This window comes from Coturnix japonica, chromosome Z (genome assembly GCF_001577835.2).
Source record: "Coturnix japonica isolate 7356 chromosome Z, Coturnix japonica 2.1, whole genome shotgun sequence".
NCBI lineage: Eukaryota > Metazoa > Chordata > Aves > Galliformes > Phasianidae > Coturnix > Coturnix japonica.
In genome coordinates this window covers 48966316-49038404 of record NC_029547.1, presented here as the reverse complement: position 1 = coordinate 49038404, position 72089 = coordinate 48966316, and the positions used below count along the sequence as shown (strand labels likewise).

At 41.4% G+C, this 72089-nt stretch overlaps 1 protein-coding gene and 1 non-coding gene across 2 annotated transcripts; one reads left to right on the top strand and one right to left on the bottom strand.

The window, feature by feature from the left end:
- Nucleotides 1-51940: 51940 nt before the first annotated feature.
- On the top strand, nt 51941-52097 carry LOC116652580. The gene has a single exon (XR_004305739.1). It is a non-coding gene; the product is annotated as a U1 spliceosomal RNA (small nuclear RNA).
- Nucleotides 52098-54830: 2733 nt separating this feature from the next.
- Nucleotides 54831-71694, bottom strand: TMEM38B (transmembrane protein 38B). The gene is made up of 6 exons (XM_015849638.2): nt 71527-71694; nt 65878-66034; nt 61633-61817; nt 60500-60587; nt 58370-58487; nt 54831-57346 (listed from the first exon to the last, which is right to left on the bottom strand). The coding sequence occupies exons 1-6, from the start codon at nt 71630-71632 to the stop codon at nt 57137-57139; spliced, it is 864 nt and encodes a 287-aa protein (XP_015705124.1). The 5' UTR covers nt 71633-71694; the 3' UTR covers nt 54831-57136.
- Between the last annotated feature and the right edge of the window lie 395 nt (nt 71695-72089).

Here is a 72089-nt window from a genome sequence, read left to right as displayed (position 1 = left end):
AACCGTGTACCTTAATACTAAGTGAAAGCATGTGACAGACCTCCTGGTACCATATAATTAGAAAGATGATCCTTCTCATAAGGTGTAGGATAGCATAAAGACAACGAGCTTTAATTATAAATCTAAAGGTCTGGGTTTAAACCCATAGGGCTCTGTTAAAAGGTTCTTATATTTCTGCGTGCAATTCAGAATCATCAGCAGGAAGAAAATAATCATTCATGAGACTGTTTTATTAAAGTCTTTTTCATCAAATCCCTATCAATTTAAAGAAATAAGAAGTATACTGCCTTCCGTGCTATACTACCTGCTAGAAAGCACACAGAGGGCTGATTCACAGCTGCCTATTCTCTTGGGCATTTGAGCCTGAAGATCAGACAACATGTAAGAATTCAGCCGTGGCTCAAAATGGAAACAAAGAGGACCATTCTTAAGCAATATGAAATGAAAAACTACAGGCTGTAGACCATAGCCCTTAGCATGCTGATCCAACACATTGTCCTTGAGGGCACTACAGTTAAATACATATGACAGCCAAAGAGATGGGAGAATGCTTTCCAGAATAAAATGACTGGACCTCCTTTTTTTTCATGATGTAGAATAAGCGAGGCAACGTAAGCTCCTAAAGTACCCACTCGAGAACTGGGTATTGTAAGATGGTATTGTCTACCTATCATGCAGCATTGAAGAACATTTTATATGACCTTTTCTAAAACCTGAACTGCTTTTACCACAACTCTATTCCACTGCAGCAACAATTTAATTTAATTCTTAAGTTGTGCTGGTTAGTTTCGAATAGATAGAGTTCAGTTACAACAGTGCTGTATTACACCTTAAGGGACCTCCACACATGTTAGCTAGTTAGAAATAACTGCCATTGCGAAGTGAAGGTATCTGCAAAAGCAGCATAATAGTGATAATAGTTTGCATTTATATTGAGACTTAAGCAGCAAAACACTCAACAGTATGAGGGACACAGTCAGCCACCTCTGCTCACAGTAAGAAATGCCTCAATTCATAAGCAGTTCCTCCAAGTTCAATAGGGCTTGTCATGTTGTGAGGTGCAGAGGTACTTAGCATGAGTAAGCAGCGCCCAAATCCACATCTACTTCCTGCAGCCCTTGTGCAAAATAAACAGTGCTCTCACTCCTTCACTTGACTAGCACAGGCAGACATCTCTGGAGTGAACTCTGACTGATTTTCAGAAGAATGTCACATTCAACTTAATCGGTAGAAGACTGGAGATTTTTCCTCAAAACACATGCACAACAGGAAGAACGGTGCATAGTTTTTACCTTTTAACAGAGAAAAAGCGGCTATGAGTGGGACTGAGGGCACAACAGAAAATGAAGAGGTAGTTCTATTCGTCATCCTATTATCTGGGCCACTCTGTGCCTGTATTTCATCACGAAGCCAACTGAGACCATCAATGCCATGGGCACACATAGTATTCCTTTATTTTGCACTCAGAATTATCTAGGCAAGCATTCTGCAAATGCAAACATAGAGAAGGTTCCTTAAAAATTCTAAACTTGGAACACATCCAGGGTTAACAGTGATTTCTTTAAGAACCACCCCAGCTTCTGCAACTACACAAGCAATCAAAAACCTCTTTTATGCATTCTTATGTGATAAAGAAATTCTTCACGTAATTGCTGTTCAATGTTGCATCGCTGCTAATGTTGATTAAGAGGTTGCCCTGCCCCTTACTGAATAGTTTGTTGCAAGCTTTGAGTCAGACTAGATCCTATGAAAGATGAAACCACTGCTGTGCAGTGTGATCAATGTTGCCTATTACCATGGGGCTTAACACAGTGAATTCACTGATTCCTGGGGTCTATTTGCTGTTCCTCAAACAGCTAATCTTAGCGGACTCATGCAAAACACAAGTGTATCTGCAAAGATGTCTTCTATCTAGACACCACATCCTCTTGTGCATGCCAAACACTGGTTTTGTGAGTCCCTTTGCCAAAGTCTGTCAACATCTCCAGCTCACTGTTTCCCAGTTGGTACTCTTATTTGGTCCACCAAGCAATGCAGACCACACATTCACTCATTCCTGATGTGCTCTTCCCATACTGGAGCATTCTTCCTCAGAGATCAGGACAGCAAGCAAATATCCCTGGCAACCATCTGACCCTCAATAACATGGCCAACTCCCATAGAGTTCTCAGGTATCTGGGACCTGAAGTGGTTCTCCTGTGTCCAAACTCAATCATGCCTTCCTAAAACACTGCCCAGTTTTAAACATCTTATGGTCTTTCAGTTGGGCCAATTCTCAAGTATGTTTCTGATTCAAGAGAAACAGCAAGTCCAACAGACTTCATAATATCCAGTATAGATCTGGCAGTCCTCAGTAACACTCCATAGTGGTACTTATTCATTCTGATGACAGGCCAGAGGCTTGTATTTCCATTTTGGGGCATGCTTATGATGATGCCTCTTAAAGCTGAAGCTCTGAGAAGTCCTGCACTGATATTGTTTGTTTCAGTCCTGGTCTTCTCTTGGTCCCCAGCTGTTTCCAGCCCAGGCAGAAAAATTATTGTAACATAGAATTAGCTGAGTGGTGTGAGCTGGTATCATAAAACTCTGAAATAGACCCTCATGCTATTTTAGTTCTAATTGGGCTCTTTGCTGCCTGGTTAGCAGACACTTTTCAATCAATTGCTGCATTTGTGCTGACAACACTAGATTTCAAGAGTTGCTCTTGTCATTTCTGTGACCTCCATCTTCCATTATTCTTGCTTTCTGGACAGGAGCTAAGGGACCTTATTTCGAACACAGCCATGAAGCTGGGAAGAAATCTTCCCCTACCCAACAGTCTCAGATTCCCAGCTGCTACAGAGTGTATATTATGAACCTGCCACTGCACATCAGTAGAAGATCTGACCTGTAGTACTTACATGCCAATGGATTGCTGGGATTTGGCATTTCAATGATAACAAAAAAATACCTAAATGTCCCCTTTCACCTAAAGTTGGTCCTTCCTAGCAATTTCCTGCAGAGACCCTAGACCCCAAATTCCTCAGCTCAGTGAGCCTTTCCCATCCCCTGCAGGGACTTAACACACTTCACATACCACAGCAAATCTGCTCCAGTCAATCAGCTCCTGCAGCTCCCTGCAGGCTTCCAACACCTGCTAACATGAGGGGACAACAGAGGAGTCCTGCCCCACCCCTTCATACATAGTATTGCCTTATTCTTCAAAAATACTGCTCAGAGCATGATGCTCTATTACAGGATACTCCTATAAATACACTACAGTTTCAGAGGGAGGAAGTGAGTATGCTGTAGTAAATATTTTAGCGATGAAGTGGCATGGGCTTCTTAATGCTTGTCATTTTTCAGTATAAGAAGAGCTCCATCAGAAGGTGCTCTGTACTCAAGGGAGAAAATGTGAATTCTAACAATAACAGTACAGCCAGCAGCCGACACCTTATCAGCATTGGCTTTCCTTGAAACATTTTTGGTTCTTCCTCCACTCCACCAGCTAACGTTCAGGAAGCAGTTGATTTAATAAGAAGGTTCATAATGTCAAGTTACAGGCACCTCAAGAAGGAAACTTAGGAGAGCATAATTGGCAAATCAACAAATTAACAAAACATCTACACTATCTCCAAGATTAAGAAAAAAAAAAAAAAATGTTTTTCTCTGTACATTAAGCTCTGTGAAGGTGAAGGATGGGTTGAGAGGATAAAAAAGGCACAAGGCACAAAGGAACAAAGTGCAGTCTGGACACCAGTGTCCAAGCATTGGTCAGGTAGTGCAGCCCTAGAGATGGATCACCATCACTAGCAGTTACTCTGCAGGGATGCAACTGATTACTGAGCACAAAAATGCAGTCAAGACTAACTAGGACTGCCTAAAGCAGGGACAAAGAGAAGGACCATATTTTACAGCATGCCTGCATCCCAGACTGAAGAGCTCCATGGCAACATGCAGGGATCTGTTATTCTTCCATTTATTTTCAAGTGCAGCTCCTGGCATTGATGCGATCTCTACACCATGAAGCAGGAAGGATCTTTGCTTCTCTTTCTGCGCAAGCTACCAAGCTGCAGCTCTTTCCTCAACCTTATCTATCCATTCTCACAACTGGAGGGCTGTAAGGCTTTGAAAAACTGCTCTGGGATCCTGTGAATGAAATACAGGAATTTCAAGGTTTATTTCTGCATGGCATTGAAAACTTCATTTTCTGTTGCAAGTGATGAACATTTCTATCCCCAGCCCTGCACTGTGCGGAGATGTGCCCGTTTGTTTAATTTCTAGAAATGAAAGCCATTTCACAGGCTTGTGTGCACATGCAAACATACATAGAGAACAGAAAAACTCCTGGTGCAGAAATAGTTCCATTCCACACATGTTCTACTGCATCAGCTTTTAAGCTACTGCAGTGACTGCTACAAAGATCATACCATACGTCCTCTACATAATGGAAGAGAAGAACAAAATCAGGGCTGTGGCAAGCACAATATTTCATTCTTTACTTCACATACTCAGCAGACTTTGTAATCAAGCTTCCTCACTTGAAGACACCCTTCCTGCAAGTATGGAAATGGGCAGCGTCTGTTTCTGGGATTTGCGAAATGTCATCCTATCAAAGCTGCTATAACAGAGACAGGACAGACTGTCACCTGACTGCAGAACAGGAGATGTGTTCTGTTGCTTTCCTGCAGAGGTGACCTTGGACCTCCCCTTCACTACCAAAGCTTTATCTGTCTTGATCATTTAGATGCTAAGTTCGTAGGAGGAACCGAGAGATTTTTTTACTGTATGTAGAGTGTATGGCACAATGACTCCTGCTCAGGTGAGGTAATGTGTCTGTACAAATACTTTCTTCTTCTTTTTTTTTTTCTTTTTTATTTTTTTAATGTGAAGCTTAAAACATCTGCAATGACATCAGAAGAAGAACAGGCACACTGCATAGTAACGCAATGCAGCTGACAACTAGCTGATGTAAGATTACTCGAAGTTCCCTTGCAAGCTGTTCCTCCCATCTCTCATCCGTAATGTCATTTGGTCAAATTCTATACAAATGTGACACAATGCAAAACAAACAGCTGTGGTTCAAAAGGAGCATGGAAGGCACAGGCCCTCCCCTCAATGCCCAGAGGAGAGGCAGAAAAGGGCCACTTCCAGAAGGAAGCGTGAAGAACTCACACAATTCCAAGGACTACAGTTTTGCCTAAGATATAAGGAACAATAAAGAGCAAGAGAGCACACTGAAAGACATATCCTTTTTTTGTTGTTGTTGTTGTTACTTTTCCTCCCATATCCTTTACAACAAATAAACCTATTTCAATATTTGGCAAGGTGACAGAGTCTAAAAGGAGTGGGAGAAATAATTGAGAAGTACAGGAGAAGAAATTTACTCCAAAAATAAGAGATTCATACTGAGAAAGACAGACCTTTATGTTTTCACCTGAAATCAAATCATGTTTAATGGATTACATGAACATTATGAGGGAGGAAAAAAGCCATTGTATGTCTTAGGCTCTGTATTATGGAAGAAACATGATTTGCTTCTGACCTCACTTTTTATCAGTTTAAATCAACAAAGAGATCATGGTTTACTCTTGGTAAGCTTAACTTTCCATAACAGCAATGTTTTTTTCATGTATTTGAATGTTCTTCTGCTTTCAACTGGAAGAGGATGCTGGATTGTTTAGAAACCAGTTTCCTCTGGGTCTCAGTTCCTGTTGTGCATAGCTGTTTTCCAGAGGTCTTAATGTACATTCACTCTACATGGACACAACAAAAGGAAAACACTTGTCACCTGAACAAGAGGCTCTGAAGGAACAAAATCATCAGGAATGAGAGCAGAGAATCAAAACTTCAAGCAGTTGGCACTTCTGGTCCAATTTATCAGGCATGCTTAAGTATTTACATTTCCCATCTGAATAGCAGTCCACATTGTTGTAGCTCACAGGAGGGTTTTTGGCTTTTGCCAATTTAAATAGAATGATTCAAAACTGAATCATTTCCTCCAATTTAATTTCATAGCTGAATGCAAAGTGTAGCAAGATAGAGCTACAAGCAGACAAAGCTATCTCCAGAGGGCCACCTAAACCTCCAGGCTGCTTCAGTTGGAACCCCTAAATGACTACTGTAGGCTTTGTCAATAGCATGGCATGGAAATAGTCATGAAGGAGATGGGCAGTGGCCACCAGCAGTGGAACAAGAGCAGGAACTGTGTGGCAAGTGGCATATTCATGTAATGTCAGAGAAGAAAGAGATGTTCCCAGTTCCCAGTACCTCAGATCTTGTAGCTGAAGATCAGTAATTGCAGAGATGGACAATGAGGGGAAGATACAATCAATCAGCAAATGGAAAAGCAACCGCAACCTAACAAGGTCCCTACCAAGGGAAATCAAAGCCTGCCATGTTCTGAAATCTTATACACTAAGTCACCTAGGATGAGCGTGCCCTGAAAAGGGCAAGCCTGCTCAACATCCTCTGCCTGTCCCCTTCCAGAGCTGAAGCACCTGTATCTGGAAAGCTTTGTCCTTATTAGGCTTATTAAAAGCTAACTGGCATTTACAGCTCACGTCAGGATGAGGTGTCAGCAGGCGTGAGAACTCTGTAAAATGTGTGTATGACCAACGTGCTATAGAACAGCCTCCATTCTTCAGGAGACACGTGCTATCTACCTTAGACTTAAGTGTAGGTAAGGAATGCGTTGTCTTATCCATCACATGCAGTACCTGTGCCACAGAGCAGTTTTGGGGTGCTGAAGAACCTTTTGAGAAAGCAGCCACTGAACCACACCTCAGTAGTAATGAGCTCTGTCAGAAGGCTGAAGTTTCAGTCCAATGTAATGTGCCTTTAAAAAGTACCATGTCTACACAACTGTATTGCTTACTTTCTGAAGCTAAGCCACAGGGATGTACATAGTAAGATCTTTGTCTCATTTCAGGGAGGATACAGGATAAAGATTCTGTGCCAGTAATCTTCCCTGGATTAATGGTTTCTCTTTTATCTGCTGTATTTCTGCTCAGATGTCTTTGCTCTGAATGAGTCAGTGGAATGCAAATGATGGGTACAGTCAGTCTGAAAATATTTAAATCTAGCTTTGCACTGCACTGCAGGTTTGTGGGGAAAAAAGAAACCCAAAAAAACAAAAAACAACACAAAACATATATATAAATATACATGCTGAAGAAAGGGCAGATGAAAATTACAGGTATATCAATAGTGCAAAAAAAATAATAATAACGTGGGTCAAATTGACAAGAGATTCGTTTTTTCTGTGTCTCCTTCTTTTGATTTTTTTTTCTTCAAAAAGATCAGCATTTAGATGCCTGCTATGAATGGTCGAAGAAAATCTGCAACGCTCCTTTTCTAAGCCTCAGACGCTAGACAAAAATGCATCTGTGGGAATAGGAACCTGGTTTTATTTAGGCTGCTAAATGCCCAATCTTCATTATCCCAACAAGTGTGTTCCTAAAGATAGCACTCTTTTAATCCTGATAAAGAAGAAAACAGACAGTCTAGGCATGATTTCTTTGGATTTTCTTCCTTTCTTTTTTCTATGATATACTTCAGTTTATTTGTTTTGCTGGGATATGGTTCCTCTTCTCTTCTGCTTAGGGTACAGGTTTCCACTAACCTATAGAAACTGTAATCCATAAGCACAGTAACCTACAGAAATTGCAATCTATAATCCATAGTCAGAAAGGGATTTGGTATTGCAGCTCTGTTTGAGAAGCCAGGAGAGAACCCATGGGCTTTTGTCATGGGGCTTCAGCAGGAATCATCCTCAAATGGCAGCTGCTGACAGAGTTTTTACAGACTATACATACCTAAATGACAGCACAGAATGTCTCCAAAAGCTTTTGTGTACTTCAGTAGGATGATGGAAGGAGGAATGGGAAGGGAAGCAACAACATGTCAAGTTACTTAGGGAACAACTGGATAACTTACTGGGCTTTTGCCATTTCTGTGGGGATTGGCTGATAGACTGTACGCATTCAGTACCTATCCTGGAAGCAGTTTCCTGATTTAGACTATTATGAAGACTAAAATCTGCTGAAAGAATGAAAACAGCAGCATTAACCTGGTAACTTCTACTTAACAATAAATTAAATAATATCACAAACAGCAATCACGATAATTTGCAACAGACTATTAAGCCCTCCAGCCTGCCATAAAAAAAAAAACAACACCACACACAACAAAAAAGCAAAAACACAAGGAAAGCCTGTCTCTGAAAGAGCTGCCTACAAATCCAGCTGTAAAAACAAAACAAAGACTCATGTCATCTACCAGTCCATAAGGGACTTAAGAATTAGTCAAAAGGAATAGTTTTCCTTTATCAAAAAATAAGTTATTCTGCTGGCTTTGAAACTGACCACTTGTCATTTATGTTCTAATACATATCCCTTCAAATGCAGTTTTCAAAAAAAAAAATTAAAAAAAAAAAAATTGCATTTGATTTTCAATCTCTTTTTAAAAAAAAAACTTTTACTTTACCATAGCCTTGGTACCATAGCCGAGCTCTGTTGTTCAGTTACTTTTCAATTAGAAAATACAGAGAATTCATGAAGAACAGAAGTCTCCCATACCAGCACTTTTTCAAAACACATTTCTTTTAAATGATCATCTCTTGACAAAATATACTTTCGAGAAGAAATTTCCAGCAGTTCCAAAAAGTAATCTGTTTTCTAGTTACCGATTTCCTTAAATGTCACACACAAAAATTGTTCAGCCCCAACAGGAACAGATTCTTTCAGTGCAGGACATTCTGGTTTCAGGTTGTTGATGGAGCTGCTGGTACACCGAACACAAGGAGCACTGCATCACCTCAGAAGCTGGGTGTGAGGATCTTGTCCATCGTTGTGCAACTCCCACATTATGTCTCAACAAACTCATACAAAGAAATACAAAACTATGCTCTGGCCTTGTTATGCTGTGACTGATGATTGCCTAGCAATGCCCAGAACTTCTTCCACCTCTACATGAATGATTTATGTCTAAGGTACTTCTAGCAGCTTCTGAAGCTTCTGAAGATATTCATATGAACCATGGGTCCAGGACAGCTTAGGCAGAAAAACAGTGATAGATCAAAACGCATCTTTGCTAGCTATGCTTGTATTATGCTATGCTTATGCTATTGCAGTGGAACAATACAGCAATTTCATGGAGGAATTATTAAAAGGCAGGAATCTCAATGACCATTTTTACATTAAAGACAAGCTAATGATGACCTTCCTCCACAAAACTGTTCATAAACAGTGAGTTCAAGATCCACTGCCATTACACACCAAATTAAACTGATGACTGGTCCCTGCTATTGAGAGGCATCTGAATGACTTCCCCACCTATTTCCACAATTTCACCAATCTCACATCAGCTTCAGGTGGGTAAGGCTCTGCTGCATGAGCAAGGAGCTCACAGCTGAGTCTCAAATTTATACTTGAGGTGGATTTTATCTGCTTCCTATGTTTTCCTGAAAACCACTTACAAGGCAAGATTCACTTACGCTTACAAGACTTCTGATGCCCATGAGCATCTGCTCCATTTATAGCTAAGTATAATATTTTTGGTTAACTTGCAGCCAAATTCATGTGTCAGACTGCTGTTTTACCATACTGGTGGCCAGACTTCCACTGTCAGAAACTGAATATGATCTCTGTCTTGTGATTTGTATAATATTTACAGTATTACAGAAATGCACAGTAGAAATGCAGTGATTATTCTTATCTCTTTGGGAAGACTGCATGCATTTCCCTGCCTGAGATCATCTTCTCTGGGGACCCATTTAAAATAAAACCACTGTATTCTGAAAATGTGTTTTCAACATGAGATCCGAGTATTTTCTGTCTTGGCCTTAATAAAATGCAAGAAATTGAATAAAAGTTTATTCCTAAAACTATATACTTCTCTTGCATGCTTCTTGGACTTTCCTACACAAATACAAGACCTGGAATATGACAGATTTCAAACTCTTTATATAGCATGAAACGATGTTTAGAAGTACAGTGCATAATACAGCAACTCTACAAATGCATCCAAACAAACAGAAAATTAACCTTTCATGGCTTAAGGGAGCACATTTTTTTTGGTCCAGTTTTCAACATAATCATTTCTTTACAGAAGGCAGCCTATATTCTTCTAAGCAGTTCCTAGAGTCCTAGGTTAAACAAAGTAAGAAATGAATAGGTCCATTCATGCTTCAGACAACATAATTTTGGTAAAGCTGGTGCTGACAGTGTTAAAGAGCAGTGATGGAGGAGTCTGGCCTTGTTGTCATTCTAATTGTGACCATGAGTGGCAAAAAATGTATTCCCTTTGCCAGAGGACTGATCTTTCAGATTTGTAAAATCTAAACTGTGCTCATGTCACTTGAAATTCAAGGGAGAGAAAATTCATGCAGTTCAGTAAATGCTTTGTTTGAACCTGCAGTGACTCTGGCATGGCAAAACTCAAGAAAGGGTCAGTAATTATAAGGTGCTAAAATAAGAAAAAAAGTGGTATCACAGTGTGAAGCTGACCTTGGGTCCTGCCCTTTTACTGTCCCAGCTTCCAAACTCCTCGGTGACCTTGGCACAATAAACTAACCTCTACCCTTTGTGGGTCCTCACCTGCATGCAAGAGCACAGCCCTCAGTACAAGTGGGTCTGGATCACAAAGTCCTTTGGTCCACGTTCATATCCTCCTTGCTCTATGAAAGGAACCTCCAGAGGCAGGAAGCTTCTCCAAATAACACTGAAGAACAAAGAGGTCAAAGCCAGAAGACTAACACAGCTATCATAAGGAATCAGGTAAACTGTTACAGACTAAACCCTGTTCTCAGGTACAACATCCTCCTTCATCATCCCTTGCTTCAAATCATGCTGAGTACCAAAGAAACATTTTTCTCACCCAAACAGAATATCATTTTCCTTAGAAAGGAACTAAATCCAATGAATTAAACATTATCATTCATAACAATAAAGGGAAATTAGTATCCCCTCTTACTTTCTTCTTCAGCAGGGCAAGGTAGGAACTTCACCCCAGACAGACAACTGAAATAGCTCCCATAGGTATTTCCTGCACCACTCTTTCAGAGGGACCATATTAAAAATAAACTAACGCTGTAGGCAGCTTCGGAAAATGACTTCAATGGTATTTATTGCTTTGATAGGGTCAGTGCACAGTATGCGCATGTTGCCTTTTAAACATATGTTTCAGGCAAAGAATCAAAGCTAATTTCAGTGTGTGAAAAGCAAGCAGATTTCATTACTGATTGTGACTTTAACTTCAAAATGATAAGGATGCTGGATGTAGGTTCTCAAAACTGAATGTCCAAATGGGAATTTATGATGTAGAACTTCAGTTTTATCATCCATGGGCTTCAATACCAAAAGAAGAAAGAAATTCTTTGCTAGCAGTATTTTCACAGTTAACCCATAAGCCAGCTGCCTATTTCTCCCTCTCCTCTAATTCTCCCTGCAGCTATTTCCTCTCTGTAACATGTTAAAGCAAGAATGGCCATTGGCACTAACCATTTTTGGCATCCAAGTAGTGGATATGAAAGAGATCTGGAATTTTTTCTACCAGCACTATACAGTCCCACTTCGACTCCTCGCAGAAGTGTCAGCAGAATTCATAACAAACTCAATACAATCTGAGTCACAAAGTGTAATAAAAGGCATGCTGCTAAGTCGTCTTCGTCTTCTTCTTCTTTTTTTTTTAATGAGGATTCTTCTCATATTATTAAATCAGATCTAGTTCTCAACTTCAGGTGGCCGCCTGTAATAACCTTCCTACAAGGTATATGGAAGGAGATGGACCTGAAGAATTATTAAAAGGCTGCAGGCATAAACACCAAAAAGCGAATGATGCAGGGTTTTCCCAATGTTCTGCAGAAAATCAGTTCCAGGATAGATTATCACTAGTGGCAAAAGCCAGAAGGTGTAAACCTGTAGCCTAAAGACAGACCTCTAACTCATGTTTTGATACCTGAAGTAACCACTCTTGCCGTGAGATACTTCGAGTACATATTTAACTTTAAAATCAAATGTGGTTCATTCACTTCTGAAGATAAAGAGCTTAGATGACAGATATCTATAAAAGTGCTTAAATGTATAATTGACACGTATAAAAATTCATATATGTATCAAATTAGTAAGTAAATATATGTATGTATACAAGCTTCTGTGTACTACTGAATCAAGACTAAAAAGAGTCTAATTTGCACAATGAGTAAGCAGCCACATCTTCATTTTGAGTCAAAGAAAAGTGCTAGATTATAAAAATAATCAACTCTTTTTTTTTTTTTTAATGCTCCTGACTAGGGATACAGATGTGCACTGCCTGTTTTGCAAGGCTTTGTCCAGGTCTGTGTAACAGCACCACACTTCCCTAGGTTCAAATGACACCTTTGAAACAACTGAAGCAGTAAATCATGCCTCTTTATTATCATCTCAACAAGAATGATAACAACCTCTGCTGCTTGGTGAAATACCCATGGGGATTTCACCCGATTACATGAGGATAACGTATTTTTCATGACTTTAGCTGTCGGTCTACCATTTCCATTGTATACTTGGTAGCCAGTAACAAAGGACACAATCCACTGAAGAAAAATGTATAGTTGAGGGGTTAGCCATTTCAAGAGTGGAGAAAGGGAGGTAGAAATTGAAGGAAGAAAGGAAAGGATGACACAGTACAATTGCTCAGCTTAGGAGCACAGCTGCTTGAACAACTGAATAGCAATCAATGGGTTAGTATTCAATCCAAGTTTAGATCACACTGAAATCTATTAGAATACTGCATATAATGAATGACTCTTACTTATTTGGTATTCTATCTTGGAATTAATCAACCCAGTTGTTATGCAGGAAAAATAAATAAATAAATAAATAAGAATCAGTTGGGTAGACAGGCCCAAAAACAAGAAAAACAACCACCTTGATTTCCCTGGTGGCTAACAGCCTGACAGTACTCAACAACACATGCTGAAATTGAACACTGTGAGAAACAATGCAAGTTAGAGGTTTCTCGGCTGTTGGGGCAACAGCCTGGTTTGCGTGTGTGTGCCCCATCCTTTCCCGTCGGGCTCTCACACAGTACTCATAGAGTTGTACCATCTGCTGGAGCACAATTCAGAGGTAGCTTTAAAATGATGATAGCTCTGGGAAATGATAATCACTGGGTCATAGAAAGCTGTACTGCAGCGTATAAATAAGATAACTGAAAGTGCTGAGCAGGGCATGTTTGCATTATGAAATGTATTTTCCTTTTTCCTGTATAAAACCTGTCTTGAAAGCACGGGGAATGCAGAAGGATTGAAAACCAGAAGGACAGCAACACTGGCCCAGAAAGCTTCATAAAGGAGGAGGGGGATGGAGGAACGGTAAGCTGTAGTATTATTGACTGAGGAATGATAAAAGAGGAAGGAATTCAACAGTTACATCTATTTCGCTTGGTGCAATGGAATGAGATCAAAGGCTTACTTTCACATTAGCACAGAATAATGCATACTCTATAAATGATGCAAAGCTAGGCCACATTCCCAAGATGTGACAATGCCTCAAGATGCCCCTCTGCTAAGTTCAGGTCAAGGCAACAGGCTCCTGCATATGGAATTCTTTTTCAAAGCACACAAACGTAGCTAAATCATTGGACAAGGAGACCAAAAACATTCAGGACAAGCATGATGCTCTTCACTGGCTTCCACATTTTCAAAGACAGTATTGCAAATTTAGGCAATTTTCATTCACTTGCAGAATTTTTTTTTCAATAGTTTCTGATCTTTCAAGGCACCCAAACTGTCCACCTAAGCACCACAAGAAGCTCAGACTGAGTAACTGGACTTTGTTTTATTTAAAAAACAACGGTGTGGAGGAGAGCATCAAAAGATAAGCAACTCACATTCCAGAGATGTGGCTCAGTCCCTGCTCTGCACTGGCAGCCTCTGTGCTCTTGATCAGCTCACTTGGGACAGTCCCTTTAAAGACCTCAAGAGAAAGAACAATGCCAAAAGCTTCTTAACAGCCCTCATTTAATTTTTCTTTCATTCTTTCTTCCTTTTTTAATGTTTTTGTTTTGTTTTGTTTATGTGATACATCTGTCAAAGCCACCTAAAGATTCAGATCTGTTTCTGCTCCATCTAGATATCGTGGATATCTTAATGAAAACACCATCAGGACACATCTGTATCTGAATTCCTTTAAGAAAACTTAACCTCTGGGACTCTATTTTCCATTAGTTACATGGAGATGAATAATTATTTTCCCTCACCTGTCACGGTTTGGTTAGTGCAGGGATGCGTTGCCATACCAACAGCGATCCAGCCCGGCGGTCGGACAGGGCTGAAGTGCGGAGGTTCGGGCCACCCCGGTCATGCACAAACCCTCCTCGCTGTCCCTCCTCCCTCGCTCCCCACTCCCTCTTCCTGGAAGAGAAGCAGTTTCTCTTTGTGAGAGAGCACAAAGGGGAAGAAAGAAAAGGAATTGTCCATCAAGCTCAGCAGAGCCTCGGGGGCTTTCAGCAGAGGATGCCACAGCCTATGAGGAGCGTCAGGCACAGTGAAGGCTGATTTTAAAAGGACAGTTCAACCCCAGCTCCACTGAACTGCCTCCAGCGGTCCCCAGCCTGTGAAGATCATGTGGCACCAAAAGGCTGGCTGACATTTTCCCATCTTTTGCCATCCACGGGCAGGCACAGCTTCAGGCTAAGCATAGAGCAAAACCCCATGCTGCTGACAGGCAGCCCAGTGTGTGCCCAGCAGCATGGCACCACCGGTCTGGTGATCTGCTGGGTCCTCCCAGATGTGCCAAGAGCACAAGTTGATCTGTGCAGTATCTTCAGGGAAGATGTAAGAGATAAATCCAGTCCCTGCTAGAATGTAAATTCTCCAGATACAGACAGGGGCTCTAGCCAGTACTGGAAGAAAACTCACCCCAGTGTCAAACCTGGGTCTCATCCCAGACACACTTCTCAAGACATCCAAACTGAGAAGGCACTGGCAGTAAGCACAACTGAACAAGCTGCTCATGAAAGGAGACCACAAAGAATACAAGAGGAAAACCCAGAAATCATAGCTAAGGACAGATGCAATAAAGCTGAGTTTGTAATTATATATACATGTGTGTGAATGTACATTAATAGAAGAAATACAGTAAAAACTTCTAGTTACCTTTTTCTCATGATTTAGGAACAAGACAAGGATCAGCAAGAGGAGACAAGTGAGCGGAAAATGGAGTTTGATGATGAGAGGACTATTGGTGTGGTTTAGGGCCTTCCCCTACCTGCATCAGTTTTCAGTGCTTTTGTATTAACAAAACCACAGCTGACACATCTCTCCACCTTCTCCTTGCTCCTCACAACTCTTTCTCTTAAACTCCCTGTGATTTATGGTGTTTTCCATTTGCCTGTCTTTCACTCACTTGACAGATAGCCCTATATTTTGCCTGGCTCCTGACCTACAAAGCTAGTCTGGCACATTTCACCTTCCTCCCTTCGTAAAGGTGCCCTAATTTTTAGACTGCAATCACAGAATCAGAGAATCACAGAACCATAGAATGACTTGGGTAGGAAGGGACCTCAAAGCCCACCCAGTCCTAAACATCTGGTGGCTGCCCCCCACCAGCTCAGGCTGCCCAGGGCCCCACCCAGCCTGGCCTTGAGCACCTCCAGGGATGGGGCAATACAGCGTCTATGGGCAGCTGCGCCAGGGACTCACTGCCCTCAGGGCAAAAGAGTTTGACATGGGTAACACAGTAAGAGTTAAGTCAACAGAGAAATAAAAATAATATACCTAAGTAACTTTTTGGACTGGATATCTAATCATGTTTACTCTTTATGGCCTGAAGACTCCCTCCCACCTTACTCACATTCCTATGAAAGAGTCTTATAGATGCATAAATGTCCACCTCTTTGGAATCTCAAGAGCTCTGATGTGAAGAGGGGGTTAGTGTTTCCTTTGAGATCTTTTTATTACAATGGTTATACCACTTTTAGAATCTAACCTTCCTAGGAACTCTGAAGTTTGGGTGTCTGGGAACATATCCATGTACTTCTAAAAATTCATCATGAACAGAAAAAAAAAAAAAAAGAAAAAAAAAAAGGATTTTTTTGAATTATGTTGCTGGCCAAGGAGACTGTAGGGATGAACTAGATGAGCAGATGCAGACCAGGCATAGACTCCTGCTGTTCTTGGTGCAGCTATGTTTAAGTGAAATCCCTTCAGAAGAAATAATGAAATGGACATCTATGACAGCATCTGGAAGCTATTCCTGGATGTACTTCAACAAGAGCAAATGCATTAGGGTGGATGAGTTGTATTACGGGAAGAGGCAGCAGCAGAGAGGTGGGAGTGCGTGGAGGCCTCAATTAGGGGAAAAGTATTATGAGAAGGAAGAAGGAACAGCAGCAGCCAATCCCAATGACAAAATGGGGAAGCACTGCTGTGGGTCACACTGCTTATAATCACACCAGCCTGCTAGACTGTATTTCTATGAAGGAATTATACTGGGAACACAGCTGCTATTCGCTGGACTTTAAAAAAATAATAAAATCAATTGTTAAGTTAAAATGAGGGGGAGCAACATATTGTTATAATGAATGAAAATAAAAATGTTCGTGATCAAGTGCCATTATCAAGAGAGATGAATGGTTAAACAACAGCCTTAGCAATATCAGGACAACTTCTCCCTCCAGTTTTTCCTTCCTCCTTTACCATTGTGTGCTTAGGAAATAACAGTTATGAAGTTTTTCTACGAATGGCATTAACTGCTGCTTTGTATTGATGCAAAAATATAATAGATTAATACTTTGTCACTGTATTTTCTTTAGCTACACTTTTAAATATCAATAAAAGCTTTAACAATGTACACTAGGTAATTACTTTCTTGGAAAGTCCATTAGAGTTCCTATGCTTTTACGCCACAGAACAAACAACAAAAGAAAGGTTATAGACCCAAACAGTTTCTGATGTAAAAGCTCATTTTTCCTCCACCTTTTCAAAGTAAAAAAAAAAAAAAACATCTTCAGGGAGTAAGAAAAATAGCAATTATACTGCCAAAGCCAAAGGAACATTCTCAGTGAAGATGAGAATTGGTCCTTCAGCATTCTCATCTCCTTGCTTTCTCACAGGCATTCCAGAGACACACAACACAGGAAAAGGCCACACATCCATTTGCAGTAATTTCAGCACAACTGCAGGTCCCGTCCTCACCTCTCCAAACGTTCTGGAAAAGCGCTTTCTGTGCAGCACGGGGAGGCCTGATGACCTTTACAACACACCAGCTAGCTTCCTGCTCACGTTTACAGCCCCTCCACTATCAGCAGAGAGTGATTTCACACTTTACAGCACAAAGGGCCAAACTGCAACCTTCCTGCTCCACCAACAGGCTTAATGCTTTCATCAGGACATAACCCAGGTTGCCTGATACTGCTTACTGTGCAACAAACCATGTTGGCTTCCTCTTGAAAGAAATGCTTCCCAATGATTCTGATTCTCACCCACTGTTCCCCTTCCAAAGGCACTCACTGCTTCTGTTCACAAAAGAGTTGGATCTGAATGCAACACAAAATTCCTGACGAGGTGCAAAGTAGCGCTTCTGTTCGCGTTTTATCCCTTGGAGTAACACGTCCCAGTGCTCAGCCTTTTCCACAGGACGTGGCAAAGACTTGGAAGACATCCTCGGTGTTGTCTTTCCAGATCTCTGGCAAATGTGTTCCATCCCACACAGAATGCTCTTTTTATTGATCACAGCTTTTATTGATTTATAGCTGTCTGCATTATGTGCTTTGGTTATTTGCTGTCTCACTGACAGGGAGGGTCAAAATCTTGCAGTTTCTCTTTATACTGCTGCTACAAAAAATTACAAGCATCAGTGGAGGTGGTCCTTTATTTTTATTGGCCTCAATTAAATTTCTTAGGGTCACATCCCAAGCTGAAGGTATAGGTGGAGAGGTCTTAGTACCAGCTCAGCAGTATTTGAACCAAAACTGTTCTGGCCTTGGAGGGTCCTTTGTCCTTAACCAAAACTAAACCTTTATTTGATGTGAAGGCATACCAGAACACCTCCTATAACATCCCTGTATGGAGACAAAGGGGTTTCATCTCCTGAAAAGAAAAGAAACCCAGCCTGAAAATCTAGCCAATTGCTTTGCAGTTACCATTTTATAGTCATATCTGCTAAATCTGAGGATTTTTCTTTCTCTGGGATGAGTACCAACAGTGCCAGCTCTCCATACAGATGGTTCCTGTACATAGGCTGTAAGCTCCCTAGGAAACCTGGATGCTCTAGTCACTTTACAGGTACCTCCATCCTGTTCAGAAATGTCAACAAAGGCTACACTACACAGAAGCAACTCAGCATGCACAAATTCCCTACATGGTGCACCCACACAGCAGGATCCTACAGCACAGAAGTTTGAAATACTTGCAGAGGAACAACACCAGCTGCTCCTCCAAGAGCCTTGCACACCAACATCCCTCAGCTCCAACTCTGAGCTCTGACCCACCTCTTTCTGCTCTTCAGGTACAGGTTGTATTTGGTACATCTCACTTCTGATTCAAGCCCCACCCAGGTTCAGAGTTAAATCATAAAATCATAGATTTGTAAAACAGTTTTTGAGTTAGAAGGGACACTAGAAGGCCAATCTAGTCCAACTCCTGTGCAATAAACAGGAACGTCTACAGCTCCATCGGGTGCTCAGAGCCCCATCCAGCCTGATATTGAGTGTCTCCACATCAGGATGCAGTACTCCAGGTGAGGCCTCACCAGCACAGAGCAGAGGGGTGGGATCATCTCCTTTTCCCTTCTGACCACACCTCTTTTGATGCAGGCCAGGATACAGTTTGCTTTCTGGACTGTGGAGGCACAGTGCTGGCTCATGTCCAGCTGCCATCCACCACTACCCCCCAGGTCCTTTTCAGTAGAGCTGTGCTCCATCCTTACATCCCCCAGCTTGTACTGATAACGGGTGTTGCCACAACCCAGGTGCAAGACCTTGCATTTGGATTTGCTGAACCTCATCTTCTGAATGTCTGCCTTCTGCAGAGCATCCCTCCTCTTTGGCAGCATTCCTGTCTGTAGCAAACTTGCTCCATGAGTCCCACTCTACTCGAAGCACTGGACACTCCTCAGCATAGCTAACCTTTTGCACTTAGAATAATTACAGCATCCAAAACTTTCACTCAATCTGCCCAAAACATCTCAAAGTACAAATATTAAATTTAAAACAAACAAACAAACAAAAACCACAAATCATTAAAATAAAGATTATCAACCCAACATTTAATAATTAACTGAAAGCAGATAAAATCTAGCAAAAAAAAATATACAAGCTTAGATACAAAAAATACATTGGTAATATTTACAAACATATTAAAAATAATACATTTACTTATCTATAGGCTTTGGGCAGAAATGGATGGAAAACAAAGGATTGTCAAGAGCAGAGAAGCAGTTTGCCTTGGCATGGCAAAGTGTGCCTCAATGGCCATTTACATTTTTCACAGTAGAAGAATACAAATGAATCCTCAGCCAGATGCTCTCCTCTGAAGCACTGGCTTCTGAGACATCATCTACAGTCTTCCTGATCAGGACAAAAATTTCTACCAATTACAGCAGGCTCTGAAACAAGCTAAGTCTCTCCTGAATCATACTTTTTGGAAAACCAGCTCATGCACCTGAACCAAGTTTTGTCTCCTTTAATTCTGTTTTGAAATAGAAGTTATCTTAGATCCCTAGATACGTTACTTGGAACTCAGTCTGATCTTCCTTTAGAAGTGCTGAGCACTTCCAGAGCTAGGGAGCAGCTGGGATCAATTCGGACAGCACCTGGCCTTGAAAGCTGAGGTTCTTCTTAGTGAATTCAACTGGTTCTGCATGTGCTGGGACCACACCATGGGAATGGCCAAACCTCTGGATGCTGCTAAGCAGGGCTGAGCTATGGTAGCTGTTGTCCATCAAAAAGCTCAGAGACAAAAGAAGGCAATTTGATTTTCATTTGCCCTACTTCCACACAATGGGAACCCAGCTGGTTCAAGTGTACCCTTCTTGATTTTATGGTAACACAGACAACAGGAGAATCAAGATGAAAGGCTGTCCTGGACTTTGGCCTCAGAAAATAAAAGGCAAGTGTGATAGGAATGTGAGCACATGTACAATTCCTCTCTGATTAGCACAGTGATGTGTCTGCAGCATTTTCACAGATACACATCCTCACTCTTCAGACCGGTTCTAGCTGATCCATATAATGTATGCAGAAAGCTCGGTTCTACCAAATAGAAACAGAAAGGAAGATTTGCTGTGGGAAAATATATATTTTTTTCCTGTGAATATTAATCATTTCAGCTTTGATAGTGAAGTGATATGAGTAAAAAAAGCCACGAATTGCTCCAGGGCTCTACACAGATGACTATTGTAGCAAAGACATTTGCTGGAGATAACACCGCTTAAGCTCAGAATCATTATACAGTACACAGTTAACTCAAATCAACCTGCTTGCTCCCCAAGTTTTAAACAGAATTAATGTGACATCCCAGTTGAAGCTGGATCTCAGCAACTCAGAAAATAAAAGTGACAAATTAAAGCAAGTTCCATATGTGTTTTAATCTTAAATGGCAAAAAGAAAACCATTATGCCAGATGACAGCAGAGCAATATGGTCCCAATACACTGTTCATCTCCTTTACAGCTTTAACTAATGCTTGGTATATTTTGCAGCAAGAAAAGCATAAGCATTGCTCTAAAAATGTCTATGGATAAGATGAAGGTCATCACCTTTCTGCCCAGAAAGTCAACATAGATATAGGATACAATCAGTATGTGCCACATATTCACTGGTCATCTTTACAGATCACCCTAACATGATAAAAATCTTCACATTTTAAACTGAATAAAAAATCTTCAATTAAAAATTAAATTAAAAAACTATTCTTGTCTTACACTACAGTAATATTATGAGGCTTCATGAGGTCACAGTTCTCAAAGGGCTGGTCTGCAGGGCAAGCAGACAAAGGAAATACCATCATTGCTTTTCAACAGATACAGGCTGAGGCAGACAGAGCTGTAAGCGTGACACCCAAGGGCATCCAGAACATCTGCGGGAGAACTAAGAACCAGCAGCATGCATCACTCTTCTTCCATTGACTTCAGTGCACACTTACACCTCAGGCAGGTAGATGATGACTGCTTCAACAGGAAAAGATGAAAGACCACTGAAGTGCAACCAACAGAATGTGCATTAGCCATCGGTGCATGCCTTCTGTGCACTGTGTGAGAAAGCATTAATGGATAATTGAAGATGGATTGTCAAAATGTGCACTAACAACTGACTATTGCACCTAGCTGGAAGAAATGACTGCTAATGGAATAAGAGCAAGACTCCTTAAAGTAACAGTGAGTTAAATAGAAGAAGAGGAAGAACCTTTGCTATAACCGATGTTAAACAATCTTCCATCATTAAAAAACAAAACAAACAAACAAACAAAAAAAGAAACAGTTCCAAGTAGTGTAAAGAAAGGCTTTTTATTCAGACTAATTGTTAATATTTTCACCCTCTACTCTTTCTTGTTCCATATCATCACTAGTTTTGCAGGTCATTTTCTCCTTCTCCTTTCTTTTTTTTTCACCTTACCTTGTTTCTTCTCTTGTTAATGCAGGGTAACAGAAACAGCAGCAGGGTTTTCCTGTTTTTCAGTGAAGAGATCTGAGCCATGCATCTCTGGAAACTGATGCATTCTTACAAGATCATGAGGAAGGCTCAGTCAACATGTTGGGTTGGACAGTCTGTACTCATGACAGCCATAAACTAATAAAACATCACTGCTCAAAGCTTCAGATCATGAGAATTTTCCAAGTCACACCCAACCTGTAATTTCTAGGGAAGTTTTTAAAAAGAAGAGAACACTAAAAATGAAAAATGCTTTGAAAATTTTTAATCATCAGCATTTGTGTATGACAAGGAATAAATGCCAACAATATGTAAGGAACAGCACAAAGAAGGATCATACAAAAGTATAATGAGACTGATAAGGAAAATCACAAAAAGAGAGAGCAGTATCTTCTTACACATATATGAAACCTTTCACTTTGAAAAAAATTACAGCCTACAGGTAAAACTCCACTAGCTTGAGCTAGTATGAAATTAATTTTGACCTAGTTTTTTATTTTACATTACAATACATAATACAAAATTTAAAAAGTGAAAATATAAACGCTTTATCCTACCTTTTGAAGCGCCAATACATTTCATTCTGACAACACAGGGATATTTTGATATTTGTCAGAAGTTTTTGACTTGTTCTTCTTCCACTATCCCGGAATGAAACTGGATGAACCCATTATGACTTCCGGATAGATGAAAAATGAAGTGGTATTATGATAAGTTCTCCAGAAACGATACAGCACAGGCAGCTGTTGAGGCAGCACTGAAGAGTAGAGGCAAGAATACAGAGCAGAAACTTTGTATCCAGGGCGCAAAGTTTGGATTTCTAAGCTCTGGTGTGGATCACTTGGACAAGTGATCTGGACCTCCACATATGTCACACTGACTATGTTTATCTGTGCTGCCTGGAATCAGATTATTTTATCTGAAATATCAAAGAGAGTTATAGGTAAAGAAGATCCTTCCCTAGCTAAAGGAAGTCTTTTTAGGATAGTAGAGCCCATAAACAATACCCACAGCTCTAACAGCTGGCAGCAACACAGTCATGAAGCTCCATACATGACATGTATACGCAACAGACAGATGCCACCCTTAATCTGCATTTCCCATAAAGAAACACAAGGTTAAACTACACAGGTAGGCTTAGCCTAAGGAGGGGCACCTTCTGACAATAGAAGAATGAATGAGGGAAATGTATGCAGCTGTGAAAACTGTTAAAAAATAAATAAATAAAAGAGAGAGAGCAGAAACAAAAATTACAGTGAGAAAAAGCTATAATTCCATCAATAAACGGTAGCTGGGCTACAGGGTTAATCATGTAGGTCCATCTTTTTACCAGTGATAGCAGTTCCTCTAAGATTTTGCTATGGTAACTCTCTTTTGTGGGGGTAAGTAAATAACACAGTGAAAAATGCGTTCTGTGGGCAAGAAAAAAAAAGGTCATTTAAAAGAACATTTTTCCATAAACACTCCACCAGACAAACAGAACATGATAACAGTATCTTTAGAATCCAGTGCTTCACCTGGTAGCACTGCAAATACAAAACAGTGTACGTATACAGCACAACTGAATATATTTCTGGCCTGGTCCACATTAGCATTACATCAGCCCTCCTCAGTCTCAACTGCACATTCATACAACCTCAAGTAGGCCAACACTTCCTCTCAGACAGACTTTCCCTAGAGACAATTCATTTTACCTCCCAAATTGCTTCCAGTCCCTGGGAGTCTGGTGAGCATTCCCTACTCCCAGTCAAAATTCTTTTGCATCCCAGACAAATTCCTTTGCATCTCCCTAAAATGACAGACAGTCCTTCTAGCAAAGGGCATGAATTCAGTGCATCCCAGGTTTCCAACCAGACATCTCTCTTCATCCCAGCTACATAGTGAGACCCATCTCTGGGCCTTGGCAGACTGAGATGCATGATTTTCATTTCCAGCAATTAACGATTAATGAAAAAACAGCAGCCACAACAACTCCATACCAAGATCTGAGACCATCTGTTACTGCCTTGTTAAGTGTACACATTCTAGAATGACCGATCTACTTAATACCAACAGTGTGGTACATATCTCTTAAAGAGATTTTTACTGCATGGGCTCTGGATGGATCTCTGATGTGGGGAATGGATGCAAGGAGAGACAGAATAAACACTGGCTTGATTATTTTAAGACGTATCTCTTACTCAAGTCACGTCAGTAAATCTCACCCAACATACAAGAAGGTGGAGTTACACTGGGGAAGGCTTTTGGCATGTCATGGGAAGGCCACTAGGAAAAAATTAGCATTTTTCAGTTTTTCAACTATTTTTCAATGACCTGTGCATTCACTCCACCTTTCATTTTTCCCTGAGATGGTGTTGAGCTACAACATGCAGCATAGCAGCAGAGAAAGGAAGGATTTGTTTACAACACATTTGAAAAAAAAAAAAAAAAAAAAAAAGGCTCCAGCACTGTTGTGTGTCAATACTCACCCGAATGTGCCCATTTGATATTTTACTGACAGAATTGAAAATATGTTTGAATTTCAAACTTGTCGAGATGGCTGGGATGCAGGGATTATTTTCCCCTGAGGGCAGATAAACAAGACGGATGGGCTAAACTCCGAATCGCCTAATGATCAAAATGCAAGGTAAGCTGTCATAGAGAAGGCTCTTCTCATCCTTGCTGACAGCACGAATTCTGCTGAATTATTACTAGTCTTTCTGATTAATGGGTCTAGTGACTAATTAGTTCATGAGTCTTGCTCACAAACAGCGCTTTGATGGCTGCCTTGTGTTTGCTTTGAGAGGAAGACCTCACTGAAGTCAGATGGAGATGTGTTCTCCAACAAAACCCATCCCTGGACAATCCCACACCTGGCAGTGGGTGCGCAAATGCATCCTGGCCCTTGTGGTGGACTTGCAGCTCCTACTCTCCCTCTCTGACTGCTGCCTGACCAGTGGCTTTGTGTTACTTCTGTGACTGCTGCAATGAGAAAACACCTCATGTACAGGAATCAGCCAAGATTGTAACGTCTTCTCTTACAGAGGGTGAGGTCACTGCATTCTGGAAGAGACAAGACATGGCACTAGAAGAACCCCTGAGCTGCATGCTGCTGCTCCCTATTTTACTGCTCTTTCCAGAGGGAATTAGACCAACCAGTAGTCACCAACCAAGGGAGTAATGAGAATAACCAGGATGACCCCCAGCCACATCACATATTTTCCTCAGAGAAGGAAGTATGCAAGTCAAGCCCAGACAAGTTTCTGCTAGACAGACAAGCCAAGACATGCATCTACTTGCATCAGAAGTATGGAGGGTTCTTCGGAAAGTAGTTCGTTGAAAGAGAACTCTATCCAATTAGTCCCAGTTTCTGCTCTCTTCCTTCCCTTGAAGAGCACTAAAATAGGTCCTCTTCATTATTACACCAGGAAGACAGTATCTTACACGAGGTTTTGGAGTCCACTGTTCTATATAAAGCTCCCTACCTATAAAGCTACCAAAAGTGAGGCCAGAGCCTGTACCTACATTAACAGACACAAAGGCTTTGGTTTTATAATTCTTCTGAAGTACCAGTGGTGTGCTGGCATGTCAACCATCACAGTATTTGGGGATTTTCTTTGCTTTTGTCCAGCTCTAAACCCGATCTGCAACACTAAGCAGAACTTCCTGTCTACTATGACTAGAAACATGTAGTGTCTCGTTTGCTGGTTTGATGATGAGCATTATTTCACCTGCAAACAGAGAGAAGACGGCATAAAATCCTATGCAATTAATTGGCTTTCTCTGATTAACAGTGAGTATATTGAAAATATGTCTTCATAAAGGGAAGGCCAAATGCCTGTGGCCCAGGATCAACATGTTTAATCCATCTGTAATCAACGCCCAGTACTCATCTCCTTTCTTTAATAGGGAGGAAGACACTATTCTGTTTTGTTACAACATCACAGACCTCGCTCTTGTCTCTCCCTTGGTTAATATAAGAGCAGTTACAGTCAGCCTGGGCAAGATTTGGATCCAACAGTACTGCTTCTTCACCAGGTTCTCCATCTGAGGACCACTGCAATGACACTTCTGCCAAGAAAGTCAGAAGCATGTAGTGAGGACAGAGGCTTGTCCTGAACCTGAACCTCATAGTCACGCAAGCATCTGTGAGTCTGCTAAGCTATTGGAAGACTTTTCTCTATCACCTTACTTCAAGCTGAGTATTATCTACGCCAAGATTAGCACTACTGAGATCAGAGGTCCGTTCACTATTCCATCTAAGTACAAATAATTCTCTCTCTGACACACAACATGTTCTCCCTTCTTTTTTGATCTCAGAGACACAGACCTACCCTCATCTGCAAAGACTGCCAGTAAGTACACAACCGGAAAATTCAGCCCCCACAGCAGCCTATATGTCTGAAGAAAAAGACAAGAAGCTATGTACAAACAGTCAGTCTAGAATGTTCTAGAGTTCAGAAATCAGCTTTGGAAATCATAATAGCTGTTCAGTCTCTGCTACAATACCCCTACCAGGTGTTGTCTTCACTGTTTATTTTGCAGTGGTAGCCCTGTTCAGCTGAGCAGCTCTGATACATTTTTGTATTAAATTTCATGTCTATTAACTGAGAATTTATGGTCAGCAAGTCATGCTGATTCCTACCAGTGACAAGCAGACACTGTTGGAAGGAACCTTTCTGGTAGCCCAGAGAGAGCCCATCCTCACCACGTAAACAATGAGGTATGTCAGCAGACTTACCATAAGGGCAGCTGGAGCAAAAAGACTGAAGTCCTTCTGTTAGCTAGCCATACAACATGCCAGCACTTACAAAATGTCAAAGCAGAACTTAAAACAAAGGTGCTTTCCAGCATTTGAATCTGTTTAGGCAACTCTGCAAGCATGTTAAAGAGGGGTTCTAGTGTGAAAGAACTCTTCTGCAGCCAAGAGAATTAGAGATTGGTAGAGATATGCATTATTCAGCTCAGTTCTGTTCTGATGACTTGTTCAGCTCAGTGGCTGTATTGCAAAGGTAAACAGGTTTCTAGCCATAATCTTGTTGTCTCTGAGCAGCAATCCATCTGTCTCTCATTTACAGTATCGTCTAGTGGTGTGTCTTCTTACCCAGGTGACACCCCCTTCAGATACTATTTTAATACTACTGAAGACAGACGAAACCCCAGATTTGCCTAAGCAAATTTAAAAGAGCTATTTAAAGATAAAGATGCGGCAAAGCTGAAGTTAATACAGTAAAGATTTCTCAGGAGGGATCTTAAATGGAGAAATTACAGAGAAAGAAAATAATTCACCAGAAAGCTCTACCAAATAAATTGAAGTATTGCAGTTTCTAGGTAGGACACTACAGTGAGGGATATATGCATATAAAGATCTCTTGGTATTGTAAATTTCAGTCCTGAGAGGCTTCAGTCTACTGAAGACAGATTTAAGTTTGACTCTAGTCTTTGATAAAAATATCTAATGCTCAATTTAGAAACTTCTCAGGAGCCTAAAGCTTGTCCTCTTTTTCAGACAGAGAAGTCCATACCTCATGGGATAAAGATACTAAGAAACAGGCAGCAGGTCAAAGGCTGGAAACTCAAAAGCCTGCAAATTTAAATGTCATGCAGGGATTTTGCATACTGCAGACTCTATTAAGAAAATGGAGGTTATTTGCCCTCTCTTTAAAGAGATAATTACCCGTGCCATTGAGACAGAGCTCCTTGAAGAAAGAAATGGCTATTGTAGAGGTGAACCAGTTTTTCAAGTCTAACAAACAGATCTCCTCCTGAGGCTACATGGATTGCCTTGTTAACTAACCAAGAGTCTCATTGACAGTGAGGATCTGTACCTATAAAAACAAGGTGATGCTCACTAGACACTTCACTGTGAGAAGACAGATGCAAAAACTGACTTCAGGAATGTGAGGAGACTCCCGACTCCGGAGAAGCAGGCATGTGCAAGGATATTGAGGAAAGACCCTGGACTGATTAAAAAGGTCTGATCAAAGCCTAAAGAACACTCAGAGCCATGCCAAAAGTGAAGCAAGGTTAAGCATATGCAGATGTTTTGCTGTTCAGTTTCAATCTCTTCAAGACCTCTCGGACTATGTGAAGTAGAGATTAAGTGTGTCTAAAAGGCTTTATGATGCCTTCTTGTTACATGCTTGGAAAAGTAAACAGTAAATCAAAAATGCACACAGAGGCAGAGAACTGGGAGGGGACTTGCTTAAAAGGCAAGTGTGCCTCCAGATGCCAATGTGGGTCCAAATGCAGCTGGGGTCTGACCCTGTACATGAGCACAGAGAGGATCAAATTGCCAATGTGAAGTAGTCGAAAAAGAGTGTCTACAGCCTAGTGAAAATGAAGGAAACTTGATAACACAATGTATATGGCTGTTGTAACTTAAAGAAAGCAAAGTCATTTTGTGCCTGGCAGATGGGAGTCCAGGAGGGCAACGAGGCAACAGTCTGACCTGAAAAGGACACTGTTACCTTCAGCAACTGCTGCATCCTGCCAACCCAGCACATCCAGTATAAGATCTCAATAGAAGGAAGGGCACAGTATGCAGTGGAGCCATGATCTTCTGCCAAGTAGTTTCCCACTGACACAGCACTCCTACACTCCCCTATTCTTGCAGAATCATAGAATTGTTTGAGTTGGAAGGGATCTTTAACAGTCAGCTAAGCCAACTCCCCTGCAACAAACAGAAGCTTCAACAGCTAGATCAGGTTGCTAGTGAAGCTTCTCACAGAGCACAGCCAAGGTTATAATCAGAATCCAGAGACTGTATCTTTGGTTGCAGCCCCAGGTACTTAGCAAATTGAGTGGTTCTCCTGATCTTTTATTCTCAGGCAATCCATCCACATGCCCAGGGATGCTCCACACCTGCAAGGCAGAAACGCCTGCAGAGGAAGCATGTAGATAGGCAAAATCCTGCCTCAGCCCTAATCATTCCCATGCCCAGAACTGTCCTCTGACCTACCCACTGCTGGGACACACAGTGCAGGGATCAGTATGGAACCACATTTGAAAGTAAAGCTAGATAACTGCACACAATGAGTACTAATCATGTCACTCATTTTACTTCTGGAAGACAGCAGTGTAGCAAAGGATGGCATGAAAAAAACAGAGCAATGCAAACCTCTCCTAGATTCCTGCCCTTCATCTTTCTTGTTGCAGTTGAATGTACAAAGGATATTCAACAGTTTCCACCTGCACTGCACATAGCACAAGAGAGTGAAGTTTCATTCAGAGCCTGTAGGTCCTCAAGCAAGACAAGCAGTCCACACCAAATGCTAAGTACAAGAAACAGCAATTATTTTTTTCCACCAAAATCTCAAGGGAAGGGGATGTTTTGAAATGGTCTTAGGTGTTCAGTCATTCACATTAATTACTAATCTACTGCTAACTTCTTTCACTTTAAAAATGTTAAAATAAAGCTGAAAAACAAAATAAACAAAACAAAACAAAACAGCTAGGTGGGTCATGTTATGGTGTGGAGCTTGTCAGATAATGGTAATACAAAACTGGCCAAGACAATGAAAGAGACCATGGGAACTTGTGCCAAACCATCATGAAATCACCCAACTTTCAGAAGACAGGCACTCTGTATTCTTTCAAAAAGTAGGTCCCTTTAAAAGACATCAAGTATTTTTAGACTAAGATCTCTTCACATCAGTAGTCTCTGCAGTATTTTAGACCACTCGTTTTTTGTTCTTCTATTGTACCAGAAGTAAGGAGAAGACCTGAAGCAACTTCTATTAATACACAACCTCAGGATTATTTTTACTTATAGACAGCTATTTTTGGAAGTCTTCATGCAATACTTAGGACAGATCATTATTTGTAAGCATTTTATCTGCAGTTTGTTCTAAGTACACACCAAGGACAGAGAGCTCTTAATATTTACTAACTGAAGAATTGACTTGCTATGAAAAGTGGCAAAGACTTCCAGAAGGTGTGGCTGAGGATACAGTCTCGGTTGAAATGTGGGTCAGATAACATGCAGAGGTGTATTTTATCTTTTGGACAAACGCAGCAGTGTAGAACTGGTGCACAGTAGAAATGTTTTATGGGAGCAGTAGACCAGAATCTCCCACGCGGGATATCCCACTATTTGGAGTCATTATGGGAAGCTACATGCTCTAACAGCCATTTATGAATCAAACCTGAGTCAGGAAGCAAGAGGCAACATGCTCTGACCATTCCTATGCAGGAGGGTGAACTAAATAATATTCAAGAGACTGAAAAAGGGGCACTTGGTGAAGCAAGTCTATCTATATGTTTAAAAAAAAAAAAAAAAAAAGTGTGTGTGTGAGAGAGAGAAATATATATATGTTTGCAACAAAATTCTTTCCCCAAACTGCCTTAATCCAAAACACATTTGTCTCTTAGGAAGGCTTCACAAGACACTGCTGCAGCTTTTGGCCAAACTAAATACTAGCAACAGAAGCCACTGAGTTGGTCCACCCATCCAAAAGGAAGAAATAAAACTCATGCTGAGTATCTTTTAACCAGACACAAGTAAGTGGAGTTTAAAACTGTACCACTCTGACAGCCAGACTTGAGACAGGAAAATCTCTCACCTTCAGTCCTGGTTGTAACCCAGACCAACGTTTGGTGGTGACATAGCTGTACCATGGATGTGGTACAGCAGACTGGAGGCCTCCATCTCATTGTTTTTGCCTCGCTAGAGAAGAGGTTCCAGTACAAAGCCACAGCTGAACTGGCTGCTGGAAAGAGGCAGGATGGGATTAGGAGAAGGAATTGGCCACATCTCTGTGTCTTCAGCAAACAGCTTACATCTCCAGTACTGTCCAGCTAAATCTTCTTAACAGGAGAAACATAATTGAAGGTTTTTTCATTGTTGTTTTATTGTTGGCGGTGTCATTTTGTAGTCTTGTTTTTGTTTTCATTAGGATGTGGGTTTCTTTTCAGCTCAGAAAGATTTCTGGTTCCAAATTGCCATGATAAACACTTCAGTGTCTTTTAATGCAGTTTGAAACAGGTTTCTGCAATTCAGCTGTGATCATATCCTCACCCAACTGCCTATTATAGGAAAAAATGCATGGGAGATTGCTGTACATGGAGAAAGAAAGTTAAAAAAAAAAAAAGAAAAGAAAGAAACATCATGCATGTGTATAAAATACAGGACATATCATCCCTTTTTTACATATCTATGTGCCACTAAGCATCAATGAGGGAAAAAAAAAAAAAAATCAAATATTGAAAAGTAAATATCCTAAACCGCAGACAACCAAGATTTTCCTCATGTCTAATTCTTAAATAAAGCATTTCAGAACATGACTGAGGTATATTATCTTCTCTCACAAAGGCTGTGTATTAAATTCCTCACTGGCAAAGGAATTTTTATGGAAGGTTAATGCTTCCTGTAACATTTATCCTGGATAGCGTGGCTTCTCAAATAATTTTGTGGGCTTTATTTCCTGCACTGTTATAAAGCTTTATCTTCACTGTAATAGCTTTACAAATACCATATCTTTTCCCAGTACAAAGGCAGCAGTTATTTCTCAGTCTCACCACAGTGGTTAATTAAACACACACACACACACAGAGAAAAAAAAAAAAAAAAAAAAAAAAAAAAAAAAAAGAAAGAAACCAAAGTTAAAGTAACATGTAGAGTGGACATACAATCCAGAATGAAAAGAAGCATGAAGCTGGTTGCCACAGCCAGCGCTACGTTGACTTACATAGCCAAAACCCTGCTTCTTATTATGACAATTAAATCTGGAGCAATCACATTTCAACCTGGGACCTGCTACCCTTTCACACTACACAGAACAAGCATTTGCTCACCTGCTCTAACACTGGCATAAAAAATAATAATAATTATAATAACATGCTGGTGGGCAGAGCTCACTAGCCTTTGCAGAATCACCAGACATATTCTTGAAGAAGTTCATTGCCAGAGAACAGGTGTAAATGGCAAAATAACATCAACTGCACTAATTGGGGATTCAGTTGTTGTGTAAAATGAGTGCAGCTGGCGTGCTGAGGTGTCAGACAGAGCTGTAGCAGAATAGCAACTAAGACTAGAGTGTAAAGCATAGCAAGAAATGCACATGCACCTTCATCTTCTACCCTCCTGCTACATGCTTTTTGGACATCATAGACTTTTAAGCATGCTGCCATTTTAGCATGCAGAGTATGGGCCTCCAGGTGGCTGATATCTGCAACATCTGATGCGACACAGACCCCCTTGAAGCCCAGTTCCACAACACTGCCACCCCACTAATGTACACCTTGCCCAAAACCATGGAGCAATGCAGTGAGATACATGCCATGTGCAAGTAGCAAATGAACCCACCACACAGGCAGTTTTGTCATGGACAGGAGAGCTTTGCAGGAGAAGTCTGGAATACTTCTTTTTAAAAACAAAACAAAACAAAACAAGACAAAACAAAACAAGACAAAACACAAAATGCACACACACAAACAAATGAACAAACAACAACAAAAGGAAATTCACATCAAATAGCACATACACCTGTAAAAGTGTGTCTTAAACATGTCCTTGATTCTTTCCATGTACATTCAGCCTTAGCATCACTACTGCTGCAGCAACCCCTCCTCTGAAGTGAAGATCAGCCCCCTAGGCCATCTTCATTCCTGTTAACAAGAGGAACCACAGCTCAAATCTATGTAATGGATGCTGTCCCTGGAGGTGTACAAAAACTGTGTAGATGTGGCACTGAGGGATATGGTTAGTGGGCATGGTGGAGATGGGCTGATGGTTGGACTTGACGATCTTAAGTCTTTTCCAGCCATAATGGTTCTATGATTCTAAGTCTAAATATAACGTGCCACCACCAGGAAGCATTTCCAGAAGGATGAGAGCTGTGTTATGGTATGGACTACACAAGAGTCAGAGCACTAGTGATTTAAGAGATGTGGGGAGTTGGTCACAGCTCACAGACCCAACAAATGCAAGCATGAATTTACAGATGCTATGGCTTAAACATGCAGGCTTATACATCAGCACAAACACTTAAAAACAAAAACAACAACAACAACAACAAAAAGACCATTTAGGTGAATATTTATACATAAATAAGGAACATGCTGGAGGAAGTAGTCAACAAGGACACCACGAAACTGAAGAAGGAGCAGCAGTCAGCCTATCAAGACAGTCAGTGAAGGCCCACAGGATGGTAGAGTAGGAGTGCTCATCCTGTGAGGAGGGTCTGTGGAGCTGGGAAGGTTCAGCATGGGGAAGAGAGGGCTTAATGGAATCTAACACTACACCCCACTCAACCATTCTGAAACAAACAAAAGCTGATTAGTAGATTAAACTAGCAGACAACGCAGCCCCAAACTACTCCCATTCTCCTTTCTTTCAGTTTAGATACCTGCATTTTCATCTTGATACAAAGAGTATTCCTAGAGTCCGGAGAACTTTGAAAGATAAGCCCCACTTTATTACCGGTCATGAAAGTAAAATAATTGAACCTTCCATGCAATGATTTGATGACAAAGCTCACAGTCACTTGTCTTCCTTATTTTCCCAGCTGTTTGAGGCTTGTGGACAGCACCATCACAGTGCAGTTTAGAAGGTGACTCATTGACCCCATGGCCAAGAAAAGAAACACTGTTTCATGCAAAGTGCTTTCCCACAGTTCACCACATTTCAAGCAGGTTTACCCTCACAGTTTCTAGGTTTTTTTATGAGATTTTTATTGGAAGGGACTAAGGAAGAAAAAATGAGTCTTCTCTATCCTTTTGTAACGACCTCCACTAGCAGAAGATGTGAATGTTTGGTTTAATCCTGAGTTTCTCTTAAATCAAGATATCACCCTGGAAAGAGCCCAGCTCTGACCCAGTTTCCACAAACAGTACAGCAACTTGAGCTGATCTACATTAAACGTGAAGAAGGTCATCGCTTTAAACGTAAAATGACACAATGCAGCCATGAGTGATGCCATGTGTAGCGCCTCAGAAGCAGTACAAATGAGCTAACAGTAGGACAAACAGGTGCTTGGTAATGGGTGTTGCAATCTGTCTCCTACAGCAGTACCGAAGACCTGAGGTAAAGGAGGAGGGGGCACCTACCAGGGTTGCTACAAAGTCGGCTTTACTGCTACTGCCTTTATGACAACAATATAAAGTAACTCCCACAACACAGTGAAGATAAGCTCTTTAAAGAAAATATAAAGGCATTAGCTTGGCAATTCATCCGAACCTCATCATGCATCGTAGACATTTTTGAAGTTTAACAAAGAAAAGCACATCATTAAAGAATACTGCTCTATCACCATTCTTATGCAAATCCTTTCAGATAGTTGGGTGGAAAATTCCATCGAACACGTACTGAGAAATAAATGTTGCAGGGTGGAAATTTCAGCTATACCAAGTGCATCTATCACTTGTATAATCCAAACTACTGTATGTGCCCTGACTACAGAATTAGTATTGATCCATTCACCATGTAAACATCAAGTACTTTCTATTATTACTTGAAATAGCATGCTATCACAATTTCTATTTCCTCCCTCTATCTTAAATAGAAGTATTGCACATTAGCTCTTCCCTTCATGTACTTTTTTGCACAGCTATCTAACTACAGTGTTCAAGGCTTTGCTGGGTTTCCTGCAGACATCTGCAGTATTACCATCAAAGTACTTTATTTTCAAGTCATCTCTGATGGAAGGCAATACAGCTCTCATTTACACTGAAACCTGTTACTGTGGTTTCTCTTGGTAAAACACTGAGTCCTTTGTTTTAAGATCTCTGTTGTGACTACCATTATGAAGGACTACCGCAAACAGCTTCTCCAAAGGTTACTCATACATCTCTCATGAGAACCACTAAGATAAGAGTGGACTGCAAAATTCTAGATAGCTATGTCATCTGAGCACACAGTAGTAAAAAAAACAACCAACCAACCAACCAAAAAACAAAAACAAAAACCAAAAAACAACCAAACACAACAATCATGATTTCTATCTCATCTGTCTCAGCAAAGAAGCTGATGTGGATAAAGCACAGCTTTGGAAGGTGCTGGGAGAAGATTGGAAGTACAGTGTGTTTCACTTGTTAGAACACTTCTTTGTGAAAATTTTGAAATGGAAAGATAAAAGGCTTTTCTACACCAAAACTCTTAAATTTTAGACAAGAGGCAGTCTTAAAACCTGGAGACTTCAGCAAGACAGCAGCACTGCTTGTTGGCTGTTCCTGCAGTACACCCAACCTATGCACACTGCGTGCTGGGTGCTGATCACTGTGTTTCACATATTATCCAGTGCAACATGAAGCATCTTCCAGCTATACAGAAAGAGAAGAAAGTGATTCAGAGGTTATTAATGGATTGCAACTGAGACTCCTTCCCAAAAGAAGGAATGAACTTTGGTGCCCACATCTTGCTGCTTCTTGGTGGAAGCTGAGTCCTCTGTGTTCTTAATGGTTTGAAAATCCCCCATCTGCAGCTTCTGAAAACATTCACACCTTGCTCTCTCTGATATGTATTGGTGTCCACTGGTATAAATAATGCATCCTACTGAAACTTCAGTCACAGTTCAAGCTGTTGCAAAAATAGAAGTGCTGTGACACTCTATCCAGACAAAGACTACAAGCACTACAGTCCTTCCAGGTAGCTGCAAAGAAAGCACGGTCTGTAGGCCAACAAGGAGGCATTACAGCTGAAAACATTTCATTGATAATGCCCCGCTGCCTCCTTTCTGGAGCCATTGATTCAAGTCCCTGTCTGAGCTCAAACACTGTGCGTCAGATGGCTGAGATCATGTCTCCATGGCAGCCAGACCCCAAGCCATTTACAGCTTTAAATGTCAAAGGAGACTTTGTGGACTGCATCTGGGAGTCCTGCAGCCTCCAGGAAGAACAGCCACACACTGCTTAAAGCAAACCCCAATACTTTTATTTTCCTCTCAAATATGTGTGGTGATAAACACCTTGTTCAGTATTTCCAAAAACTCCTGCTGAAAAAGGTGCAGCAAGAAGGGGGAAGTGGTATATGCAAAGAATCAGTGGTCTCCTCTGCTTGGTGGATTCAATAAATGGTATGGTCTGCTGCACTGGTCAAAGGCACTCGTAGAATCATAGAATCATTTGATTTGGAAGAGACCATTAAGGGTCATCTAGTCCAACTCCCCTGTAATGAACAAGGACACCTACACTAGATCAGATTGCTCAGAGCCCTATCCAGCCTGATCTTGAGCATCCCCGCAGATGGAGCATCCACCACCTATCTGGGCAACTATCACAGAGTTATCTAGATCAAATCTATGTCCGTGACAGGGGGGCAGTAGCCCATGGGCCCCCCGACTCCAAAAATGGGAAGGGAAAAGGGAAAGGGGTAGGGAAGATGGGAGTTGGGCTCAAAGAAACAAACAGAGCAGTGGCAACGATCTAAGGAGGAAAACTTATTTTACTAACTATGATATCAGAATGCAAGATAACACAATATAATACAATCTAATTGAAATTGAGGCTAATAAATCAAGTAAAATAAGAGAGAGAGAGAGAGTTTTCCAAAGACTGAGAAGCCTACTTTGAAATTGAAGGCGCCATGGCTTGGAAGCACACCCACACCCACTGCCAGACAGTGAGAACGAGAGAGAGCGTCACTTCCATGACGTATTTCCCTCTCTGATCATGAGGTCCTCTGGAACATGTAGTTCTTCTTCTCTGTGCTTCACATGATGTTATGATGTGGAATACCAATAGAAAAATTACAAAACCATGACAGCAACCTGTGCCAGTGCCTCACTAGCCTTTGCATAAAAAACTTCTCCCTTATGTCCACTCTAATCTCTCTTCTTTTAGTTTGAAATTATTTCCCCTTATCCTGTCACAACAGGCCCCCTATTGGGCACTTGTCTCTGATCACACAGCCTGCAAAATTCCCGAGCCATGGCTGTGCATAGCTTCTGCACTGGGCAATCCTCTACCTCATGCAGATAAAAGAAATGGCACCCAGTTGCTCAGAACTGATTCTTAGGCAAGTGCTGGCAGAAAAGACACCCAAGTTTCTCTGCTCCCCAATGACAGCAGCACAACTCCACAAAGTATCCATGAGAGATGAGTTTCCAATTAAAAAAAAAAAAAAAAAAAAAAAAAAAAGCATGTTCTTTCATCTTCCTATTTGCAATAAGACCAGAAGGTCTAATAAGCATATTGTTCAGAAAGGCCATTATTCCTGGGAAGACACTGAAGATGCCAGGACTCTTTATTTTCATGAGCACAACATCTCCCAGATTTCCCTCTGACAGGTCAGCACAATAAAGCCTCCAGCCTCAGAGGTCACAGCAGAACTTCTCACCACATTTCAGATGCAGGCTACCTGATGCCGCAGCACACCAGCATGTCAGCTGCAATCAAAATTCCAGCAGCTCCGAGCCCAGAAACATCTGGACAGTCTCAAGCAATGTAAAAGTGATGGAAGAAAGCAAAGGGTGAACAGGCCCAAGGAGAAGGAGTACTCACAAGCTGCAGGTACTCACGTACCTCCCATTACGAGCTCATTTCCTTCAGCAGGAGGGATCCACATGGAAAATAAGGGAACCAGACTGCACATGACCATGGCTCAGACATCTCTTTCTTTTTTTTTTTTTTCAAACTTAGCAGAATGGCAGTGATTTATGCCAGTTTATACTGGCATACAGTGGGTCTTGGTGTGCTGGGGGTTCATTCCACCAAAACAAGAAGGCAATAATAAAGTCTTGTTTCTGGGTAAAGTATGTAAATTTTAAGAGTGAGACATGTTTCATACTGTTTATAAAGCATAATGTAGATCTGTGGTCCCCAGAAAGAGTTGTTAGCCTTCTTCTCAGTACGGTTCTTTTGATATGACCTAAGCAAGAAGAACATTCTCAGAAAAGTGAGTAAGAAGTTCCTGGGATGAAGCTGGGGCCACCAGAGGCAAACCCAAACAAGAAGTCAGAAGACCGTTTCCAACTTGTCTAACAGAGAAGCGTTCAGACATTGACAGATGCAATGTCCAACATTCAGCTCCTGCTTTCCAACTGTATCTGAGGACCAACAGAAGGTCCTCCAGCAGTTTCACCAGACTCTGAGCTCGCCGCCTGTTAGGAATATTACATATAAGCAGAACACTGGTGTCATCTGCTCTGTTGACCAGACATAGCTGCAGACTGCTGCAGCCATCTGTAACCAAAGTCACAAAGTGCTGAAAGGAAAACTGACGATCTAATAGTAGCAATGGGAGGTGACAAGGAGCTCGAATGCTCTAAAAATATGAGGGTGAGATTTGGAGGCACACTGAAATGTACTGGCAGCTGGGCAAGTATTTCTCCTTAGACTTCCAGAAAATCCCAGTCATTCAGGAGAAAGTCTACAAGCACATCATTGAAGGAAAAGACCACTGGTGTAGAAAAAAGAAAGAAGATGTATATGGGAGATGCAGAGGGTAAACACAACATGAACTTACAGCCCACATATATGAAAGTGGCTGTGCTTCACTGCCATTAAAAAAGCTGACAGCAGAGATATACTGTAGCATGTTAGCCTACCATGACCAGTTTTGGTCTCTTACTTCAACTGGTGCCTCCCAAGCTACTCTAATAATCACCCCACGATATTCCTAAGTATCACTGCTCTGCCCTCTGCCCAGTTCACTCTTTGCCAGACCATCAGCTTTCTTTAATTTCTCAGACACATTTCAGATGCTGTGAATCTCGGTAGCAGAGACCTCTAGACCATCCCTTGTAATTTAGGTTTCTCTGTTTGCTTACTTGAAGATGTGTTATAAAACACGCTGAAGTGTTCTTTTTTAATTAAGCAATGTAAAAAAGGAAACCATGCTATCAGAAATGCTTTAGTAAGTCTTGCAGTTAATCTCACACAAATGCTAATTATAAGGTCATAAAACCATTCTCCTCCCACTTAGGCTAAAATAGCCAAGTCTTACACATAACCAGGCACCTAAGAAGCAATTAATGCTTCTTCACTTACTTGTAGCCCATCCTCACCAACAACTGCTGCTTGAACCTAGCATGCTCTGGAAAAAGGCTGGCACAGGCTCAATGCACTCTCTGTTGCACTTAGGAATGATGACTATAATGCCAATTTAACTATTAAACACACACAAAAAAAGAAAGAGAGAGAGAGTGACAGAGAGCGATGGAGGCCGAGCCCCTTCACCAGCTCAGCAACTTTTTGAAATCACAGACATATCTTCCATCCATCAGTGCAGCCCACTGCTGCTTACACTCTTCACTTCTCAAGTGGCAGAATATTGAATCGTAGAATCACAGAATGGCTTAGTTTGGAAGGGAACCTTAAAGCCCAGCCAGTTCCAGCCCTCTGCTGTGTGCAGGACTGCCCCCCACCCGCTCAGCTGCCCAGGGCCCCATCCAACCTGGCCTTGAGCACCTCCAGGGATGGGGCACCACAGCTTCTGCAGGCAGCTGTGCCAGGGCCTCACTGCCCTCTGAGCAAAGAATTTCCACCTAATGTCTAACCAGAAATTCTTTATCCATGATGATGCATCTTGCATGCTTTGGGTGAGCTGTTCTGACATCTCCAACACCATGGAAACCTGGGGTTCTGGGGTATCCCACTGCCTCTCCTCTTTCTGCTGTTGAGGGTGAATCCAGACAGCGACTTCTACTAGTGCATCCACTCACAAGGATGGCACATACCCTGGCTGTCAGGGTAGAAGGGCCTTTTGTGTTCCCTGAATCAGTCTCTGAAGTGAAACACAGGCCATTATCACACTGAACACAAGGCCCTGAGCTGTGGTACTGCAGCTTCCATCTCCTGCTGCTGTACTCATTTCCAAAGAGTGCTCTCTGCTTGATCACTTCAAAACAACCACAAGCATTTTGTTCAGGGTGAGGCACCTGGACATACCTCTATAAAGACCTGAGTACATCACCAGTACTACAAAGAGGAGAGACTACAACAGCCTCATGCATTTGCAGGTTTCCAGGTAGCTGCTTTTTAGGTATTCCTCACTCAGCATGCAGCTTTCTTACAGTGCTAAATCCTCAGTGAACATGAGAGGTCTGATCCTAGATGGCAACCTCAAGTCATACTAGGAGAGGTTCTGGTTGCATAAGAGGAAAAAATTCTCAGAAAGAGTAGTGATGCAGCGGCACAGACTGCCCAGGAAGGTGATGGAATCACTGTCATGGAGGTTCAAGAACTGTGTGGATGCAGCACTGAGGGACGTGGTCAGTGGGCATGGTGACATAAGCTGATGGTTGGATTTGAAGACCTTGGAAGTCTTTTCCAACTTTACTGATTCCATGATATTTTATGATAATTTGGGCAGTCAGACAGCTCAAAGTTTTTCTGACAAACCCAACAGTCCTAATCTTACTCTGCCCATGGCTAAGGTACAGAGCACAGGGTGCTTACAGGAAACAGCTCATTCTCTCCTTAGACCTGCACTTCTCCGCTGTTTAATTGCATCAGAACCCCCATCTGTTTTCATCTCTCCTGCTGATTTCATCTAAGTCTCTGCATCTGAGCTCTGCAGATGTGAGCTCCAGTTGCACAGCCATCCCAAAATGCAGTTCAGTTCCACCCACCATCCATCCCTTCCTGATCGCTACTGAAGCATCAGCTCAAGTCACTTTTCTGTGGGGGCAGTTTCTGTCATGCAGATATATCATGGATGTGTGTCTATACAAAGGCTTTCCCCAGGGAAAACACCACAGGATTATTCAGGATAGAATGAACAGTCTGTGCTTGCCCTGAAAAACAGGAGTGGTGTCAAATTGCACCAGGGGAGGTTTGGTTTGGATAGGAGGAAAAATTTCTTCTCAGAAAGAGCAGTGAGGCACGGGCTGACCAGGGGGGTGGTGGAGTCACCGGCCCTGGAGGTGCTCAAGAACCATGTGGATGTGGCACTGAGGGACAGGCATGGTGGGATGGGCTGCTGGTTGGGGGTAGTGACCCCAGAGGTCTTTTCCAACAATAACGATTCTGTGATTCTATGGTAGTACCTGGTTCTCAGCAACCTGAAACAAGAAACAAAGGCACACCAGTTGAGAAATAATCTTCTTTCTGTATAAAGGAAACAGGTTTTTTTGGTGGTTTTTGTTGGTTTTTTTTTTGAGTTTTTTTTTCTTTCCCCCATTTCTGTCTGTGCTACTCTTTAAATGAATCCTCTGTAGACAGTTAGTTGGATCCTACGAAACAAGAAGGCTACACTTGGCACCTGCTGCGTTACAGACTGTGCCTGTGAAATCAAATTTACAAGGACAAGACCAGGGAGAATGGCAAATAGCAAAGAGCTGCAGAAATGATGTATTTGCCTATATTACATTAATAATTTGTCATTAAAAAAAAAATAAAAAAAAAAAAACAACAAGCAAAGACTGACATGCAGTTAGCAGAGAACATTCTCTTCAGTGAGTCTTCAGTGCTAGACCTGGGCTCTTTGCAAAATCAGCTTTTTGGGAGAATGGCTTTCTCTATTGCATGTTGCCAACACACAAGGAACAAAACCTGGCTGAGTTGCAAGCACTACCACCCCACTCATGAGCCTTAGACAGTGTCTGTGAAAAAAAGGTTATGTTGTGACTGACAGGTGGGACACCAATGCAGCTTCAGTCCACCAGACTGGAACCCACCCACATGGCTAATTCGTACATATAGAAATATTACAACCCTATGCAAAAAGAAGAGCGAGGACCACTGGCTGTCTGCTGTTGGGCTCCCAGAGGTAGAGAAGAAAGCCCACTACTGACTGAACATTTTGTTGGAAAGGAAGAACTTCGTGTGGCTCTGCAGAAAGCTCCTCCAGGACTGCAGGGGAGCCAGCTCTTAACAAGGGTAGATAATGCAAGATGAGTGGAAATGATTTTAAATTGAAGGAGGAAAGATTTAGGTTGGATGTCAGTTCTTTACCAAGAGAGTGGTGAGATGCTGGAACAGGCTGCCCAGAGAGACTGTGGAAGCCCCGTCCCTGGAGATCTTCAAGGCCAGGTTGGATGGGGCCCTGGAGCGGCCTGATCTGGTACTAAATGTGAAGGCCTGCAGCCCTGCATGTGGCAGGGGTTTGGAGCCTGATGATCCTTCAGGTCCCTTCAAACCCAAGCCATTCTGAGATTCCATGACACACACAGAGTGCGTGCACATGCTAAGGTGCATGGAAAAATCACTGGAGATGTTTAATAACCATGTGGACACGGCACTGAGGGACACTTAGTGGGCATGGTGGGGATGGGCTGACAGATGGATTTGGTGATCTCAGAGGTCTTAATAGTTCTATGACTGTGAAAATAGAACTGTGTTGGTGTGAATGACGCTTTTCCAATAAGAAAGCCTAGTTATCCATGCGGAGTGAGTGGGCAAGTGTACCAGGGGTCGATGACAGAGATGGTTTCAGAAAATGCTGCGTTTTAACAGCCTGATACTGCGAGGAAGCAACAGTGGCAACGTAAGAAACAAGTGGGGTGTACAGAAATTAATTCTTAGAGAAGTGGCACCGTGTGGCCTCACAGCGCCGGGGGCCGCCCTTACGGTGGCAGCGGCGGGCGCGCGCCACCTGCCGGCGGGCGCGCGGCGGCGGCGCGGCCACGTGGCGCCGCCCGGCCGGGGGCGCGCCAGCGTGAACGCGCTTTCCCGCGCCCGCCTTCCTTCGCCCCCATCCCCCGCTCCGTTCCCGCCCCCCGCCCGCAGCCCGCAGCCCGCAGCCCTCCTCCCGGATCCCCGCGCTGCCGCCCGGCCCAGCGGGGAGGGGGCTGGGACCGCTCCCGAGGCGTGGCCTCGTAGGGAGGCCGCGGGGAACGGAAAGTGCCCCCTTCTCCCCTCCGCTACCTCCCCCCACCGAAATCGCAATCCCAGAAGTTTTCCTCTCTTCCGGCCCAAAGTTCAAACCCGAGCGGTGGCCGCGGCGCACGGCGGGCTTCCACGCGCGCCGGACCTCGTATTTCCCCGCCCCACCCCCGCCTCTCTTTGTCTCAGCCACCAGCGATTCACACAATATCCGTCCTCCTCAGGCTGTAGCCGCTCAGGCTCCCAACTCAGCGCGTTTGTCCCAAGCAGCGAAGAGTTTATCCCTGGTGATGGTCGTGTTTGCTGCCTCGAACGTGGGGCCCTGCAGCATCTGCAGCAAGGTCGGCGTGGCCAGGGCAGCCCGGGCAGCGCTGGGCCCCGTGCCGCTCCACCTCGCTGCTACCAGGCCCTCCAGAAGCCACTTTTTAGGGAAGGAGAGTGCTCTCTATCAAAACAAGTTCTGCAGAGCTCAGCCAAAGTAGACAAGGGATCAGCATGGGGAGCCTCAGCCAAGTAGGCTGTTTCCCACCAGCGCTATTCTGGCAGGGGACTTAAAGGTAATTTTTAAGCTTTAATCCAGCACAACCAGAGAACCAGGGAATTAGCAGTGTCTGCACTCAAGCATCTGACTTGTTGGAAGTCTACAGGCAGGCAGTAGCCGTGTTCAAGCAGAGCCCTGATATCAGGAACTTCCAGGAAATAATTTCTCATCATATTCCATTTTTGAGATCCTTAACGCATGATTTCTTGTTTAAGTTCTGTCCTGTGTTACTACACAGCACAGGGTGCTGCCTGCCTACCTGCATTTGTCCCACAGCACAGCAGAGCAGATGGGTTCCTGGCTGCTCACCTCCATCTGGGGATGGCAGGAGCATGGTACCATGTCCCAGCACCGCCTTCCACCCTTGGCACACCCTGAGATGCCTGATGAAAGCACACAGCCACATGCAGCCAGCACCCATTAAAACGGTGCATGTTTGTTAGAGGTTTGCTGCTAAAGTAATGTAAATACATGCAGATGCATACCTTTGAAGCTTATAGTGCCTTAGGAACAAAGAACTGGAAATGTCTCATTGCTTCCAAGATACCAGTCTGTGGACAACTGTAGTTTATGGTCCCAAACAGTGACCAGTGGCATTATTCCTAGCAGACAGTCTTGTGGTCTGTTCAGAGCCCCCCAGACTGTGCTGTAACTAATGCAAAACTAACCTGGCAATCGGGTTGCCTGCAGTCACCTCTGGCCTCACCACCAGCAGCTGGTTGGAGCTCTTCCACTGATCATAGAATAGAATCATACAATCATTAAGGTTGAAAAGGACTTCTAAGATCACCATGTCCTCCTGTCAGCACATTCCACCATGCCCACTGGCCACGTCCCTCAGTGCCACATCCACAGGGTTCTTTAACACCTGCAGGGCCAGTGACTGCACCACCTCCCTGGGCAGCCTGTGCCGCTGCATTGCCACTATTTCTGGACAGAAATTATTCCTAAGATCCAACCTGAATGCCATGTCAAACACTGAAAAACACTGAAAATAACCCAGTATGTGCTTGGAGTACAGTAATCATCCCAGTCATTAGGATTTGCCTAAGCTTAGTACAAAGGTGGAAGGTGAAAACTAAGATGCGTTGTGCATGTAGCCCATCTGAAATTCTAGTACATGGTAATTTCCAAGAATTGAGTGTCATATCCACAGGGATATTAGCGTGGCTGTCTCCTATTTATCAATCAGTCAGTGGGAGTTCTGAGATCAAAAGAGACTTGCAGTCAAGTTCTTGCTCATATCCCCAAGGCATTGCTTGAAAAGGAGATTCAGCATGCACAAAAAAAACCCAACAAAACCCGCTTGTCTTCTGCTCTGATAACTGAAGAACGTATGCCAAAGCCATCATCTGCAGAATGAAATATTGATGGATAAGCCAAAGTTTCAGGCTTTCCAGGGAGATCTTCCATGAAGAGACTGCACTGATGGTACCTGAGGTGTCAGCAGTGGGGTGGAGGAGAGAGGGTGCATAGGAGGCAACACTGCATTACCAACAACTGTAGGAATCCTTAGGTTCCTGAGACCCCAAGGTGCTAGGGGTGAGCTGGGATAACCAGAATGCCCTGGTTGGTGGGTAGAAAATAGGTTACAAATGCAGCAGTGGTGTACATACTCTTTAAAACATGGTAGCAAAGAGTATTTTAAATGTACGTTTTCCTCAGCAGCCTTTAGTAGATGAACAAGTTTAGGACTCAGACAGCACCACCCTCTACACCAAGCACACACCTGTTTGTGTGAAGGGGGAAGGGTATCTGACTTGCATTGCTTAGGAAGTGCTGTCAGTATTGTGTACAGCTCAGCCAAGTTTGTGGCAGACCTTGCAGCCCAACCAAGTGCCAGAATACATGACCTAATGGGTTTTGCAGTGTATATAGTCTCATATTTTATTTGGTGATGAATACTTGCCATAAAGTACATGTGGAGACAAAGAGAATAAAGCAAGAGTGGTATTTGTGTTGTTTGCCAAGAGTAATACCGCAATATTTGTTTATGTAGTTAGCCAAAAATACCAAGTATCACAATAAACAGGCATTAGGCCAAATTTATCTGTCACTGACACCGTCTGCTCGGCTGATCCTTGCTGAAAACAGCATTTGGTCTTCTATTTTAAGTATTTGAAACAGTGCAGGGCAACACTTTCTGATTTCTACATCAAGCATTTTTTGCGTGCACACAGGTGATACATTACATGTACACACCTCACTCTTTCGGGATTCCGTTTCAGAGAGTGACACAGAACCAGAGCCAGCTCTAATTAAAGTGAACAAGGAAGCATAACCAGTACCTAAAGTGAGCACATTCACCAACACGAGGAAATCAAAGTGACATAACAGCAGTAGGAAGTTACTTTCACTGTTCTCCATCTTCCCTGGGATCAGCCATCCCTGTCAACCACATTATAAATGAGCCGTGTGATACAGACATATTTTAAGCTCGTTTACCTTGATTTGCTCTTTCATCTTTTTTATTTTATTTTATTTTATTTTATTTTATTTTATTTTATTTTATTTTATTTTATTTTATTTTATTTTATTTTATTTTATTTTATTTTTTCCTGGCAGGCGGGAGGGATGATTTCAAGTCAACGTGCTGAGCAACTCTGGAGCCACACAGAAATGTTGTGACCAGACATTGCCTACAGTGAGGTCTTACATGAAGTACTACCACGCTTTTGGAACAAGCAGTTTTACACCTGCCCCAGCTCAAAAATTACAAGGGGCAGGAGGAACGAGTAGTGTTAACGACTGTAAATAAGGCCAGTGCATTTCAGATCAGATCCTGGTTGAATATGAGACAGTGAAGGTGAAAGAAAATTTTTTCTTTGCAGAAAGAAATGAGGGAAAACCTGAATAGCAAGCAATGGAATAATCACATCTGGCACATAGCTGTGTGCTGTAGAGAGTGAAGTGATCTGAAGGGCCGTAGTTAAGCAGCAGTGACGTCAGGCCCACTGCTGCTGAAGTCAGTGGAGGCACTGCTCCTGACTTTACTGTGATAACATTCACGCACCTCCAAGTTTGAAGGACAAGTGCCGGATGTCTGCGTGCTAATTACCTTGGAAAAACGTCCTCGACTTCGAGGACTTTGAACAAGCTTTGCCAGCCTGCTCCAGCTGGGGATCCAGACATTTTACTTACAGCATGCAGTCGTCACTGGGCAAGATGACTGTGGGAAAATGAGGGAGACAGTGGAACACAGCTTAGTTGTATTTATGTGAAATGAGTGTTTCTCACTGATGCTGAGTAATATTTTCTCACGCTGCAAGTTCTGGCAGCAACAGTGCTAATCAACAGGAGAAAGAGCACTCAATCTGGCCACAAACAAAGGCTGCTGAGTTTCATTATATCTGAAAGGGAATTTCAAGGGAGACTTCTGGAGTCCAGATGAACTCTTGAAGAGATGGGAATCCCTCTGCTTCTCCTGAAGATTTATTCCTGAAAGTAATCACTTTCCCTTTTCAGACGTGTACTTTACACATGGCACACGCCTCCCTCTCCAGGCTTTGCTGTCAGCTTGTCCTTTTCACCAAGAACAACTCAGCCTTCCCTAGAAAATATTTGAGCTTGAAGCCTTAAAATCCATTCCTCTCCCAGTTCCTTGTCACATATTTTCCAATACTCATAAGCTATAAATAGAGACAGATGGAGAGAGAAAAATAAAGACACTCATTCCCTTGCAAACTTTAGGGCCAGAAGAACTTTCTGGCAGGAAGTAATGGAAGAATGATAACTATTTTGATTCTAAAAACTTTTGAGTTGTTCCTCCTAAGTAGGGCCAGCTGATGTGTAAGGCAGTCAGCTATTTTAGTACTGTCATGGAGTTGGCCAAGGAGTTGCTGAAATGCTAATTCCTTCTGACAGAAGCCCTGTAAGTCAACTTTAGACAATTACCTCTGGAGCTTCGCAAAAGACAGACCTCAACCATGGCAAATTTTGTGTACATACAGGAAGACACAAAGAAGGTGACTGTAACTTGAATATTGCCAACTCCAGGGATGCATAAGGGCTGCTGGAGACAAGTTTTCAAAAGGCCATTTCTAGATACTCGCAGTCTGGAGGAGACTTGTTTTGAAAACGTGCTGCAGGGATGGTTCTATGGAGCTGGTTTTGTCCTCAGGAGCCATCTCCATCTCTGGCTGGCCTTCTGATAGTGCAGATTTCTGGTCTTCATCAAATTTCAATGAAGAAAACAGAACTTTTCCAAGCATGTATGGTTGACCATATTTTAAATATCAAAACTGCTGTATGAGATAAATTACAATTATCTTAGATTATATGTAGATTATTTTAGATTATCACAGTATCACAGTCTCGTGCGGGTTGGAAGGGACCTTAGAGATCATCATATGTAGTTTACACACAATTTAAATCATATGCAACTCTGTTCTGATGCAAACCTCTTCCTTGGAAGTAGCAGTTAAACAGACATGCAGACAAGCCACTAAGCCTACATTACTGCTAATTGCTTTCACTTTACCTATTTATTTTGTACTGATAAAACAAGCAACTTAAATGTGAAAGATGAAATGCAAGGCTTTTGTTCTGTCAGCCAAGACCACCGTACTGTTTAGTCATCATATCTTCCTAGCTTGGTGAAGACAAAATATGACAGCCTTAGAAATAGGTCATTTGCCAGAATGAGTTAGCACTGTACCTGTAAAGACGATAACTGCTGATGCAATTGATTGTTTCTTCTTTGGAAAGGAAATAAGAATCAGTCCCTACTTTTACCAAAAGAAACTATAAATTCTATGGCTTACTGATACATCCTATGAGTCTTTCAGAGCTGCCAGAGAGTAGCTTAGAACTGTATAAGTGTGAGCCTAAACATGCTGAAGGCTGCATGCACCCATCTACTTCTGAATTAGAGCAGCAATTGTGCGTGCAAAAAGTGTATTTACACAATTAGGCAGCTGGTTAACCTGGAATGAGTGTCTGTCTCTGTCTACAAGTCTTCTGTTAACCTGTTACTCCCTGAATTGCTTGACGTGTGATGTGACTGCTGTCTCTGTTGTTACTGCCCAGACTGCCTGTGTCTCTCATCCTGTACTCTTATAAAATGCTACAATTCCTTCCACCAGCAGATGTCTCTCAGGCTGTGCAGAAGTGCAGTCTTAAAGCATGTGTGGTAGGACAGAAAAGAAATGGAACAGCTACAAGCTGTGCTACAATTCCAGGATGTGACATACTTAAATTTTAATGAATGCGCTTCAGCAGCCTGACTGCTCCACAAGAAAACTGTTAGGGCAAAGCCTCGTTCCATGCATCTCACTCTCTACACTAAACGTTGAATAACTCTCACTGTTTAGCATAAGTGTTCCTTTGCTCCTTGAATAGCTGCCACCACTTGTTTGCAAGATGCTTCAGGATTGCTTTCGGCCATACAAGTGAAAATCTAGACTGTTTTCAAGGGCTGACAGGGATACCTCAGTGTTGCATAGAGTGTACTGCTTTATCAGTACGACTATCCGTGTGCCAGAGAAGGTTGAAAATCCCAGCAATAATGTACTTTTGGATGCACTCTAGGAAGAGCCCAGATGGTGGCAGGAAACACAGAAAACAGGGCAGAAAAGAGTTCAGAAACAATCCAGTTGTGGGGTTTTTTTTTTGTTTGTTTGTTTGGTTTGGTTTTTTTCTTTTAACATGATATTTTCAAATAGAAAAAATAAAAACATAATCAAGGCTGCACGTGCAGAAAGTATGGCGATGCAGAGCTTGCTAGGCAAAATGCTTTGCTCACACAACAGACCAAGCTGCAGACCCTCAACAACATCAGTAGACAACAGTTGAGTTTCTGGTGAGGGACTGCTCAGCTGTGAGGCTGAGCAATGAAAGGCAGGAGTTCATCCTGCAAGTGGGCCATTACTCCACTGCTCTACTGGCAGGATAATCAAGGTGTTTGCTCTCCCTTATCCGGGTGTGAGCCATGAAACACAAAAACTGTACACTCCTGTGCTCCTGTGATCTTCAGGTTCACATCTGCCTCAGCTGACATCGGGACAACTCCTCCCTTCTTAGATCAAGCATGCGGGTGCATTTACAGGCTCATTACTTCCACATTCTTTCTGTACCTTTCTCCCATACTTTGCAGGATGTCAATGTTGCTTACATTCCGCTCTATGTTGCTAGAGCCCCTGAGACTGAGTGTCTCACAGGCAAAGTCATTTCATTATTTTTAAAAATAATTGCCATATTGTTACCTTGTAATGTGAATGTCAAAAGGAAGTAAGAAAAGGTGGAAAAACAGATTAATTTAGCAGGCAATTAAAAATCTACCAGTCAGAGTATGGACAAAGGATTGCTTTAGCTTAACAAGCTACAGTTCATCAGTTGAAACGTGTTTAACTAAGCAAGCCACAAATATAAAACAGAACAGGTTAATTCAACTATTTTTTTTTTGGTTAAAGGTTTTCTCAGATGATAATAGTGAGCAGAGAGGAAGCATAAAATGACAGCAGTGTGTTGATGGAAGTTGCATGGCTTAATTTCTAGCAGAGAAAATTCAGAGAATGCTCGTTCCACAGGAGGAGGAAGACTTTAAAGGACACTCAGACATTCAGCTTCTGTCCATGTCACTGGGAATTGTGGATGTCATTTCCCACTGTGCTCTTTCTCTCTCCAAATCCCTATGAGAAACAAGATGTTCACAACAAAATGGGGCCAGGAATTGCTATGGCAGGGCCTATTCTCCAGCTGGATCCTCAGCACACCCATATGGGCTTGTAAATACATGTTGGAAAAGCCCTAAATGGAGCACTTACAAGACAGAATGCAACCGCTCAAAGAAGATTTCATGGCTGAGGAAATAAAGGCTTTAAAATGTGCCCAAACATGCACGTAGAGAAGAGGCTGTAATGGCTCCAGAGAACTGTCCTTCCTCTTTCCCTTCCCCAGATCACTTCTAAAAGCAGAGGCACATGCAAACCCAGAACACCTCTCACCTGACAGGGAGCCAAGGACGCTCAGTCCCTCACTGCATATGCTCAGCCAAGAATCTCTGAGCTGCCTTGCAAAATTGCACTCCCAAGGGGAACAAAACAAATGCTTTCAGCATCTTTCCAAGTATTCTCTGTTGTGTTCAGGCTAAATCTACAAATGAGCATAGATGTATCTAGAGCCTTCAGTTCACTGCCAATGCCTAATCAGACAGAGCTGGAAACACAATTTTTTTTTTTAATTTTTATTTTTTTAATTTCACTAATTGAGAAACATATTAAATGTTTTGGGAGTTTGGTTTTTTCTTGTTTGTTTGTTTTTTGTTTGTTGCCCATGGGAATGCCATCAGAGGGTGTTATCATCAAACCAAAGGAGATTTTGACCAAACTTTTTCATGGTTTATCTCTAACTCCATTGGCAAAAAGGTTTGGTTATAATAGCAAAACTGTTCATGTCAAGCTCTCCAGACAATTCAACAACAGCATTTGAGCAGTTTCACAGGTTACGTTACACTGAGGTCACCAGATCCATCCATTTCATGCTGCATTTATTGGCTGTATGAAAGAGCATGCTTTTGTGTGAAAAAAAGCACACTGAACAGCAAAGCTTCTGCAGGCTCATCACAGCAGTATGATGTAAAATAATACAAGGAGAGGGTTGTCACAGTGTGGTAGTTCAGATTCACTAAACGGTGTACCAAAGAGTATGGTACTCTGGATGCAGGAGAGCCATGGAGGGTGACCACAGCCTTCCACTCTCTGTATCAAGGCCAGCCTTTGTGCTCAGATAATGCTAAACACAACAGAGTGGCTTCCAGCCTTTACTCCACTGGGAGCTGGCTCCCACGTTTTATGGTCATTCAGATCACACAAACCATTGTCCTGACGCCCCTTGAGAGGAGTACCATGGTCTGAAGAAGAGGACACATTATTAGGACACATGGTCTGAAGAAGAGGAGGATGCACCTCCTGGTTGTCAAGACTTACTGAGATAGAAGCTTAGAACTGCATCCGCATCTCTTCCAACGCTAGTCCCATTTTGCTTTGCTTTTCAAGAGTTTGCCTTTCCAAATCACCAAGCAGAAAGCAGGTAAGGAAAAGGGCTTTCCACTTGCTTAGGATGCTGTGTTTTTATAAAATGAGAAGAAAAATGGCACAAGTTTGTGCAAGCCAAGAAAATGAGTACCCTCTATCTGTTAATAATACAGTGTGATAGGCTAAAACAGGTACTCCTAATATCAGCTTAACATTTGATGGGAAAATGGACAGGGCTAATGTAAATAAGGCTCAACAATTCATTTTCTTCTACCTCATTTTTTGAGGCATTCCAATGTGATAATAATGCATATTTGCGTGTAGCTTACATCAGAAAAAATAAATAAATGGCTTTTATTACCAAACTATGGAAACACAAAACTCATTTGCAATCTGTCAAGGCAAGTAATCTTGCCAGATGACCTAAACCTGAACAGGTGAGGATCTTTGTCCCAGTATTTCAAAATACAGTATTATAGCAATTTTCAGAAGTTTGATGATTGGCTCTGAAATATTTTTGAGCCAAGAAGATGGATGTGTATTATGCACAAAGCAGATATTTGCTGAAAGTCTGGGTTGATCTGAAAGTGTGCTTTCTTGAAGAAAGGACAGCTTAAAATTTTCTGCTCATACCTGAGGACACTGACAGACTGCAATTGAGGCAATTTATGAAATAAATAAATAAATGAGTGGAAGCTTTGTTAAAGTCCAAAACTTAACTTTGGAAAAATCAGTTTTTAAAAAAACAAAATCCTTTTTTTTTTTTTTTAGGAGGAAAATATTCATTGGTTTTCTATGCTGCCCAGAGTTAACAATAATTTCCACCAGTATAGCTTCCTTGCAAAAAGAGATTTCCTTTCTGTCAAACCCATTTTCAGCTGGAAAAAAGCCTCAACAGAATAACCATGCTCAACAATAAAAGTAATAATTCATGCATCTAGAATATGCTTTCAGCTCTGCTCCTGAAAGCATTCTACAAATAACAGGCTGACTGCACAGAAGCAAAAGAATTGCTTCTGTTTTATAAGAGAGGAAACACTAACAAGGCAAGGGCCCACTTTTCAGAAGCAAACTCAAAACGCTGCTGCTACAGTACAGGGTCAGCACAAAGGTCTCTTTAGCCCAGTAGCCTTTTGTTGGAATGGTAGGGGAAATGCCATGGTCATGGAAGGTGGGTTGTCTAGGGTAAAGCTAATTCTTCACGCTCCAGATGTGCAGATCTCTCTAAATTCCCAAATGGAAGAACCTCAGCTGCATAATTTTTGCTAGCAGGATACTGTCTGCATCCATCCCTGGCTAGCTGGGGCTGCCAAGAGTGGATGCCAAGAGGAATAGCTGAGAACAGGTCAAGCATGCACTGTGTAATGCACCCATAATATTCTCCCTGACAGTACATGATGAGGCTTACCTGAATCAGAACTGGTATTTAATTGATTCCCATTTCTGGCATGCACAACTATCTCTGGTCATGCAATCCACAGCTTAATTATACACTGCACAAGAAAGCTATAGTCTTTTCTGTTTGTTTGCTCCAAGTCCATCGCCTGCAGTTTTGCTTACAGTTGCCTTGCTGCTTCTCTAGGAAGAAAAGCTTCCCTGTGCACCTGCTCACATAGGATTTTGCAGACCTTTGTGGTAGCCCATATTCTCCTCTCTTCTCCAACATTCTTGATTTACTGAGTCAGGAGTCTCTGTGCAAATGACATTCCATAATTTGCTTGCATTTTCAGCATTAATAACAGATCTGGTAGCCTCACCAGTTTGATACCCGTGGAGAAGCTCCATACTGCCCACTGTAGGACCGCCTGACATGACTACTTTACTGCATGACAAGAAGCAAGGATGCATTTTACTAAGAGTATTCTGTTCAATGCACTATTTCTCTGATTGTAATGAACTGCTCAAACATTATTCCACTCTCCTCCACATCATTTCAGCCTGGTTCTTAACACTACAGGGCTAAAAATAATAATAAATCAGTACTGTTTAAACATATCATAAACACATCTCGTTAATAACTTGAAATGCCTGGTCGTGTTCTTGTAGTTCATGCTGTGAATATATCCCTGGGGCTCTTATCCAGCTTGACCACCTTAATCCTTGTTTTTCCTTACAGCACTGATGATCTGGTTTCATAGATATCCATATAGACCAGCCACAGGCTCAGAAGTGTAGCCTCTGCTCTTGGGTAAGCAACTGTAAGGTTGCACTAGTGCAGAGAACCATACTGCCGGTTCATGATAGCAGCCTGAGTTTTCTCTTCTTGCTGTGCTAAAAGCATTCTGCATAGCATCTCCAGGAGTTATTCCCTTTTTTTGACTCCTGGTGTGCTTTCAGCTGAAGCTGATTTGTGTTGTACTCTGGTCAGCTTGCATCTGAGGACAAAAACACATACTTAGCAATAATATAATTTTATAAACAACAACTCTCCATGCAAACCAAGTTCTCTCAGTAGCAATGATGGGTTTCTTCTCTGTGTTTCTTAAGAGTGGGCTTTTAGCACTTAGAGAATTTAGTTGCTATTTGGTAAACACTTCAGCATTTGGCATCTGTGGGAGCTACTTTTCTTTCTTTTTTTTTTAAAGATCCTTCATGTTTCATCTTCTTCTGAACTTCTGAACTGATTATGATTCCTGCCAAACTTACCCACATTCAGTCTCAAATAAGCAAAAGCTTTAGGTAAAGATTAGGGAATGAAAAAGCTACTGATATATTTATTTCAAAGGAATTATTCTTTTGGCAAGACAGTTCTAACCAAAAGCCAGCTATGAGACATCTGAATTATGCTTGGAGAAGGCTCCACATGAATCTAATTGATCCTGAACTTTTTAATCCAGAAGGTGAAGTATAAAAGTAAAGCATATGTGTGCTAGCTAAAGGGGAAGCTACCCTAATTATAGGAATGCAAATCTCAGGGAACATGAAGTCTAAATTATCAGACTGGTGTCTAAACTCACCACTGGTGAGGTCTGCAACGAGCTAAACATATCATGTGGAGTTACCTCTCCTCCTCTTCAGCTGCTATACTGAATTAAAAGGACCTAAAAATATATGGGGTAATTGGATTGAAGCCAAAGAACGTCTCGACTAACGAAACAGCAGCTGCTTAGAAAAATAGGAAGCCTTACTAAGCTTCATATTTGTCTTTCACTTAATTTGGAAAAGCTCAAAGCCTATCTCCTGCTGCTTTAAACTTTTATATACTAGAATGCAAACATCAAGGAAAAATCACCTTACTTGCTGGACAACTCACTGTGGGAGAGTCAGAACCAAGATCTGGTGCAAGATAAGTGGCTCATAAGACAACAAATTTTCATTTTAACAAGGTTTGAACCACAGAAGTCCATACTGTGAGGGGGAGTTGCTATGAGAGTGTACTCTCCTGAATACAACACTAACTTTTTCACCTTGGATTTTTCTGATATTCTGCTATGACAACACAAGAACCATATAACTTCATGTCTTCAACTTGTTCAGAACAGTCTTCCCTTTTAGCATCTTAAAAGCATACACAAATATTACTGAACAGATATCCCAGGACCATATAATAATGCAATTTTTAGAAAACAGGATATTTACCAAGGAGGTTTGGATCAAAAAATCCTTCATTGATTTTATTCTGCATTTAGCCAGAAAATGCTTACCTAATAGTACACTGAAGAATCAAGATGGAAGTCACTGTTTCTGCTCATCAAGTACATCTTATGGTATTTCTTGTCAAAGAAACTGGGCATGTTTAAGAGAAATGAAGACCAAGAAGAGCCACTGAATTAACCAGGTGCAGGCCTTACCAGTGCAAAGTGAGCTGGTGGAAGAACTCTTTCAAGCCTGCCTTTATATGAGAACAAAGCAGCTATTTCTAGTTCTACCAGACTAGTGCTAGAATTAGATACAGGCTACTATTTCACATATGCTATTCTGACAAATCTGACATTCTTCACCCAAAACAAAATACTTCAAAGGATTTCTTACCCGTCACACAATGAGACATTTAGCAGAGACATAGAAGCACCAGCAAAAAAGCCAGAAATTAGTTAAGTGTTTATTTAAGGCATCCTGGATACACTGAATTAAAGCCTCCTATTGAATTCAGCTTAAACCATATGCAACTAGTTATCATTTTTATATTAAAAACAAACAACAACAAAAAAAGAATAATTATTGGACTAAAAAATAGCTTAATAATCCCCATAATACTTGCACGTAATTCAGTGTGTTCTTTTGAACACCCATTCTACAGAAAAGCCTGTGAGATCTTTAAACATGGTTTATTTTCAAAGTGCTTATTGCAGAATTTCCTTCAGTGTAACGTATGTTCCTTCTCCTAACAATACACAATACATTACGTTTCATATCTGCCTTGAAATATTCAGTAAAACAGAAGAAAACCCATTTTCTTAGTATTGCAGCTTTTAAGTACAGAGTTCAAACTGTAAACTTGTTAGACTAATTCTCTAAGTGTATTTTCGCATTTGTTTGGGATAAGTGTGGCTGGTTATCAGCCAGCATTTCTCAGCTGTGTAATTTCATATTACAATTCAATGAGATTAAAGAATCCATCCAGAAGTTTTAAGAATAGTAGACAACAACTGCTGCTGATGCTACTACATAAACTAGCTGATTATTATGCAGAAACTTGGCTGCCCCAAGTTTATTTGTATATCCATGGGTCCTAATATCAAAACCCTAAGACACTCTGCAAGTGTGACTTCAAGTGCTTTAAACTGGATAGATTTTCACTGTACAACAGTATGAACATCATTAATACGTTGTCCCAAGAGTAGGAGGTTCTCTTTTATTCTGTGTTGAGTACCTGACTTTGTTTTTGAGGTAGCATGCATTTGCTATACAGATGAATTCCAGACTAAGAAGGTCAGTGTCTTTGGTCACTACCATGGAAATGTAGCTTGACAGGCATAAGAAATTTCTTGGATTCTTTTTTAAGTCCAGCACTGGTGACAGTTTTTTCTCTAAATTTAGATGTGATCCTGGAACTAGAACTCTGCCTTTTCAGATCACATCTTCCTCCACATTCTCCTTGGCGTTCCTACACAAAGATTAACCAATGTCCTTTTATTCAAGAATTCTCTTCAAATCGGCACCCTCCAAAGACAAAGAATCTCATTCAGTAAAAGTAGTTTAATGTATTCTAGAAATGGCACATCAAATTGAAGACTTCTCTGGAAATATTAGAATCTTATCAAATGCAACATCTGTGAAGCATTAAAGACCTTGGTTCTGAAGTGTGTAAGACAATTGTTCCATACTGTTTGTAAAAAGATGCAACGAGCAGGATGCAGCAAATATCAACAAACATTAATATATACTTTCAGTGCTTTTGATAGTAACTGTCCTTCCTCAATAGCACCAGAGGTAACTGCTAGAAAATAGTATTTGTGTGTATTAACAGCAAGTATAACAGGGCACAACTTGTGATAAACAAGGCATATGTGCTATCCAGTATTCTTTTTTTTACAAAAGTTTGAATGTTTGACTTTGAAAAGAAGAAAAACTCATGCCTAGAAAAAAGGTGCAGGTGAAGAGATGTTTCATCCCAGTCAAATTGAAATACACTAGAAACAATATCTAAAAAATCACACATATAACACAAAAAATAGCAAAATATTCAATGCTTACAAAAAACACTAAAGTAAACCCACAGGAAAAGTACTGAGGTGCTTCTATTCCGTAAATTAAAATCTTGTTTTGAAAAAAAAAAAAAAAAAAAAAAGAGCAAAAAATATTGGCTTAAGTAAATAATGAAAACCTCGGCCAGTGTAGTGGGAATTAAAACAGTAATTCCATTATTTCTGTAATCAAAGGCATTAGTGTGGTACATTTTCATAGTTTTACAGTGCAACGTGATTAAGCCTTAATCAAGCTTTCCTACTTGGTACATTGTGCTTTGAACACTTGGCAGCGCAAGTTCATGATATCCAAATGAAACGTGAGAATCAAGAAGAAAAAAGAGAAGTGAACCAAGTGATATACCAGAAAAAATAGCAAAGCTGACTGTCACATTTTGAAACTTATTTTAGCATCTAAGTATTTAAAGCTATTAATAAATACAAAAAATACTTAAAACTTAAAAGCACTGTAAAAACGTGAACTTTTAGACTTAGAAATCCAACATCTGCACTTAGACTCTGAATACATTCTGAAAGCATATAAAACACATTCTGAAGGCAAACAACACCATCATGTTATACAGCCCTAATCTCATCTCATACACATTTCATTAAAAAAAAAAACTAAAAACCACAATATTTCAATCAGCCTCATCTAAAATATAAAAACATCTTCACAGGTTATCATGTTTTGTAAGCTACTTATTCTGTTTTCTTTGCCTGTCTCTTCTTAACACCATCATGCGGCTGCTCAGAGGATGACTGGTCACAGACTGAAGAGCCACTGGAAGATGAAGCACCTTCACCCCTTACTTTGGATGGTGGTTTTTGCAAGCCAAAGAACATGTGGCTTAATGCAGCCTCAATGGGAGCAAATGGAGAAGCTGTAGATCTTGTCAACATCATTGTTACCTATGAGAACAGTGGTCAAGTTGCAATATAAGTTTTAATGACCTCACAGTAGTTGAAAAATAGTTCAGTGCTAAACCAATGTATGGCACTTCTAACTTGCAAACTGAGCACCAAGAGTCCATGCTGTCAGGAACAGAAACATGCTCATTGTAGCTTGAAGTCATCAGCAAATGCTTCTCTTTCTGACCTACACTTTTAAGATATCTATATACAAACAATGTGCACAAAAATATTCTACATAGATTTACTAAAACCATCCTAAGAGTAAACCATTTTTGATGTCATACAGCAAGGCCTTTATTTGTTTAGGAGAAAAGTTGTGAACATTAGTTTGAAGTCTCAGCTCCCTAAAGCAAGTTCTAGAGAACAGAACTTGTCAACTGCTTCACAGAAGTGAGACTGACAACAGCCACTTTGCTCTCTAGTCTATTCAACAGCAGCTCCGAAGCTTGTAAATTGCTAGACTTCTGCTAACACACAGGCCACACATTTCTTATTAGCTAATAATGCGGAAGATGAGCATTATCCTAAAAATAAACAAGACTAAGTGAGTCAAGGACAGAAATTAAGTGATGCTGTGTAAAAAAATACCATTATTTACCTTTAATCTATTAACAGCATTATTTTTACAACACTGTAAGAATATGCATACACAGACAAAAACCTATTTGTTTTGGGTTTTTTTTTGCAAAACCAGAGATGACTGCACATATAAGGCAAGCATTCAGCAACTAGCAAAAGGCAGAGGAGAGCTTCTTTCCACAAACATCGACTTTGTTTGAGTTCATGGCCATAAAAGCCTACCATGTGAACCAAAATTCATGATTCCACTCCACCCCATATGCTGAACAGTATTAGAATAGGTCTTCTGTTCGTATAAGCAAGACTAAAGAGCTTTAAGACTTCAGCAGAAGCCATCCTCCCATCCTAGAAGCAAGCTTTATAACTTGTGGTATAATGTCTGAGGACTGAAAAAGTTTTTTTTTTTTAAATCAGTTATTTTCAACACCTTCAGATTCTTACCTTTGAAACTACAAGAAAGATGGTATATAGAAACATAAGGTTGTGTCTTCCTATTGGCAAGTACTGGCTGTGCTGCAGAGTGAAGAGAATTGCTCCTATCAAAGTTACCTTCACAGGGCTGAAAATTAAACAAACAATGTTAATTTTTCTTTCCTACACTACACTGAAAGATTTCATGGCCTGGAAAACAATATTCTCATCATGCACAACAATTATTTCTGAATAAAGCAGGCAAGTAACCTGCAGTGACAAGGTCAAAAACCACACTGTTATTAAACTATGACTTTCACTTCATATACTATTGTTATGCCTGCTGCATTATAGACATGCATCAAGTTCAGCACTGACTTATACAGCCAACAGATTTCTATATGACAAATACTCCTCAAATTAAAATACATCCTAATGCCTCTCTTCAGATTCTTCATACCAGCTTGCTCCACTTCCTCTTCTCTCAACATGTATTTTACTGAAGGTCAAATTACAAACTTTGCATTACTCAGACTTGACTTAAAAACACTTTTGTCCCCTATGTCAGAGGTGTTACTTATTCCAAGCAGTTTCCAAAGGTGTCAGAGAAGAACCTTGTCCAAATCTAATTCCACTGTGACACTCCACCAGTTCTGCAATTGTGATCAGCTGGCAATTGGCTTGAGCTAGGCCTTTGTTACCAAGTTTTGTCAACATAGCTGTGTTGCATTGCAACATGGAAAGATTTACATCTTCAATCTAATTTCATCATGATGGTACTTCAGCTGACAGGTATGCAGTCGGAAAACATGAGAACTTTCTGTTAAATGAAGTCATGTAAAGAGGGAACACTAAAATACTAGCAGAAAAATTCTATGCATTCTTTACGCTGCACTTACAATAGAAGGATGATATTTCTGTTATCACACAGCATTTATTTATAGGCAAATTCTTTCACTGTCTTTGCATTAAGTCAGATTTTCTGCATCCACTTCCTACTTAGGAAGTCAAAAACAACAACAAAAACAACAAACAAAAACCAACAACAAATAACTCTGTATAAAAGTGTGGAATCTGTTTACAGAGCACTTCATCCATTCAAATTTGTAACTTACTTCTGTTTAATATTCTGAATCTTCCCTTATTAAAACAAAATATATTTTAAAAAATATTTTTGAGCTATTTTGAGCCACATCAACCATGAAAAAGCAGGATATATACCAACCTAAAAGTGTTGCTCTGATGCTTCATCTGTAAGTACATTACTTTTACTGACAGTAACTACTCTAAGTTTGGTGAAAAGACAACAACCTAGGCACATACTAATTCTAAACACCTGGCATTTCAGAATAAGCCAGTTACTAACAGCAGCCAAATAATGTTGAAAGTTTTCTATAAAGGGCAGGTTACTAAGTTGTTTTCTGCTATTCTCAGTTGCTAACAGTGGCTGCAGAAAAGTAAAGTAATAAATACATTTAATTAGTATTTCTAAAAACTGGAGTCACAGCATGAAGATCAAAAATATTTTATCAAGTTAGTTAAAAGAGCTTATCTCAGCTTATAAGACTGTCTTGTGCCTTTCTAGCCTCTCTCAATGTTAATTTTATTGTTTAATCTGGAAGTCATGCAATTTTCCCATTCAACAAGAGAAGAAAAATTTCTTGTTTTTCAGTATAGTAAAGATGTGTTGCTGTATTTTCGCTACAGTGAGTAAGCAATTTGCACCTTCTCAAATAATCAGAATCAGTGGAGAACAGTGCTGGCAAAGAAAGTAAGAGTGTTCAAAGGAAGCCGTACTGTTGATGTTCAGAATGTGCACTAAAAACACAGACTTTATTCACGTATTTGTGGTACCACTGGCTTTTCATTTTAAATTGAAGACCATGTTCCTCCATAGTGTTTTCCAACAACTTCCAGCCACTGTTTAGCCATAATTTTTATTGGCTTTTCCCCATTTGGTATTCTTGTGCTGTAAACCCAAAATGACCAAAATATTTGCTAAAATTACCTAAGACCTACAACCAAGCTTTATTATAAATATTTCTATTTTGGTTTTGTTTTCTTTTTTTTTTCTTGTATTTTCAAATGTGAAGTGTGTGTCAGTACAGGATGTCAGTAAAACAGCAGTTAACATAATGCATTTGTTTTTAAAAAACTTACTAGGACATCTTCAGCAGTTCATTGGTTTCAGGTTTCCACACTCCTCTCACCAACTGCTCAAAGTTGGAGATTAGGCCACTACCAGCTCCTGAAATTCCAAAGATTAACATTAAGCCTCCACTGGCATGCTACCACTGCTGCACAGCCTACTGTTGCTCCAGCAAAACTTGTTAAACCAGGCGCCAAATGTGGCACCCAAAGCTCAGACTTAAAGATACTAATCCAATCTTTCATATGTGCACAACTTGAGTGACCAATAGGAAACTTCAGAGCTTTAGCTACTTAGGAAGAACGCCAGGTTCACCTTTATGCAGTAATTTGACATGACACACTGATCACTGCAAACAAGTGCTTAAATTGGTAAATCATTACAGAAGCTTATACTATTCCATTCTTCTTGTTAGCAACTAAGTACAGAGAATATGAGTATGAAGTAAGAGGACCCTCCATAAGAGTAGATGTATGTGTGTTTTATGTTACAAAGAGGCAAAACAATGTGGTATTAGAGATTCTGGCCAGTGATCTGTATCATCAACCGAAAAAGTTAATACAATAGATCTTCACATTAGCGCATGTTGTTTCCCAAAGCCCAACAGCATTAAGCAAATAGAATCAAGATCTGCAGTACTACAACCTGAAGTGGTTCTAGCTTTGTCACTACAAATATAGCTGTTAGGAAGGTAGATTCCAGACAGCATGCAGGTTAGAAGGGTAATTCCTGTGTTTAAAATAAGCTCAAGTTAACAATAAAAATGCTACGAAAACAAGCTCTCTTCTTCATCCGCATGTAAGGAAAACAGTTCAGAGGACATATGCTTTTGGAAAGGTTAGCGACAGAAGTGAAGCTACATGGGAGATCTACTTCTTCACTGCCACCAACTGCCCATCCTAGAAGTCCTCACAAGACCTTCTGAAAGGATAAGATGAATTTCCCTTAGAGTCATTCAGTGTCACTCTTACCCAGGCAGAAAAGCTGCTGCACAGACTTCTCCCTCCGGGGGATAACAGTTTGTATAAGGACTATCATATTCACCACAGCAAGGAGCAGTGCTAGAGTTATGCTGAAGGGACAGGCATTTAAATACCACTCCAAAATATCATAACTCATCAGAAGAAGATGTTATGTATGTTACCTCTGGCCCAGCCCACAGCTACCATGACAAGCCAGGCATCTTCAAAATGACTGTCTGCGTGCGCAACGCCAGCCACTATTTTCCAGGTCCTAGTCACTTCTTTCATTCCTGCAACCAGAAGCCGAAGAGGCAGAAAGGCAAAGCACTGGTAGAATTTGTCTTGCGGGCAGTAAAACACAAGATACCTGAAAATCATATTGAGAAAACCAGTTACCAATGTTCAAAATTTTCTGCAAACAAATTCACTAGATATTTCCTGAATGTGAATAGCAAAACTTGGCACACTACTGACAGCACAGTTTCTTCTACCACAGATACAGAACAAATCATAGTTGCCTCTCTGTCCCCGCTGAGAATTCCTAAAAGCAATCAGAAGGAGCTTTAAATTTTCACAGAATATTCCAAGCTGGAAGGAACCCACATGCATCATCGAGTCCAGCTCCTGAAACTTCTTTCAGCAATGGTTCTGTAATTTACATACCATATTTAGACTGTTCAAACTATTAAATTGCTGTCTTTTTGTTTTGTTTCGGTTTTGTTTGCTTTTTTATCCCCAGAAGTAAGACAGAGTGATAAATTATGTGCTGACATTATGCTTCCCCCCAAAAGGTGTATGGAATTACGTAACTTCAGCAAGAATGCCTCCACTAGTTAGTATCATGCCAGACAAAATGCACAGCTATTTTCAAACCCACTTCACACCTTAGTAATTCTAGCTTTTCCAGCTTGCTGGTTACAAGCATGTTTCCTTCTTCAAAGTCTTATAAAAACACTTGAAGTTACACTTAAAATTTAATATATATTTTTTCTAATCTGGTTGTTCTCAGAATAAAGATATCTAACAAAGAAATCTGAAGTTGACAGTCAATTGTGATTAGATTATGTGATATTTTACTTTATCTCCTCAACCACAACCAAATTTCAGTTCTTAAACAGACACTTAAGGTCCCCTCAGAAAAAAAGTTAAAAAAGAAAAAAAATGCTTAAGGATCTATATTATCTGAGAATGGGAATAAGTGGGAATAAGGCAGCAATAAAGATGGGGACAACCTTTAAAAGACAGGAAAATTACTTCAGTTTTCTGAGAGAAATACCTGCCTCTTGGCTTAGGCTTCTGGCTCAATCCAGTCTACCAATAAGTAGATTGGATTGAGCTCAGAAAGGCTGTATCTTTTCCCAATTTTCTCAGGCAGCAAGGTAGAGATGCAACTCTTTCCCTAGTTCACTTCATCAAAACGACTAGCACACACGAGAGCCAGGAAGAGTCAGTCATGTTTCTTGGTTTGAGGTTAGAAAGTCTGAGAACACTTAGGTGTTTTTCTAGAATTAACATCTATCCTTAACAGCAGAATGCCAGGATGCTTACTCCATAGGAAGACACAATTTAGCTGAAGTCATATCCTAGTTATGCATTTCTTTTTGCTGCAATGTATAGAGTGCTATGAGCTATCACTGAAAACATATAAAGTTTTTTGTCTTCACGACCTCCCAGACTGAAGCATGTAATAGCCTTTTCCTCAAATGCATGGAAGCCATAGGAATTTACATAATAGCTAAGTATGGTTCCTGTACTGAGTTCTAGCATCATTTTGAACTGTTTAAATTTCTTCCTTTATCTCCTATTGTAAATTCAATTGCCTTTGCAGCAACCAAGCTTCAGATGGTATATCATGGATGTATATAGAGTACACATTTTAATGGCTACTGCAAATAGCTATTTAAGCCGCATAATCAATACACAACACTAACCAAAATTAACTTGCAATTGCAAAATGTGTGTTTATGACATCAAAGCATAGATAACTGGATTGAATTCAAATTGCACTGCTACTCCACCTCATTTCTCTCTCTGTTAGTAAAGCTTGCAAACAGTAGATGTCGCTATCCTACAGACTATTCAGAAGCATTTCTTGAGCATAGAACAACCCCTTTTGTTTTCCAGTTTTATGTGATCTGAGGAATTTCGCTTCATGTGACTTGAGATCAAGAATTAATTGTACTAATGATGAAAGAACTCAAAACGAAAAGCTTAATAAGTTTCATAACATTCATAGGTTCTTATTAAAACCTCATTTTATTTCAGCATAGCAAGTCATGTTTTTCCACATTAAACTGAATGTTATGTTCTCTATGCCTGTCCTTCAGATTCAGAGATTCAGGCTGAACATTAGGAAGCATTACTTCTCAGGAAGGGTGGTCAGGCACTGGAATGCACTGCCCAGGGAGGTGGTGGAGTCACCGACCCTGGGGGTGTTCAAGGAATGATGTTGTGTTGAGGGACATGGTTTAGTGGCAGCTATTGGTAATAGGTGAACAGTTGGACTGGATGATCTTTTAGGTCTTTTTCAACCATGGTGATTCTATGATTCTGTCCGAGTTTCAGCTGTGACATAATTTCCTTCTAAAGAGTGCCTGGTATGATGCTATGGTTTGGTTCTAGGAGAAAAATAATGCTGATAACACCAATTTTTACGAATGCTACAGAAGCAGTGTTGTACAGAGCCAAGGCCATTAACAGTGAAAGGCCCAAGGAGATGGGAGGGAACAGTATCAGGACAGTTGGCCTAAACTGGCCAAGGCAGTGAAAGTTCATCACACTCTTCCCCTGCTCAGGGACTAGCAGGGTATCAGTAAGAGGGTGGTAAGCAATTGCTTGTAAATCACCTATTATATACATTCATACATACATATATTTTTTTTGTAACAAATATAATTTTTTTCTCTATCTTCACAAATATTTTTAGCTCAACCCACAAGTTCTACGTTGTTTTCCTGTAGTCTTTCCCCCACCCACTGGTAAGGAAGGGATCGAGTAAACAACTATGTGGTGCTGAGCCATCTGCCAGTTAAACCAGAACAGCCCATTTGACACCCAACACAGGGCTTTTCACAGAGACTAGAGTGGCCACAGGACTGGTTTTGAGGGTCATGGCACCTGCAGGGCCTACCAGAAGGACTATGGTAACTGCAGAGTCTGTCGCAAGACAGTCCTGCAACCACAGGACCTGTCGCAAGGGTTGGAGTGGCCACAGGATCCATCATGGGAGTGGGAGCATCCACAGAGCTTCTTGGAAGAGTTGTGACAACCCAGTTCCTTGGGCCCTTTGCTGTGAAAGGTGTTGGCTCTGTACAACACTGATTAGCAGCAACTGCAAACACTGGTGTGTTATCAACACTGCTTTTCTCCTAGAACCGGAACAGAGCATTATACCAGGCACTCTGAACAAAATCATTTTGTCCCATCTGGAAATAAGACACCTCCTAACTCAAGTATTATTTGTTAAAACAGTCTTATATACCAGAAGCTGATTCTGTAAATGCTTTACCAATACATGTTTAATTGTGGGTTATTCATCTGATTTGCTTAAACTCGTCTGCATCTTCCATTGCAATATGAAGACCAGAAGACTACTGAACATACACATATGTAGATATAAACGCTTATTTTCATTTCTATGATTTGCAGTTGTAAAACTTAAGCAGCAACAAGGAAGGATTTCAAGCAGCTAATACTCACATAAAATAGAAAACCACTGCTGCTCACAAATTTTGTTAAGTCCTAGGATTCCTTTTAAGATCAAGGCAACAAACTAAACTCTCAAATATATGACTTCCACTGCAAGGCTACCTTCACATTAAAATAATTACAGTACTATTTTTGAACTCCAAAACAAGCTAAATTGCTGGCATGTTCACACACTTGACTTCCTCATTCAGCTCTCTACTGGCTTTCACTACAATCCCATCCATTTAGGAAAGCAAAATGGGAAAGAGCAAAAGACAGAAAAAAGAAGTCAGAAAGAAGATACTAGAAGAGAAGAAAGAGCATCTTAGCTCCACAGCTGAAGAAAAGTTCAAGAACTTTATTTCAGCCATGTTCTGGTCTTCAGAAGCTACCACTGGAAAAACCAGATAGCATATATGAACTCTCTGTATCCAGGAAGGCAATAACTGAAGTCTCTTTTATTCTGAAGCATCTGCTTGACATGGAATACCACAAAAACATAAGGAAAATGCAGTGACTGAGCATTTCATTATAAAACAATTTCAAGAGTTGCTCTTTTATGAACATTTCACTTCTACAGAAAGGGTTAAAACCAGCTATTTTGCAACAGGGACCTCTCTGATGAAGAGAGAACATCTAAATCCACAATATTTCTAAGTTAAGCTTAATGATATAATCTTATAATTACAGTCAATGTAGAGCTTCCTCAGAATAAATAATACACAATTGTGGCTGCTTACCAGACTGAAGATGCCAGCAGAATATTTGTGGTTTTTGCCAAAAATGCTACAGGAGGTTCTCCAAGCATCAAGGAAGACAAAACAGATCCACCAAAGCAGCAAAGCATAGCACTAAACCAGCAGGCAACTGGACTGCGGATTGACACGTCTACAGCTCCTAGAGCAAAGAGAAAAGATACGCAAACAGAAGCAAACATTTGACAATTGTGTTACATTTTAAAAGACAGTGTTTTTCAAGTCACACAGTCCTACACTGTTCCTTCAGATCATGAAGTCTGCTAAATATAAACTTCCTGTGATATTGACTTAAGTGTGCATTACCTAAATAAAAGTGAAAAAATGGCATAGTGTTCTCTCAGCATCTTTTGTGGGTTGATTCAGTCTATTTTGCTACCAGTAAGCAACAGCTTTCAAATAATGGCCTGAGAGGGTTTGTTGTTTAAAACTTGTTATAATGTTGCTTTTGAATTTTTATTAAGAATATATAATTGTTTTGCTGACCTAAGCAGGACTGGTACTAGTGCAGGTACTTTCTGAAGTTTGTTCTACAATTTCCATTTCTTCTCTTTAGTGATTATGAATTCAAGTTCACTGTTTTTCCTCTTAATACCCTCCAAACAGTGTTCTCTGGGTAAAATAAAAGCACAACCCAAAATAATTGAGCAAATATTGTTTCATCTGCAGTCCTGAACAGGCAAAAATGTTTGCCCAAAGACATACAATATATTTAAGCTTCACTCGTTATTAGATGCTTCACTGTTTCATCTTCAAAATCTTAAAATGAATTGATTTTTAAATTGCAATTCAACTATTCTGGTAGTTTTCAATAGCAGAAGATTATGTTGGAGTAAAAAAAAAGGAAACATCAACTATTTCTAAGGGGAAAAAACACTTTATCAAAGCCAGAAATATATTGAAATCATTGTTTTGACTATTTCCTTCCACTTCAGGAGTTCACCACTTACAAATCTCCCCCTTTATAAAGACGTAGGGCTTGGTTTGCCTAACCTAACTGCATTTTCATAGTCCAAAGGCTGAAGGTCACAAAAGCAAAGATGAAAACTACTGTCCACCCCAAAATGAAATGTAGCATTTGGTTAATGATTCAGCAGAACCATTTTACAAGCATTCTGTTGGAAGAGAAGGTTCTTATCAAAACCAGAATGCCTGAATTTATCGAAGAGAATACAGCCCTCTCCATGTAATTCCCTTTAGACAAGACTATTAACAAGATTGCTCCTGTTTTAAGTACTGGTACAGTATTACAGCACAAAGAGATCATGTACAGGAGAAGCATCTGAAATTCTACAGAGTAGCAAGAAAACCTGAACAATGGCAGCACCCAATGTAAATCATGAATCACTCAGGATCATGCACTGCAAGGGCATATATATAAAAATATATGTATATATACACAGTATATATATATTTCTCAGCAGTTGCGTTATGCACTTCTTTAACTCCTAAACTGATGCAACACCGAAAGTAATCTGCATAGTAATCTGTTTTTGGTTCAAAACTGGTAACCATATTATCATAGAAGGTTCCATATGCAAAAATTACTATCTTCCAGACCAGGTGCAAAAGAAATCTTACATTTCATCCATCACCAGGTAGGCCTGCACCAACTTCTCCTTCATTAGCATGATGCTTCTCACCTGGCATTAGCAGAGAAGTAATCATCTTAACATCTTACTTGTGACCTCCTGGAGAATATTCAACTGTGCTCCCCCAGACACAGCACAGCTAAGAGCTAAAGAAAAGAAAGCTTCCTTCACCTCACTGGGTGTTTGGCAAGATTACTGACTGAAGGAAAGGAAACCACTTCAGGTGCTGTGTCTTCCTGAAAAAATAGGATTTTACCGATGGAGGAGAATTTTCTTAGTTCATACAAAAAAAAAGTTGATTCCAATTTAAAGCCTATATTAGCACCTAAATTACATATGGGATGTAACTTTCAGAAAATAAATGGAGTTTTAAGTAGGTCACATGTTTTTTAAACAAGGAGTCATTTATATTTGTCCTCGAGTGTGCCATGAAAAACTAATGAGGCATCATACAACCATGCAGGATATCATCTGCCAAAAGGCCACCAGTCATGCAAACAGCATACTTTAGAAAGCAAAGATAAGGTTTCAAAATAGAAGGATTATCATTGAATGGAGTGATAAATATTATTTCTAGGTGATGTTAATAAAAAGCTTTGCCAGCTCATTCTGTACGTAGGTTATGATCTGCTTTAAGCTTCCTAATGTGTTATGAACAGGCAAACAAGAATACATACCAAGAATACATCTAAAGATCAAACCAGAAGCACATCCAGAAAAGTTTTCCCAGCACTCCAACTGAACTGTACATACTGTGAATTAAGCTAGAGCACTTACACAGCCAAATTTAATCTATCAAAAGTATGCCAAAAGCATTAGTTCTCCTCAGATAACTCAGATCCCATCTCAGCAGACTTCTGAGACCAAAACTAGCACATTCCTTCCAAATGCTGCATATCCACAATCCTCAACTTCTGTTTTCTTCTGCTCCCCTTTCCTTCCACCTCCCCCAAGAAAATATGCCCCCAAAAACTCCCCTTCTGGAGTTTTTGCAGCTAATTAAGCAACCCCAAGTGTACTGAGCAAGAAATCTTAGCTTAATTGATGTGCAAAGCAACACACTGGTTGTCTCTGCTATAGCTCATCAGTACTTACAAGAGAGTGAGAAAATCAAGCTAGAAGGACTGGGAAAATTCCCAGTTAGTACGTGAACATCCATCATAGAAATACACTTAATCTGGTGTGTAGCATTTACTAATTTAATGAAATGCCAAATGAGATAAAACAAACTTGGCTGTGATGTGACTGCATGCTTCCTATGCCATCAGACAGTTAATTGATTCCCAATTATCTGTGAGTAAAAGAATAACTGAGTTTCTGAGAACACACAGAGCAGTGAGGCAGTGAGTCACCATCCCCTGAGCTGTTTACGAACCGTGTGGATGTGGCACATGGTGAAATGGTCTGGTGGCTGGATGTGAACATCTTGGAGGTCTTTTCCAACCTTAATGATTCTGTGGTATAGTGTTCAAACTGTTTGCAAGCAAGCAACAGACCAGCATGCAGTCACTGTAACTACTGTTATTAATTAATTAACAGTAATTACTGTTATTAATTCTGGCTCTAGAAGAAAAAGAGAGTCTATGTCCTCTAGAAGAAGGGACAGGCTCCCTGGGGAGATTACATGGAAGCTGCTAAGGTATGCAGGGAAGAAGTTACGAAGATGAAAGCCCAACTTGAACCCAGACTGGCAACTGCAGTGGAAGAGAATAAGAAATCTTTTTACAAATATGTCAGTGGTAAGAGAAGAACCAGGAAAATGTCCATCCTTTACCTGATGCAGCAGGGAATGTGACCACTGAGGATAAGGAAAAGGCTGAGGTCGCCAATGCCTTCTTTACATCCGCCTTTAATAGGCAGATCAGTTATCCTCAGGGCACTCTATGCCTGAGTCTGGGATGGAACGCAGAATACACTCCTAGTGATTCAGGTAGAGCCAGCTAGAAAGCTCCTCCTACATCTGGACTGCCACAAGTCCATGGGACTGGAAGGGCTCCACCCTTGGGTGCTGAGGGAGCTGGTGGGGGTGATTGCTGAGCTGCTCTCTGCCATCTACCAGCACTCCTGGTTATCTGGAGAGGTCCCAGAGGATTGGAGGCTTGCCAACATGACTCCCATCTACAAGAAGGGCTGTAAGGAGGATCCGGGCAACTACAGGCCTGTCAGCCTGACCTCAGTACCCTGGAAAGTTATGGAACAAATCATCACACAGCCATGTATGTGGCATACAAGGGATCAGGCCCAGCCAACACGGCTTCATGAAAGGCAGGTTGTGCTTGACCAACCTCATCTCCTTCTGTGACTGAGTGAACAGACTGATAGATGAGGGAAGGGCTGTAGTCTACCTAGACTTCAGCAAAGCCTTTGACACGGTCTCTTACAGTATTCTCCTGGGGAAACTGGCTGCCCGTGGCCTGGACAGGTATATATTTCTCTGGGTAAGGAACTGACTAGAGGGCTGAGACCAATGGGTAGTGGATAATGGAGTTAAGTCCATCTGGTGACCTGTTCCAAGTGATGTCCCCTAGGGGTCAGTACTGGGGCCTATCTTGTTTAATATCTTTACTGATGACCTACATGAGGGGATTGAGTGTACCTTCAGTAAGTCTGCAGATGACACCAAGTTGAGAGGTGGTGTTGATCTGCCTGAGGGTAGGGAGGTCCTTCAGAGGGATCCAGATAAGCTGGATTGCTGGGCTGAGGTGAATGGGATGAAATTCAACAAGGCCAAGTGCCGGGTCCTGCTCTTTGGCCACAATAACCCCATGCAGCGCTATAGGCCTGGGGCTGAGTGGCTGCATGACTGTGAAGAGGAAAGGGACCTGGGGGTGTTGGTTGGTGCTTGGCTGAACATGAGCTGACAGCGTGTCCAAGTGGCTGAGAGGACCGATGCTATGCTGGCCTTCAGTAGAAACTGTGTGGCCGCACCTTGAATACTGCGTTCAGTTTGGGCCCCTCTCTATAAGAAAGACATTGAGGCCCTGGAACGTGTCCAGAGACGGGCAACAAAACTGGTGAGGGGTCTGGAGCACAAGTCTCATGAGGAGCAGCTGAGGGAGCTGGGATTATTTAGCCTGGAGGAGGCTCAGGGGAGACCTCATCACACTCCACTACTTCCTGAAGGGAGGCTGTGATGAGGAGGACTTTGGCCTCTTCTCCCAGGCATCAAACAGGACCCAAGGAAATGGCCACAAGTTGTACCAGAGAAGATTTAGATTAGACATAAGGAAAAACTTTGTTCCCTCAGAGAGTGGCACTGGAATGGCTGCCCAGGGAGGTGGTGGAGTCAGCATCTCTGGCAGTGTTCAGGAGGCATCTGGATGAGGAGCTACAAGGTGTGGTTTAGTGGCTTATGGTCGCATTGGTGATGGGAGGACAATTGGATGAGATGATCTTGTAGGTCCTTTCCAACCTTGTGATTCTGTGATTCTGAGTGCTACAGAGCAACTCCTATCATTCAGCTCCTCTCACAAGTGTTCATTCCAAAAGAAAGTCTTATGGCAGTGCATTATAACCACCTTTAGGTAGAAAGTTCCTCTTTATGTTGCAACAGTGTATTAAAGTGTTGTGTGTCAGCACCGAGAAACAACTTTAGGTGTAGCAACAAGATGTGGTGAAGATGCCAGCACTTTATGTTGGCCTTTACAGCTTGCTAAGTGCACTCACTCGGCAGGAAGCAAACATACACCTTAAAACGCTTCACAAGTGACCAAAGAATCAGCTCTCAATAAGCAAACAGTGCGCTGCAGCTCCCGGCCGCTCCACAACTCACAACGCCAGCTCCGTTCCTTGAACGGTTAGCAGCCCCAAGTCACTCCACAGGTGGCTACGCTAACACAAGGCGGTCTCTATGCTTAGGACAAGAAACAGCGGGCCTGAGGATAAGAGTGACAGTGGAAGCGATCTGCTGGAAAAGAGCAAGCGGCGGCTGAAGCACTGTGCCAGCGTGCACCGCACAGACCGCCGCGGGACGTCTCTGCCACGCCGGGGCACAGCGCGACCCGCCCCGCTCCCCACGGACCCCTCGCCCAGCGCCGCTCACCCCGCTGCTCCTTCAGCGCCATGACGGAGGCCACGTAGTGAGCCAAGTCGAAGAAGGGGAACATGGGCAGGCGGGAGAAGAGCAGAGGAACCTGCCCCAGCTCCATGGCGGCAGGCGCTTGTGAGAAGCGTGGCCCTCGCCGGGAGCCGTCGGAGGGCGGAGCGGCGGTGCGCTGGGCCGGGTCTGATCCCTTCAGAGGGATGGGGCCGGAGGGGGCGGGGGAGTGACCCTCCCTGAACAGTGAGGGGCTGCTTTCTGTCTGAACTTTATTTCAGTCGTTTTGCTCTCGGTTTCTTCCTTTCTATGCCTGAGTGCAGACACGAAAACCAGTTATTTTCTAGAGCAGCCTATCGCCTTCCACAGCTGATGGGTGGTAAAACGCGGTATGTTGGTAGCTGCATCCTCTGGCAGAATATGGGTCGGTATCGTTTTGTCTCCCGCTGAGTGCTGACGTGTTCCTGTGCAGCAGCAGAGGATTTCCTGGCTGGATGTTCTGCCCGCAAGCTGTGGAACCATTTCTGCTCTCTGCAGTACTGCTTTGTGCCACTGAGCGGCACCAGGCT

Excerpts from the sequence above, each read along its gene's own strand:
- TMEM38B (XM_015849638.2), bottom strand. The coding sequence starts at position 71,632 with ATGGAGCTGGGGCAGGTTCCTCTGCTCTTCTCCCGCCTGCCCATGTTC. Across the intron at positions 61,818-65,877 it reads CTGCTGGCATCTTCAGTCTG|GTATCTTGTGTTTTACTGCC; the intron begins GTAAGCAGCCAC and ends TATGATTTTCAG. Across the intron at positions 58,488-60,499 it reads GAACTGCTGAAGATGTCCTA|CCCTGTGAAGGTAACTTTGA; the intron begins GTAAGTTTTTTA and ends TTTAATTTTCAG.